We start from the raw sequence: 72089 nt of genomic DNA, 5'->3' as shown, positions 1-72089 counted from the left end.
ACCGCCCTGGTGCTCTCGGCGCGGCGTGGTTAACGTGGTCAAGGAACGGCTTCCATCGGACGTGGACTGTACGTGGAGAGGCTGACAACTGGGTCCACGGCCGCAGCAAGGAAGTGCCTCCTTATTACGTGCAAAATAATTATTTCTCCACCTGACAGCGGGGACCCACCGGACGGGCCACCGTATTTCGCGAAAAAAACGTTTTCCCCTGACTGCTGGGACCCACCAGCTACATCTTCGCACGCAAGGAAGTGCGTCCGTGCAAAAAAAATGATTCACCCCCCTAAGTGCTGGGACCCACCAGCTACATCTTCGCAGGCAAGGAAGTGCCTGACAGTCGGGACCCACCTGGTCGAAGCATACGTAGCGTTGTCATTCTGGTCACGAACGTGTACGTACATATATACTGGTGGATGTAGAGGCGCGTATGTGTCGTAGTAGAGGCGCGCACGTAGCATGTACACGTACGTACAGCGGCCAGGGTGCAAGAAAGAAAATACGGCCACGTATGTGTACATACGGGCTGGGTCTCGAACGCCTACTCGCGCATACGTACGGCCAGGGCTCGTGTACATGGCTGGGTCGGAACGAAGAAACAGCGTCGTCGTCGTGTTCATGGGGAGGCAACGGAATGCGTCGTGTTCATGGGGAGGCAACGGAATGCGTCGTGTTCATGGGGAGGGGTGTGGCTTACCGCAAAACGGAGGAAACGGACCTCCTACGGTCGAAACGGGGGTCCTGTTGATCGGGAGGAGTGTGGCGTACTGCAAAACGGAGGAAACGGACCTCCTACGGTCGAAACGGGGGTCCTGTTGATCGGGAGGGGTGTGGCGTACCGCAAAACGAACGAAACGGACCTCCTACGGTCGAAATGGGGGTCCTGTTGATCGGGAGGGGTGTGGCGTACCGCAAAACGGACGAAACGGACCTCCTACGGTCGAAACGGGGGTCCTGTTGATCGGGAGGGGTGTGGCGTACCACAAAACGGACGAAACGGACCTCCTACGGTCGAAACGGGGGTCCTGTTCATCGGGAGGGGTGTGGCGTACCGCAAAACGGGACTCCACGGGATACTGTTCATCTCCACCGTCGACCTCCTCCAGCCTCCACGGGCTACCGTCGACCTCCTCCAGCCTTCACGGGCTCCTGTTCATCCAGCCTCCACCGCGCGCTACTCCACCGGCTACTGTTCAACCACCCCTCCACGGGCACCCCTCCACTGTCTACTGTTCATCCAGCCCTCCACACCACGGGGTCCTGTTCAACCACCCCTCCACGGGCACCCCTCCACCGTCTACTGTTCATCCAGCCCTCCACACCATGGGGTCCTGTTCAACCACCCCTCCACGGGCACCCCTCCACCGTCTACTATTCATCCAGCCCTCCACCACACCACGGGGTCCTGTTCATCCAGAGGCAACGCCACCGCACACTGTTCATCCAACCCCCCCCCCCCCGGCAACGCTCACTATTCATCCCAGAGGCAGCATTGATCGGCTTCAGTTAGCAGCAGTAGCAAAGGAATCGCTCGATCGGGTTCAGTTAACAGCCATCGATCGATCGCTCGGGTTCAGTAACGCGTAGCCTGCAGTTCAATCGCTCGGGTTCAGTTAGAGCCCAATGCCTCGCTCGGGTTCAGTTAGAGCCAACGCCTCGCACACGCGCGCGTACGTGTACGAGAGAAACGCGCATCGCTCGGCCCCCGACCTCCCACCGTAACCAGGAACTCCCCGAAATGTTCCTCGCCCTCGCTTCTACCACGGTTTTTTTCGTCATGGACGGCCCAAAGAATGTCATGTAGCTGCGTCTCCGGCCCGCCCAGGATGAAAAGCCCATTTTCTGTCATGATTTTTTGTCATAGAAGTAGGAGCCCACCACATCTATGATGATACTGGGTTTTGTCACAATTATCGTCATAAAAGTGTCATATGTATGACAGAAAAAAATTCGTTCGGCCCAAAATGTCACGGATGTGTCTTTTTTTGTAGTGTTGGCATACTTTATAGAACCTATGGCTGAGGCATAGGGAATGACTTTCATTCTCTCTCTATCTTCTGCCGTGGTCGGGTTTTGAGTCTTACTCAACTTCACACCTTACAATACGGGCTAGAACTCCTTCTTTGACTGATCCAGTTTGAACTCCTTCAAAATCTTGTCAAGGTATGTATTCATTGAAAATCTTATCTAGTGTCTTGATCTATCTCTATAGATCTTGATGCCCGATATGTAAGCAGCTTCTCCGAGGTCTTTCATTGAAAAATTCTTATTCAAGTATCCTTTTATGCTATCCAGAAATTCTACATCATTTCCAATCAGCAATATGTCATCCACATATAATATTAGAAATGCTACAGAGCTCCCACACACTTTCTTGTAAATACAGGCTTCACCGCAAGTCTGTATAAAACCATATGCTTTGATCACCTCATCAAAGCATATATTCCAACTCCGAGATGCTTGCACCAATCCATAGATGGATCGCTGGAGCTTGCACACTTTGTTAGCACCTTTAGGATCGACAAAACCTTCTGGTTGCATCATATACAACTCTTCTTTAAGAAATCCATTAAAGAATGCAGTTTTGACGTCCATTTGCCAGATTTCATAATCATAAAATGCGGCAATTGCTAACCTGATTCAGACAGACTTAAGCATCGTTACGGGTGAGAAAGTCTCATTGTAGTCAACTCCTTGAACTTGTCAAAAACCTTTTGCGACAAGTCGAGCTTTGTAGACAGTAACATTACCATCAGTGTCAGTCTCCTTCCACTGGTGCACGTCGGTCCTAAGCAAACGGTTTAAAACCCCTTTCCGTGACGGCATTTGGAACCGTCGCAAAGTGAGTGTGGGCGATAGGGGAGTCCTTCCCACACGACCCAGAAACCATCGGGGATAGGGCCCCTACAGTACTCCTACTTGTTTCTGCTCGCATTGCCATCGCAGTCGGTATTCTGTGGTGCTACGTTTACGATGTGTGGCCCATCACAAACAGTTCCCTATTATAGAACGTGTATGATGCGCGGTCCATCACAAACGGTTCACCGTTAAGAAGATTAGCTAATTGTCGTACGAGTGTCAGACAGGATTACGAAACATCGGACCGTCGTAACATCGTCGTACACGACAACTATCGCACACGCTATTCTGTGGTGCAACATTTATGATGCATACTTCATCGGATACTGTTCATGGTTGCGAATCGTGTACGATAAGGCAACTAACACAAACGTTTAGTTTGCCCGCACCGTTGTGATATTGTCTGACATCGCACACGCTTTGCAAACGGCAACTGTGTGCATGCTTGCACACGTTTCCTCTCTGTGAACCGTCTCGGATTATGGTGCATATCGCAAACGTTTGTGTTTTACCAACCGTGTGTGCTGTAACAACCTGGAGAGCGTAATTTCACCGTAATTTAATTGCTGCTTTTCCAAATTGTACCGGATTTGGATTTCAATTTGAATGTATGCTACAGCTTTATTCATATCCATCAGGTTCAAACAACCAATGCATTATTTGATTCATAGGTACATATGTTCAAGAATTACATAAGAACCAAATAAAGAATGATGAACCACAGTTGTATACTTGTACTATTAAAGACGGTAAAGAAAGAGGCGAAATATATTCTGGTTGCTGAACAAGGTGAAGCGGAATGCCCATATTGTGCCCTCCTCCATGCAGAAGGCATGCACGACTCTAGTCCAACCCCTTGTGATGGCCGACCGCCCATCCTTCACAGTCTTCATGAAAACATCTAGATCATCATCGTGTTCTGGTAGAAATACTTTAACCTTTGCATGCCCACCAATCATGTAGTTTGAGAGGTAATCTTGAGTAAACTGCTTTGGCAACCACTGCAAAGAAATAAGATTTCAGACATTATCATCTAACACAACTCATTATGGGCAGTAAAAAGAAGGCTGCAGAGTTCTTACTTACCATCCTGTAGTTCGCTGTTGTCTTGGATAAAGTGTAAACAAATAGTTTAATTGCCATCTTTGGACCCATTTTACTAACAATCTTTATCAGCTTCCTCACTTGATGCTGGTTCATCGATATCTCATTGCCCCATATGCAGAAAGGGTCAAAACGCGGATCTTTACCAATGACATATGTACCTAAAAGCACCAAGTCAATATTAGAAGATAAACAGCAATGGCACAATGATGTAGTACAACACTCTTTTATAATATGTCTATATACATCCGTATGTGGTATTCCATTTGAAATCTCTAAAAAGACAAATATTTAGGAACGGAGGGAGTATCTTATAACATCCAATATACTCACATATTAGATGAATTAACATATTATATTATGGGCCGGAAGGAGTTTAGTTCGTTCTTAAAATTTATCTGCTACTGTATCCACGGGTTACAGTTAGTTTGAGCTAGTTCCGGCTCAAATAGCCCTAAAGTATATCTAAACATGAGGGCTAGTTTGAGCTAGTTGCATCTATAACCCACCCAAAAAAACTAGTATCCAACCCAAGAGGTGCTAATTGGAGCTAGTTCTCCTAGTGCATTTATTGTCAATCTAACCCTGCCATCCAAACAACTCTTTGGATGGAGTTAGTTCAGGGTTAGTAATGAGCTATAAACTAACTCTAACCTCTAGCTAAGTTGAGTATCCAAACAGGGTTGTGTTGTTGTTGTTGTTGCTGCTGCTACTCTTCTACGTATATCTAGACATCATTAGAACATTAATGTAACACTCTTCCTTGTTGCTATGTAGCCTAGGATTGCATATTTAGACATTAAGTACAGTGCATGTTGCTATGTAGCCTCAGATATATTACATATTGCCCTAGTTAACCTAAGGAAAAATGGGTTGCAGATATATTCAGTTAAAAGTCCGATTCACCGATTAGTCCCTTATCAGCCACTGGCCTATATGGTACCAGCTACGGATATCCTGAACAGTGAGCAGATATAAGCCATGGGATGAAACTAACCTCGATGGAAACCAGCAGTTGTTCCCAAAATTGTCCTGTGTAGGTACATCAGGAAGCATGTTAAGCACAACAGGCTAAACATCAACCAAAATTACACATGGCAATCAAAATAATCTCCAAAAGATAGCTTCAGTGTGCAGGTTTAAGCACGCTAGTAAAGCAAAACAAGTGGAAAGGTGTGCTAACTGCAATAGGCCTAACATTTAACAACAAGCAAACATGGTGATTCAAACTGGTATTGTGCCGGTCTAAGTACACTGGTTATGGTTAAATAAAAATGGAAAGGCGTGTTAACTACAAGATGCAGCAACCAAATGTAGTCATTCATAGTGGTATTGTTGAAACTGGTACTGATGAAATTGAACTGCACAGTTCATACTTGCACATATAGAACATCACGTTGTGAATAACTGGAATAAACAAGGCATACTACGAACTACCAAAGATAGCATTTGAAACTGAACATATGCTAACTACAAACAACCGAACAATCAAAAAACTTTAAAAGAGGCATATGCTAGCTATAACAGGCTTAACAGAAAGCATATATATGCATTCCTATCGATATGTTTAAAACTGGATTGATGAAATGTACTGCACAGTAAATAATTGCACATATAGAGCATCACATTGTGAACAACTGAAATAAACAAATCATGGGTTTCCTCACTTGTCACAGATGGGCTCGTTCTCGTGGGAAGAGCACGGACCCTGGATGCGCTCCATGTTGTCGCAGATGGGCTCCTTCCCCTTGGAAGAGCACGGCTGTAGGGTGCCCTCCCTGATGTCGCAGACGGGCGCTTTCCCCTTGGAAGAGCAGATGGGTTGTTTCCCCTTGGAAGAGCCGGAGAGGGTGCCCTCCTCGTGGTCGCCGTCGATGAGGTCTGACTTGGAAGCTGTGGATCCCAAGCCAGCGTCGCAGAACGTGTCCTTCCGAAATGACAAAAGGGGCTCGATAGCTATGTAGAATGGCAAATTGTTGACAGTGAGCCAGAGGAGATCAGCGGCGGGGCCATGGATGAGATCGACGGCGGTTGTACCCGAGGGGTTGGGGGTGGGCCACTTAACCTGTGACACAGCCCGCCTCAGGGCGTCGCTGTCGATGACCTCGATGTCGTAGCCGGCGGACGAGACATGCCCGCATACTCTAGCCCGCTACTTGAGTGCCTGCCACCAGTAATGGTCGTCAGCTTCCTCGACGACGTCGGGCGAAGAGACCGCTATTGTAGCGACCCGACCCGAATGGATCAAGTCTCTGTGCTTAAGTGTCATCCCTGGATCGGTATGCTGACACACACAGTACTCGAGGATTTATAACAGAGGTAAATCACATGTATAAAGTAACGTAAATACTATTACCTCAATCCAAATAGCGGAAGTAACAAGGTTGTGGATTCCCATCAACACCAACGGCAAAGTTGAGTGTAGAAATTGTAACCCTAACGTATCACTTACTCGTCGTAAGATATCCTGCAACATGACACGTTGCAGCCCGAAAACGGGTCAGCACATGGAATATGCTGGCAAATTCACACCATAGAGAAATGATGAACAAAGGCTATCACTACATGCATATATGGCTGGTGGAAAAGGTCTATGGTTATAATGTTTTTGCGAAAAGCCAATTTTTCCCTACTACAAAGGAATAAATTTTATTTAACTATCATGGTGGTTGTGAAACATTGAGATGGTTGACAGCATCTCAATCCCAATTAAGTATCATCATTAACCCAACAAGATTAATTAAAGTAACATGATGAGATCAATATGAATATCCAAAGACCAGAGACTCAAAATTGTCCATAACCGGGGACACGGCTAACCATGATTAGTTTGTACACTCTGCAGAGGTTTGCGCACTTTTCCCCACAAGACTCGATCTCCTCCGTTGGGATTCTCGCACTTCATGGTGTTTGAGAAACGGATGACCGAGACACAGTCTTTCAGAAGTGTTTGCACCTTACGATGTGATAGACCGTACCAACCTACATCCCCTACATCTGCTAGTCTACCACGTAAGAGTTCACACAACTTAGTCAACTATGCTAGAGCCCATAATAGCTTGCGGCTGCACACGGAAGTTTCTAGCATGAATAATCTCATGATCCCTTTGAACCTGGGTGGCGGTCCAAAAGAAAACAGGCAATCCTGGAATACCCAGGTACCTCAATCCACCCAGATGTGAGTTTTAGTTGCCACCTTAAGGTTAACCATTAATTAACAATCTCACATCTGTCATGGTAACACTCAAACCCAATCCACGTCTACTAGCATAGCATAGCAATATGAGCAAACGTAGAAGTATCTCCCAAAGGTTTGATAATAAACAGGGCAATAGGTACTACCTCAACTACTTCCCAATTCCCACAGCTTAATTAGATCCTAACCATGCAATGTTTGAGGGTTGATCTAATGCAATAAAACTGGGTAGTAAAAGAAGTATGATCAAAGTGTTACTTGCCTGCAATGTTGATGAAGATGATTCGCACTCATAACTCTTGATAGTTCTACTCGTCACACTCCGTTTCAATCTATCGTAAGCAAGCAATAGTAACCACACATAAGCAATCACTCAAAAGATCAGAAAGAACGAAGAAGACGATTTGGAAAACATCAACACCAAGCAAATAAATCTTGCAACATAAAACAATTTCTTACAGTACCAAAATTATGTGAATTTGGCCTTATCAGAAAGTTTAGGTCACGAGCTTTGATTTGCAAAAAGAAGCAACTAAAACGGAGTTAAAAAACTCAAGTTACGATCAAACGAAGTTTGAATTCAAATCTGATCTAATTCAAATTTTAAAATTTCAAAAACATGTTTGAGTTGGATTAGTGGATAGAGGGGATCATAACGAAGAAGTGGGCGTTGGTTTCGTTGGATTTGGACAAACGAGCGAAAAGTTGTGAAGGTTTAAAGATTAGGGACTAATTTGTGAAGAAACTAATTACATACGGGTCCCTGGCCGAATTAAACAGAAAAAAATATCTAACGAACGTTCGCTGCCGAACGCTAACTAATGAAAACTGTTCGGTAAAGAACCCTAACTAACGAACGTTCACAGAATAACTAGACTAAAAGAAAAACCGGGTTTCACCGATCGGTCTTTGCGGTTTTACCGGTCGGGGCGGTTTTCCGACGAAAACCGATGGCGGGCGGTTTGCGACGGGCAGCGGAGCGGATCCGGCCGGCGACGAACTTCGGCGCGGGCGTTGGGACGACGGCGGCGTCCGGCGAGTGCGGGCGACGGCCGGGTGGCGCGGTGGCGAGGCGCGACGACGGCGGCGTCCGGCGAGTGCGGGCGACGGCGGCGGATCTCGCAGGCGGCTGCGTGAGGCGAAAAGTGGCGGCACGGCGAGATGCGGGAGAGGGGGCGGCGGGAGCAGAGGGAGAGGCAGGGCCCGGGGCCGCTTTTTAAGGAGGGAGAGGAGGCGATGGCATGGGCGAGGGGCAAAGGGAGGCGTGCCCGACGCGGTCACGACGGCGGTGGCGTCATGCGGGAGGCGGACAGCGGCGGGAGCTCGGGGACGAGCGGTGCTGGGCTGGGTCGCGGCCTGGCAGGAGCTGGGCCGGCCCAGTCGGCGGGAGAAAAGATTTTTTTAAACAATTTCCAGAAAACAAACAAAAAATAACCACCAAAATAGAAATATACTATAGGCATATAATATATCAAATTTTTCAGAAAATTATTTCCTATAGCATGGGCATTTTTCTAGCATTAAATAAAATCCACACAAATTCAAATAAATCCAAGAGTGTTACTGCTCTACTAAAATCCAATAAAAATCATTTTTAAAATACCAAAATTAATTCAAATTTGTTTCTCTCCAATTTTCTATTGTAGGGAATCATGTGACCCTATTTTCCATGTATTTTATTTTTGGAGAAAAATAATTTGAATAAAACCCAAATAACTCCAAATTAAAAATAATTCCCAAAAGGACTTTGAATTTGATCCTTTGAAACTCCCAACTCATATTTCATATATTATGAAGAAGTCATTTTATCTTCTCTCGTGAAAATCATTGAGTTGCATAAAGTTTCAGAATTGGAAATATTTTCAAATGAAATTCAAATATTTTCAACACCCCTTGTCATTTAAATAAATGGAAGAAGTCATGTCATCTTCTCCCTAGGGTTTTGTGGCGAAAGGAATTTGAATTCATGGAGATCATAAAAGCAAAAATGAAAGTTTGGGAAAGTCCTTTTATTCCCTCTCATTTAACTTTCAAAAGTTTCGAATTTCACTCAACTACACACAATCAATCAAATCTGTCTATTTATTATAACATTCCAAAATTTAGAATTTTGGGATGTTACAGCTATACACCTCTTTTACGCCAGTCGCTCCTCGAGCTCCACGGGAAGCGTAGCCGGGCTTAGGCTGCGACGCTCTGGAGTGGGGGATGGGGATGGGGTGGGGATCTGTTGGAAAGGCGGCGTTTGGCAGGCGTCATCTAAGAAACTCAGGGCAGCCTGGGTCTGGAGATCGGTGGGTAAGCTGCACGGGCAAACCGGCAGATGTTGACAATGGAGGCCTTGCGGTGGCGGCGGCGGCAGGGACTTTGCTAGGGTTTCGAGCGAGGGAGGGGGTGTGTGTGTGTGTGCGTGCGCGCGCACGCCCGAGGAGGTTTTGGTGTGTGTGTGTGTGTGTGTGGAGGGGGCGCAGGATGTTTGAAGAAATGACGCGGTACTGAAAATTTTACTATGCGGGAGTCAAATGCGGGAGTGAAATGCCGGGCTATTGAAAATTTTGATGATAGTGCATCGCACACGGTCCGGAGATAACAACCGTGTGTTATGAAAAAGAAAAACCCTCGAGGCGTGCAGATATTTTCGATGCAGGTGGGATTGGGAACAAGAAACATCGCACACGGTCCAGAGATAACAACTGTGTGTTATGAAACAGAAAAACCCTCGAAGCGGGTAGACATTTTTGAGAGGGGGAGCCTCGTGGAGCCCAATGTACTGTGTGGATGTGAGCGCGACAGGTGCACCTGCGCGGCACATGGTTAGTTTGAGTGAACCGTGTCTGTTGCGTCATCGAACTTTTCTAATGTTCATAAATTTGGCAAAAAATGACGTGGGAGAGGGTCAGAACACGAACATACTTGCATGTGGACCAAATTTATGTATCAAAAGGGTAGTTTGATTTTCAAATACCAAATGGAACTTCGATGTGGCACCTCTCTCGCAAAGCGCATGGTATTGCTTGCTCCCACCCTCTCGTGTCGGCACGAAGGGAATCCTAAGCTATGAATGCATGCCCCCTCCCCCTCAACCGAGGTTGACCTAGCAAAGTGCGAAGTAGCTAGCAGCCCCCTCCTCCCTCGTGTCGGCACGAAGGGAATCCTAAGCTATATATGAATGCATGCCCCCTCCCCCTCAACCGAGGTTCACCTAGCAAAGTGAGAAGTAGCTAGCAGCCCCCCTCCTCTCTCGTGTCGTCACAAAGGGAAAACTAAGCTATATATGAATGCATGCCCCCCAACCGAGGTTCACCGTAGCAAAGTGCGAAGTAGCTAGCAGCCCCCCTCCCTCGTGTCAGCACGAAGGGAATCGTAAGCTATGAATGCATGCCTTCCAACCGAGGTTCACCTAGCAAAGTGTGAACTAGAGCTAGCAGCCCCCCTCCTCCCTCGTGTCGGCACAAAGGGATTCCTAAGCTATGAATGCATGCCCCCCCAACCGAGGTTCACCTAGCAAAGTGCGAAGTAGCTAGCAGCCCCCTCCCTCGTGTCGGCACGAAGGGAATCCTAGCTAAGCTATCAATGCATGCCCTCCCCCCCCAACCGAGGTTCACCCTAGCAAAGTGTGAAGTAGCTAGCAGCCACCCCTCCCTCATGTCGGCACGAAGGGAATCCTAAGCTATGAATGCACATGCCCCCCCCAACCGAGGTTCACCTAGCAAAGTGCGAAGTAGCTAGCAGCCCCCCCCCCCCCCCCGTGTCGGCACGAAGGGAATCCTAAGCTATGAGCATGCCCCCCTCCCCCCAACCGAGGTTCGCCTAGCAAAGTGCAAAGTAGCTAGCAGCCCCCCACCCCCTCGTCTCGCCACGAAGGGAATCCTAATTAAGCTATGAATGCATGCCCCCCCAACCGAGGTTCACCTAGCAAAATGTGATGTAACAACCCCCCCCCCACACACACACACACTTTCAGTCGGCGGGCCAGAGAGGCATATATCTCACCAAGATGGATCGTAAAACGGACCAAGAATAATCCACCTTGGTCGTACAACCTCTCTCTTGTTGTTGGTCAAAGTGATGTCCATCCATGAGACCCCAGAGATGGGCTAGCTCGCCAATAATCACGCAAGTAGCTAGTCCCCGAAGACAACCACTGCATGCGTGTGGCCCAAACATATGTATGGAGAGGTGTGTTTTTGAGTAACAATGAACAACTTTGATGTGGCACCGTGATTTCGAACTAGAAATCCCCACACCGAGTGAGGGTTAGGTTGACGATGCATATGTATGTTACACCACACTTCAAGCCAACGACGGGGATTCATATATGCATGCATGTGTGCATAGTATATGCGCTCAAACTTAATTAGCTCTGAATCTCACCATGACCTATACTACGATAACACTAACCAAATGAAGAATCCGCCATGGTAACCTATCTTGTTGTTGGTCAAGGTGATCATGGATGTCCACGTGGGCCCACGAATATATAGGCTTGTCGCCGATAACCACGCGAGGGAGTGTATCGTTCGAAGACAACCACTACATGCATATGTATGGAGGTGATGCGTGCATGCATGTTTGAATACACAACATTAATCTGGCGCGTGTGTCAAAAATCGTACACTAGCTCCCCACACAGAGCGAGATCGGTTCATGATGGTGTCGTTGTACTAGCCACTTCGACTCGATGGGAGGGATTCATGCGTACACATGCATATGTGTGTGCTCAAAGTGTATCATGCATGTCAGCCCAGAGCAAAAATAATAATCCCCTCCTAAGTCAAATTAACCTCTCTTGTTGTCAGGCAAAAAGAAGTGATGGACCAAGCGGGCCCATAGATGGAAAGCATCGATATCGCTGATAACCGCTTAAGTGGGTGCGAGAGGACAACCACCACCACTTTGCATGTGGGGCATATATATGTTGAATACCCAAAATGCACAACTTTGATGTGCCACATGCCTCAAAAACCGTAAACCATGCACCCACAGAGAGCGAGGTTCATATCAAGCGTACTACATATGATGGTCCCCTTCCCCCCTCTTCACCGCATACTATATGCTCCTGCCGTAATATATGTACAACCCAAAAGAATCCTCATCAATGGTGAAATTAATTAACCTCTCCCGAGGTAGGTCAAAGTGATGCATGCATGCATGCATCGACGATGGCCTCGTGGGCCCACAGATGGAAGCGTCACAAGTGAGTGTCCTAGCTAGGATATATATGCATGTGGCCCAAAAAGGTGTTGTGTGATGTTTGAATAACCAATTTCACAATTTTGATGTGGCACGTGCCTCGGTAACCAAAAAGTCCCGACATTGAGTGAGGTGTACTTGTTCACGGACGCATACGTATAGTATATATGCTAGTCCCCTCCCACCTCTTCGACGCGTACTATATACCACCATAACACAAACAAAAAAGATTATACCTTGCTGGTCAAATTAACCTCACTGCCGGCTGTTCGTCAAAGTGATGGACGACGACCTCGCGGGCCCACAGAAAGCATCACACGCGAGTATCGAGTGTTGTGTAGGACAACCATCGACTGCATGTGGCCAAAACATTTATGTATGAAAGGGTTGTGTAATGTTTTAAATAACGATTTCACGACTCTGATGTGGCACCAGCCTGCCTAACAAAACGGCCAACCCACACGGTGGCTCACAACTCGTAGTGTACTGCGAGCCACCCGCCACCCTCAGACGCACACACCCACACACACACCGCGAATCCACCGCAACTACGATGCATGTTAAATTAATTATCCCGCGGTGAACATACATGTTACCAAAGGAGGGACGTTTTAATCAAAAAATTCACAGAGATCATTAAGACGTTTTAGTACATTGATTGACTTTCTATGGGTATAATGTGCAAAATCAAATTTGAGCTACATGCACACGTGACAGTGCACCTAAATGGATTGCAAAAACACATGTGTCTCACTGGGTGCATGTTTACTCCCCGTGCAACAAATTTCAAACATTGAGAATCTTGATTTTTAAATTCTAGTATATCCAAAACTTATTTGAAGTTCATGAAACTTATCGTGTTGTCATATGGACACCAATACAAAGTGGCATTGTACTTTTTTTGTCAAATTTGAGACCAGTTTTGATGTAATCTTTATCTAATTACAGACAGGAGATTATTCATAATTAGGAACCAATATCCCAAACGGATTATTTATTCGAACCGTGAGCGTTAGACCAACAATGGATATGTGCCATGCTTCGGTTAAGCAATAAAGCGGCAGCATTAATCATCCAAATAGAAAAACAATATACGTGCCGCCGCGCGACCCGTGTGGCATGCGAGCAGGCGTGAGTTGACGGGACGCATGCGAGCAGTTCGCCCCGCAGGCAGACGGGGAGGCGTGCGTGCAGGTGTGTGAATTGACGGAGGCGTGCTCGCTGCGCAGTGTCATCGGGAGGCGTGCGAGTAGCTGTGTGAAACTGGTAGGCATGCCAGTAGTCCGGTGCGCAGGCTCACCGGGAGGCGAGCCATCGGTTTGACTGCCGCCCGCCTCTCTCCCACAACTCCCACTACTCCATATTAATGGTGCGCCCGAGCGGCCGCACCCCCATCCTTGCTACGCACATACAATCCTCTCTCTCCGCTTGCAACCTCGACGCTGCTCTCAGTACTCAAAGCCGTCAGTGTATGAGGATGCCGCCGAAGCGCCCCATCAGAGGGAGTGGCGACGCCTGGGCTGCTAAAGCACCGGAGCACGGCGTGGAGGTGGAGACAGAGGTTGCCGTCACTGCCGGCAAGTTATTGCTGCACCCTGATGTCGTCGACGGCGTCGAGCTTCCACAGCCGAAGGCGGAGTTCCACACCGACTCCGACGACCACTCCGGCGACGACTCCGACGACCACTCCGGCGACGACTCCGACGATGACGGACAGCTGGTTAGTTATCTATACCCATTTATGTGTCAAATAGATCATAGGGTTTCTCTGGTTACTCCTGCCTCCCCCTTTCTGGAATAGAAATCATGTGGTTATGTTCTCCCAATCCATGAAATCTGAGTAAGTTTCGTTAGATTCGTGTAGTGTATTGATTGTTTGAATGGTACAGGTGATAAGTGATTAGTTGTTTCATCTATGCGAATGATTTCTTCTAGTAATCCAACTAGGGTTAGTGTTCGTACTAATAATTCCTAGCCAGGACTTGACAATTGATTTTGAATGACCTTCATATGTTTGTGCCATTATTTTCTTCAAGATTGGTTTGTACATAGACGATTGTGCTTAAAAATTGAACCATAATCTCTGAATATGTATAAATAAATAGCCATAAATTCCTAATCCTACTTCACGGCATGTAATCAGTGATTTGATGCCAAATTTGTTTTACTATATGTATAGGTGTTGTCTGACGATGTGGACGGCGAGGATGAAGATGCCCAGAGGAGGTACAAGAGGCGAATCTTGAGGGAGCTTTATGCGGGAATGCATAACATGCGTATTAGGACCTGGAACGACGGCTATGGATGCCCATTTTGCAACCACAAGATTCATGACGCGTATCTAAGTGTTCTTGCGCATGCAAGAGGACAGGCCGTTGGCTCCTTCAAGCAGAAGTATTCTCGCAGGGTGGCGCAGGGCGCGTACGCCGAGTACCTGGAGAAGCTTCAGGATCGTGCCGGCCGCATGTGAGATGAGATGTGGGATGGATCGAACTACGTACGCTTGAGTATGCTTAATGACGGTTGAACTATGCTTATGTATGTGTACGCTTATTATCTATGTCTGAGTATGTTAAATATTTTGCCAAATTTTGGTAAAAATTACAACGGGGGACCAATAAACCAGGACGGAGGTAGTACGTCAATCACACACGGTTCCCAAAATTGGAACCATGTCCAATGACTACCATTTTGCCAGCTGCATCAATCACACACGGTTCGCTCTAGCAAAATGTCGCCCCCAAAATTCTTTGTGGGACAGAAAACCCTCACCACCCAATTCAAAAAAGAAAAAAGAAAACCCTCACCATCCCCACGTCACAAAAACCCTTACCCCGCCCGCCACCCACCTCGGCCCCTCCGGTACGTTCCCCATTCACACCTGCACAAGCTCCTCCGCGTCTATGCCATGGCACCGCCTATCGCGGTGGTAAACACTTAGCTCGACGCATGTCGCCGCCACCAGGCTGCCGGCAAAGCCCACCGCTTTTCGCCACTTCCGCCTGCTGTCGCCTATTGCATCGACTTTCTCGGCGCTGCTCGAGGTTGACCCAGCTCTGCTCGGTTGGGGAATCTGCCATACTGAGGGTTCTTTCTCATGGACGACAAGGTAACTAATTTAACGAGATATTATATCATCTCTTATCCCAGTTTATCTACCTCCTTTAATCACCCGGCGGAAATCGCCGTGAATTCATTTTTATTCGAGCTGATTTGAGGGTTTTCTTTCATTCATAGAATGTACAGTGCGTCGACACTTCAGGACTTGGCGACCGCCGCTAGAGATTCCATCTCATCGTACCAGATAACTTGAGGACGCGCGTGGTATGTTCAATCTCACCCTAAATCGGTTGGCATGGCCTACTTTCCTGAACATATTCTAAATATCGCTACATTTGGATAAAAGGTGCCACATGCACCATATACGTCAAAGGGGATTTTTTCCCTCTTCTTTCTATATTAGGCAAATTAATGATGTATTGTTCTTTCGATTACTCTCATATTTCCATGACATCATGTTTACCCTACCTGTTTAATTATAGACTTTTGTCCTTCGATTTCAACTATTGTACAGTTCTTTCAATTTGGGCCCATATTTGCATGTTACCATATTTTCTTTAACAACCCTACCATTTTCTGCAGGACATCCCTCGCTATGCAACAGATTATGTAGTGCACAATTTTTCCCTTTACATACATCCAGGCTCCACGAATGTCATACTGCGCACAAACCATGGATTTACAATCGTTGCTACTGTAAGACTTGATGAACGTGGTGACTCCTATTTTGGCACTGGCTTTTGGAATGAAATTGCAAATTTTTATGTACTGAAAGCTGGCACTAAAATTGCACTGCACATAGAAGGGCCTGGTCATGAGATATATGCTAACTTCCCCGAAAAAATCATCCATCCAGACTTTGTTCGAAGTAAGTTTTCTTTTCAACTATCTGTATATGTTGACTTACCCAGCAATGTCAAATGAATTGTTGTGTATTATTTAAGCAACCAATTGTTATTCCCTTATCTTACTATATTCCTACCTAATAACTTCTAGTTACTAATACACTTTTCTATTGCCCTATTTTAACTAAATATTCCCTGCACTCCCATTTCTATCAGAAAGCGCCGCTGACAAGGAGACTCCGGAGGTGGAGAATGGGGCTGCCAACAAGCGGAGGCGGGGCGAGCTAGAACCGCAAGCGACTCCAACAGGCCTAGATTTAATCAGCAGCCTCCCCGATGATATGTTGAGAGTCATCATCTCCCTCCTCCCAATCAAATATGGGCCGCGGACAACCCTCCTTTCCCGGCGGTGGCGCCCCCTATGGAACTCCAGCCCTCTCAACCTCATCGACACCCACGAGCTCTGCTATGGCTATCGCAAAAGCTTGGATGTGTTCTCCAAGATCCTCGGCAGTCACCTTGGCCCAACCAAAGGCCTTAGAATGGGCAAGTTCCGTTCCAACGGCAAGGACCGAGCCAAGCTTGACGACTGGTTCCGATCCCCCGCCCTAGATCAGCTCGAGGAGCTCACTTTTGACGATGGGCATATGCGGTCGCTGCCAATGTCCGCACTCCGCCTCGCGCCCACGCTGCGCATCGCCAAGTTCAGGAACTGCCATTTCCCGCCCCTTAATGACGCGCCCGCTCTTATTCTACCACGACTGAAGCACCTTGAGCTCGTCGCCGTCTGCCTCTCAAAGGGTGACATGGAGCGCCTGCTCCGTGGCTGTACTGCACTCGAGTACCTTCGTCTTCAGGCGATCAATGGGTTGAGTACCTTCTAAATCACCTCCATGACTCTCCGGACTATTTATGTGTGTTGCTAGTGCGGCAGGAAGACATCACAAAAGGTGGACCACGGTATGGTCATCAAGGACACACCTGCACTTGAGAGATTACTTGTAGTTGATCAAGAAGGTCCAACAAGAATCAATGTCATTTCTGCGCCGAATTGACAGTGGTGGGCTACTCGTCTGACAAATACTCCGAACTTGTTATTGGATCCACACCCGTTCAGGTACAACAGCCGCCTTCTACCTCTCCTTATACAAATTAAAATTATTTCTAATTTTGAAGATGTTTGTTCGTCTGTCATTCAAAAAATGATTCCGACAAGCTTGACCCCGAAACTGCGCACAGTAAAGGTCTTGATACTAGAATCTATCGGGCCCGACCTAGAGCAAGTTGTCAGTTTCCTGAGATGCTTTCCGTGCCTGGAGAAGCTATATATCGAGGTGATGTTTCTTTCCTATTAAATGTTAACCATAAGGGAGTTCAATTTGTGACACCTTTTTCCAAGTTTACAATGACAATGTACTATGATTTATGAAGGTTCTTTTGGAGTATTTCAGTACATACGTGCCCCCCCCCCATATTGGTTGCTTGATCCATATGGTTACATTCAATAAGCATTTCTCCTTTGGATTCATCTGTACTAGTTTTCTTAGGGAACTTTTCATCCACTCCAACCTCTTGTGAAGAAGGTTAGAATGTAATCAAATGCCCATGTTAATCATGTCAGATCGAAGATGGCATGTCAGTCCATTTTACAAATCCTGCAAACCAAATAGCTAGGCCTGTAGTAATGTCCAAAACTGCATGTAGGCACTAACACGTTTTCTTCTTTTGGAGATAAGATTAGGCCCAGTGGTGGATAATGTGATACAATATAACAATCACGTCGAATGCCTAGATCTGCATCTCTCAGAAATTACTTTGAACTCCTACCGAGGGACCTTACTGGAGATTATATTCGCCAGGTTCTTTGTCCTCAGATCAAGGGTGCTGAAGGAAATGAGGTTTGCCCTACATTTATTTCGCAAAAATGAATGGTCTGTTGATCAGCGGCGCCTGCGGCAGAATGGAGTAGGCTCCAAAAATGCTGAATTTCATTTTGGAACTTCAGATGACAGAGTAATCGGAAGTCATCGGGTCAACCCCATACATGACTTCTTAGTGGCTGACCCCTTTGCAAAAATTGTGAGGTTTCGAAGCCAGACTTAGAAGGGGTGATATTAGTTTGAACCTCTCTGATATCCATGTTCAGCACATCAGCGCGAGCGTTTGCAGCTGATGAGCTGAATTTCATTTCTAATATCAGTTTGAACCTTGTAATCTTCGAATTTGAGCCATATAACTCTGGAATTTGAACCTTGTAACATTTCGAGCTTTTGTGGTACAATCGTTGAAATGGCATCGTATGAGACTCGTATATTTCTAGCACTATTTTGACCTTAATATGCAATGGTCTTAGATTTTATTAACCATTCTCGAATCAGTTTACCTTGTCGATCTCACAGCACATGATCTATATAACTAACTCGACTGCGATCTTCGACAATATTGCACACAGTTGGTTTCTTCCACCGTGTGCACTATAGAGCACAGAATTAATTATCGCACTCGAGTGTCCATCATCACCCTTCTGTGTAACTTTGACCTCATCACCCAAGGGTAAACTTATGACCGAAGTCATTCCACACACTTTGTTACAAAGCTTTTTGCCAATAAACGCCCACGATTTGTCCCTCTTCTAGCCGACGCGTGGCCAAACTAGCCGGGCGGGAAGCTTGCGCGGTAAACAGCGCGGTAGCGCAGGAACAGGCTCTTCGGGCCCACGCCTGGGGTGCGGTGTTGTCAAGCGTGCATTGGATTCTGGAATCCTCCGCTATGAACGCCGTGACAAGACGTGACGATTACAGGCCGGCCGGCCCCCATTTATTACAGCGGCCATTTAACCTACCCTTGTGTCTCTTCAACCTTTCGATCACGCCCCACCATTGCAAGAAGCACACCCACCATAAGAAATTCTTAGAGGGTATCCTGCGCGGCTCCAACGGCGCTCCGAGCGGCTGCCGACGACGAGCAGCAGTTCACCATGCGTGCCGTGGTGGACACCCACAGAAGGTTCATGGACCTCTCGGTGGTGTACACCAACGACCCGGTCTGGGCAAAGCACTCCATCCACATCATGGAGCTGTTGCATGTCGAGGAGAAGTACAAGGTGGTCGGGTTCGACCTCGAGTACACCCACGCTCGTGTCGGGTCTCGTCCCAAGGTCGCGGTCGCCCATATGTGCATGCGCCACCACATCCTCGTCTACCACTACTGCCTGGCCACAAGGCCTTGAGAGCGTTTCGCCAGGTTTGTCAACAACCCCCACTACATGTTTGCTACGGTGGACATCACCAACGAGGTAAAGGCGCTCGAGAATTTGGGCATCGCCTGCCAGAATCTTGTCGACATCCAGGGCCAATACAAGATCAGGGGTAGCAAGAGCATGAGAAGGACTCACTCATTCACCTCGCCGAGGCCATCATCGACCCCTACTACAGAGACATGAAGGATTCGTGCAACAAGGACAAGCGTGCCTGGCACTCGGCCTGGATGGAGAAACTCAACAAAGCTCACGTCGTGTACGCGGCCAAGGAGGCGTACACGAGCTACGACATGTACATGCGGATCATTAACATGAGGAAGTCCCTCCTTCCCCAAAACGGCCAGGGATCCAGCCGGAAGCAGAGCAATGGCAAGCGTCGTCGCAACAATAAGTAGATGATTAAATCCTCGTTTCTCCTACTTTAGTATGCATGTAATTGCTTTCTTTGGTGTGTGGAAATGTTATGTGTGTAGTCACTTGTGTAATTGTATGCTTAATTTGGTTATGCAATGCTGTCTTTTTAAGTATATATGTTGATGCTGTAGACAGAGCGTAGATGTTGTGCGGACAAAGAAAATCACATCGCACACGCACTAAACAATGGAACACATCGGTGATGTTTTCATCAATCACTCACAATTGTATACCAGCAATCGTTTGCTCACAACACACACGGCTTGTTAGCAGTAATCGTCTGTGTTGTTATCGGTCTTCGCACACGTCTCCGATTACAGACCTGTTTGCCTCGTTTCACACACATCTTGTTCATTTGAACCATTTCTGTTCTCATGTCTCAACGCAAACAGTTCATCCGAGTGAACCGCATGCCGTATATCGCACACACCTTTGATATGGCTGACCGTTTCTTTTGTGTTGCCTAATCACAAACAGTCCATACGAGTGAACCGTATGCTGTGTATCGCACACGCCTCCATCTGGCTGTCCGTTTCTTTTGTTCCTCCTCATCGCAAACAGATGATTGAACTGGACCGTATGCCCTTCATCGCACATGCAACTAAAACCTGAACCGTGTTTGATGCATCCTTCATCGCAAATGTTTTACACATTTCCGACGGTTTTCATACAGCACCGTTTGCGCTTATGGCATCGCACACAGTTTCTCGAAGGGTCTCTGATCGTAGTGTCGCATTAGCAGCATCCTGCAGTAGTGTTCTTGAAGAATCATTTATTCTCTATGGCTCGCCGATCATCGGGCAAGTCCAGCAAAGTCCAGACTTTGTTCTCATACATAGATCCTATCTCAAATTTCATGGCCTCAAGCCATTTATCGGAATCTGGGCTCATCATAGCTTCTTCATAGTTCGTAGGTTCGTCATGGTCTAGTAACATGAGTTCCAGAACAGGATTACCGTACCACTCTGGTGCGGAACGTGCTCTGTTCGACCGACGAGGTCCAGTAGTAACTTCATCTAAACTTTCATGATCATCATCATTAGCTTCCTCTCTAGTTGGTGTAGGTATCACGGGAACGGATTTCTCTGATGAGCTACTTTCCAATTCGAGAGAAGGTACAATTACTTCATCAAGGTCTACTTTCCTCCCACTCACTTCTTTCGAGAGAAACTCCTTCTCTAGAAAGGACCCATTTATAGCAACAAAGGTCTTGCCTTCGGATCTGTGGTAGAAGGTGTACTAAAAGGATCGAGAAAAGGTGTCTAGAGGGGGGTGAATAGACTCTTACCAAGAAAATTTACAGTTTCTAATTACTTTAAGTTGAGGTGGAGTTTTAGCACAAGTTTAAACATTCACAATACATATCAAGCAAGCATGACAAGAGTATATGAGCAGCGAAAAGTAAAGCATGCAATTTTCAAGAATGTAAAGGGATGGGATTGGAATGTGCAAACGCAATTGGAGACACGGAGATTTTTGGCGTGGTTCCGATAGGTGGTGCTATCGTACATCCACGTTGATGGAGACTTCAACCCACGAAGGGTAACGGTTGCGCGAGTCCACGGAGGGCTCCACCCACGAAGGGTCCACGAAGAAGCAACCTTGTCTATCCCACCATGGCCATCGCCCATGAAGGACTTGCCTCACTAGGGTAGATCTTCACGAAGTAGGCGATCTCCTTGCCCGTACAAACTCCTTGGTTCAACTCCACAATCTTGACAGAGGCTCCCAAGTGACACCTAACCAATCTAGGAGACACCACTCTCCAAAAGGTATGGTGTGTTGATGATGAACTCCTTGCTCTTGTGCTTCAAAGGATAGTCTCCCCAACACTCAACTCTCTCTCACAGATTTGGATTTGGTGGAAAGATGATTTGAGTGGAAAGCAACTTGGAGAAGGCTAGAGACCAAGATTCATATGGTTGGAATGGAATATCTTGACCTCAACACATGAGTAGGTGGTTCTCTCTCAGAAAATGTATGTTGGAAGTGTACGCATGTTCTGATGGCTCTCTCCACGAATGAAGAGTGGGTGGAGGGGTATAAATAGCCTCCACACAAAATCTAACCGTTACACACAAATCACCAAACTCGGTGGGACCGAATCACAAAACTCGGTCGGACCGATTTAGTTCATAATGTGACCTTTAGGCATTTCGGTGGGACCGATATGATCAACTCGGTGGGACCGATGTGCTAGGGTTAGGGTAAAACCTCATCTCGGTTTGACCGATTACACAAAATCGGTGGGACCGATTTTGGTAATAAGCTAACCAGAGAGTTGGTCAGGCAAACTCCGTGGGACCGATTACAAAACTCGGTAGGACCAAATTTATTGCAACAGGAACCAAAGAGTTTGCAAGCCCATCTCGGTGAGAACGCGATCCCATCAGTGAGACCGAATTGATTAGGGTTTCTGGCAGTGGCTATGTCAAGTGAACTCGGTGGCGCCGGATAGAAAGTTTCGGTAGGGCCGAGTTTGACTTTTGGTTTGGGACATATATGGATATGAGAAAGTGGTTGAGGGTTTTGGAGCATCTCACTAAGCACTTTGAGCAAGTAAGCCATTAAGCAACACCTCATCCCCTTTTAATAGTATTGGCTTTCCTATGGACTCAATGAGATCTTGGATCACTAAAAATAAATGTAGAGTCTAGAGCCTTTGAGCTTGAGCCAATCCTTTATCCTTAGCATCTTGAAGGGGTTCCATATCCTCTTGTCCACGCCACTCCATCTATTGAACTTGTCTGAAATGTACTAGATAAAAACATTATTCCAACAAGAGATATGTTGACATTAATTACCAAAACCACCCAGGGAGCACTTGTGCTTTCAATCTCCCCCTTTTCGGTAATTCATGACAACATACAACAAAGCTTTAGATAAAGATAAAGAGCATAACAAATAAAGCTTTGGAGGGACATGTAACATGCATAGGCTCCCCCTACATGTATGCAGTCATGTAAATATGGAATGTAAGAGCATGTGAATGCATAGACATGACAGAGCAAGCCATGTGTTACATGTATCTTGGCTATATGCATCAGAGCAAATGATATGAAAATATGAAGTGTAACTTCATGTTCATGATTCCTTCTTGCAAACAATGTGTACATTAGCAAGAAATCTTCATGCACATGAGTGTGATGCATATACTTACCTTGTGGTCTTGAGCTGGCTTAGGAAGAGATGAACCTGAGTAAACAAGGTTAGATAACACAGATACATCTACTAGACAGAGCAAACAAAAGAAGCCACGAGAGTACCAAGATTGGGATAACATGTAGAGAGTGAGTACTGGGTACTCTATTGGATACATACATGTCCCCAAAGGTAAAAGATGTGCAATGAATTCAAATACTTCCTTCCATGACAGTCTTTCTCCCCCTGAATCTTATATTGGATAATGGGAGAAAGTAGGTAAACAAAATCAGAGCAAAAATAGATCAGATCACAAAAACATAACATAGACATGTCTTTCCCCTCTTAAAGACATGTGACTTCTCTCCTCTTGAACACCAAGCATCTGGGGCATGTGATTCCTCTCTCCCCCTGTTTGAAGTATTCTCTCCCCCTTTTGAAGGAGTAAGCTTTGATGTGATCTCTCTCCCCCTTTGACATCAATTTTTGAGAAGGGGTCTTCTGGAGTGTGAGTCAAATAGGTTTGGTCCTTGAGTCACAGAGCAAAGCAGCATATAAGATGTGATGCTGGTAGAGGACAAGAATCATTGAGTGGAGCTGGAACAAAAGTGCAGAAACAAGTGGCAAATTGTCTTCTCTGCAGTGAAATCGGTGACACCGAGTTGTGTTGTTCGGTTGCACCGAAAGGGTTCAGTTGGACCGACAGTGACAAACCGATGAGACCGAGTTCAACAAAGAGAAAGAGCAATAGTCACCTCAGCTCACTAGGCAAATAAGATCTCACAAAGATTTGCAAGGAATTAATTGAAGGATTTGCAATGAATTGGATGCAGGGAACGCAGAACAAAAACAGAGAAAATAGAATCTAGATGAAGTTTTTTTTGATAAAGGGAAGGGGAACAAAAATGCAAGGAACAAATGCAAGAATTCAGAGAAACACTAGAGAACTTCATCTAGAGTTGGGCGGTGACAAAGTCACCTATGTTAGAGTATATTGACTAAGGAGTCAAGTGAGAAGACTTGATCATAAGTCATACTCATCGTTTAAGCTCAAAATGGGGTTACCATTTTTCGTTTAAGCATTTGATGTATTCCCATCTTGTTGAGCTGCTTTGACCCATGACTTGGAGTAAAGCTTCTCTAAGATGGAATAACATACCTTGGGTGGTGGTGTTGAACTTGATCATGTGGTTGAACTTGTGTGGAGTGCTCAAGGTTGATGTAGCGCATCATGGTTGGGAGCACCACTCGTAGTCTGAGTTCATCTACCTACATGGGTTAGTCTTGCAAGGAAGAGCACTTGTGTATCCAAAATGACAATCATGAAGCTTGATACCAAATGAAATTTGATATATAGAATTTGTCAAAGGATATGTTGAAGGGTTTCATGCTTCCTTGTCTTCAACCACCATGTTGTAGAGACTTGGTGATGTAGAGATTGCTCAAGATGTGAGTGAGTTGCAATCCCATGGATTTAGATCCAACCAAGTACCTACAAGGGTTAGATAGCATGCAAGGGTACAAATGTATCAAGACATATGATCATAAGAGAAAAGTCAAGGATTAATCATAGGCTCATGCCTTGCATGTATCCACATGGAGTTCCTACTCCAAGTTTGAAGCATCAATGATGTTCAATTCACCTCTCAAATGGCAAAATACTTTCTCATCAAGCAGTTTGGTGAATATATCCGCCAATTGCTTATCGGTACGAACATGCTTAAGATCAATGTCCCCTTTAGCAACATGATCTCGAATGAAATGATGGCGAACTTCAATATGCTTAGTTCGAGAATGTTGCACGGGATTGTGAGCAATCTTAATAGCACTCTCATTGTCACAAAGCAATGGAACATGTTTCACATTGATCCCATAATCTTTAAGAGTTTGGGTCATCCAAAGTAATTGAGCACAACATGAATCGGCGGCAATGTATTCCGCTTCGGCGGTGGATAAGGATACTGAGTTTTGTTTCTTGGAGGACCAAGACACAAGAGATCTACCAAGAAATTGACAAGTACCCGAAGTGGACTTTCTATCAACCTTGTCTCCGGCATAGTCCGAATCGGAGTAGCCAACAAGATCAAAAGAGGACCTCTTGGGATACCAAATGCCAAAATTTGGTGTATGTATTAGGTATCTCACTATCCTTTTCACAGCCTTAGGATGACATTCTTTGGGGGCTGCTTGATATCGTGCACACATGCACACGCTTAGCATAATATCAGGACGGGAGGCACATAGATATAACAATGAACCAATCATAGAGCGGTAAACCTTTTGGTCAACCGATTTGCCATCCTTGATCAAGTCAAGATGTCCACTAGTAGGCATGGGTGTTTTCATACCTTTGCTTCTGCATGTTGAACTTCTTGAGTAAGTCCTTGGTGTACTTTGTTTGAGAAACAAAGGTGCCTTCCTTAGTTTGCTTGATTTGCAGACCAAGAAAGAACTTGAGTTCACTCATCATAGACATCTCAAACTTCTTCGACATTAGCTTTCCAAACTTTTCACTAAAATGAGGGTTAGTTGAACCAAATATGATATCATCAACATAAATTTGGCACACAAATAATTCACCATTAACCCTTTTAGTAAAAAGAGTAGAATCTATTTTTCCAATCTCAAAGCCTTTTTCAATAAGGAACTTGGTCAAGCATTTATACCACGCTCTAGGAGCTTGTTTAAGACCATAAAGAGCTTTGTGAAGTTTGTAAACATGGTCGGGTTTCTTAGGATTGACAAAGCTGGGAGGTTTTTTAACATAAACTTCCTCCTCAATTTCACCATTTAGAAAGGCACTTTTAATGTCCATTTGGTACAAGGTAATATCATGGTGATTAGCATAGGCAAGTAAGATGCGGATGGACTCAACTCTAGCAAGGGGGGCATATGTCTCACCGTAGTCCATACCTTCGACTTGAGTGTAGCCTTGGGCGACGAGACGTGCTTTGTTGCGGACGACTTGACCATCTTCGTCTTGCTTGTTGCAAAACACTCATTTGGTACCAATGATGTTGTGGTTGTTGTCGGGCTTCTCGACCAATGTCCAAACTTGATTTCTCTCAAAGTTGTGTAGCTCTTCATGCATGGCGTTTATCCAATCTGGATCTTCCAATGCTTCTTCAACCTTCATAGGTTCAATGCTAGAGATGAGTGAATAATGTTCACAAAAGTTAGCCAAACGAGTTTTAGAGCGAGTGATTCTCCCGGTTTGAATATCATTGAAGATTTGTTCGACTGGATGGTCTCTTGAGACTCTTGCTCGAACTCGTGAGAGCTTTTGCTTGGGTCGGGATGGAACATCTTCTTCATCATCTTGTCCTTCTTCTTGGCCTTCTTCATTGTTGACGTTGTCGTTCTCTTGTCGTGGTGGAGAAGGAGGTTGATGAGGTTCATCTTGGTGTGCTTCCTCGTTTTCTTCATCTTGATGTGTCCCACTTGTGGATGCTTCCATGTCAACTCTTGGTTCACCTTGTCGTGAGGTAGAAGCTTCCACTTGGATGGATGAGGTACTCTCCTTCACCTCCGTTGGACGAATCTTGCCAATAGACAAGTCTTGGATAGCTTCCGAAGGGTCTTTGTCTCCTACATCAATTGGCAATTGCTCTACTTGCGAGCCGTTAGATTCATCAAACTTCACATCTACTGTCTCTTCAACCTTTCGGGTGAAATTGTTGTAGACACGGTAAGTGTGAGAGTTTGAGCCATAACCAAGTAGGAAACCCTCATGAGATTTAAGAGCAAATTTAGAACGATGATGGTTATCAAGAATGTAACACTTTGAGCCAAATACTCGAAAGTATCCAACTTGGGGTTTGTTCCGGTGAGTAGCTCATATGCCGTCTTGCCGAGTAGCTTGTGATGATACAAGCGATTTGTTGCATGACAAGCCATCTCAACCGCTTCCGCCCAAAAGTGCTTTGGAGTCTTGTACTCATCAAGCATCGTTCTCGCCATCTCAATAAGATTTCGGTTCTTCCTCTCAACAACTCCATTTTGTTGAGGCGTGTACGTAGCCGAGAACTCGTGTGAAATCCCTTCTTTGTCAAGAAAGGTATCCACATTTGCGTTCTTGAACTCCGTTCCGTTGTCGCTGCGAATCTTCTTGATCTTCACTTCAAATTGGTTTTGGGCCTTTCTAGCGAAGTTCTTGAAGATCTTTTGGACCTGCGATTTATCACCAAGAAAGAACACCCACGTAAATCTTGAAAAATCATCGACTATCTAGACCAAATGAGTTTCCACCGGGACTCTTGTAGGCATTGGGACCAAAAAGATCCATATGAAGTAGCTCGAGAGGTCTTCTCATGGTCATGATGTTCTTCACGGGGTGACTTCCTCCAACCTGTTTTCCTGCTTGACAAGCACTACACTATCTATCCTTGTCAAATATAACATCTTTCATTCACTTCAAGGATATGATTACCTTTAATAAGCTTATCAAGATTTCGCATGCCCACATGGCCTAACCTTCTAAGCCACAACCAACCTTTCAAAGATTTAGCAATAAAGCAAGTTCTAAGTTGAGACTTTTTAGTGAAGTCAACAATGTAAAGATCACCTCTACGTATACCGATAAAGACCATTTTATGATTATCTCTACGAAACACTTGGCAATCTACTTTAGTAAATAGGACATTGAAACCAAAGTCAGCAAGTCTAGATACGGAAAGTAAATTGTAGCCAAGAGATTAAACGAGCATAACATTTTGTATGGAGCTATCATGTGAGATGGCCACCTTACCAAGGTCAACCACCTTACCCTTTGAGTTATCACCAAAGGTGACGTACTTCCGAGGGCCGTCGTTTTCAGCAAGCTCACGAAACATATCCTTGTCTCCGGTCATATGATCAGTAAATCCACTATCAAGGACCCATTCCTTTCCTCCAGCCATGTAGCCATGAAGATTTGCCATAAGACCAAAGTGTCTCATAGACTCATCGAGATCAAACTCGCTATCATCATCCTCATCATAGTATCCATGTTCAACTTCATCTTGTAATTGATCATTCCCTAGAGAAGGTGATCCATTAGAAGTATGACCGTAACAATGTTCATCTCTATGGATTCTAATGACTTCGGAAATGATATTGCTAATAATTCCAACATCTCCTTTGGCACGCATGAGATCACGAAGCTCAAACAGGCAATCATCAAACTTAGGATCACTAGTACTCATCCTATTCAAGGCAATAGACTTATGGAGAATCTCATCTAGATTTTTTAAGGAATAATTTGGGAATCGTTCCTCTAGAAATCTCCATATGGTGTAAGCACAATCAAGAGCAGGTAAGCTAGCAATCAAATTTTTGGGCAATCCTCTAACAATAAGATTGATAGTTCTAAGATTGTGAATCATGTCAAGATCCTCATCGGGAGAAGGATGCAAAGGATCACTAGGGGGAATGCAAGGACTAGTAATGTACTTGTTCAAGTGATATTCATTGAAAATCTCAAGCATCTCATTTTTCCACTCATGAAAGTACTCTCCATCAAGTATAGGCACTCTATGTCTAAGACTCCCCAACGTAGACTCATCCATCTTCCTCCAAAGGTGTTTAAACCAAAGCAATGGAGACCAACACTCTGATACCAATTGAAAGGATCAAGAAGAGGTGTCTAGAGGGGGGTGAATACACTCTTAGCAAGAAAAGTTGCAGTTTTTAATTACTTCAAGTTGAGGTGGATTTTTAGCACAAGTTTAAACATTCATAATACATATCAAGCAAGCATGACAAGAGTATATGAGCAGCGGAAAGTAAAGCATGCAATTTGCAAGAATGTAAAGGGATGGGATTGGAATGTGCAAACGCAACTGGAGACACGGAGATTTTTGGCGTGATTCCGATAGGTGGTGCTATCGTACATCCACGTTGATGGAGACTTCAACCCACGAAGGGTAACGGTTGCGCGAGTCCACGGAGGGCTCCACCCACGAAGGGTCCACGAAGAAGCAACCTTGTCTATCCCACCATGGCCACCGCCCATGAAGGACTTGCCTCACTAGGGTAGATCTTCACGAAGTAGGCGATCTCCTTGCCCGTACAAACTCCTTGGTTCAACTCCACAATCTTGACGGAGGCTCCCAAGTGACACCTAACCAATCTAGGAGACACCACTCTCCAAAAGGTAATAGATGGTGTGTTGATGATGAACTCCTTGCTCTTGTGCTTCAAATGATAGTCTCCCCAACACTCAACTCTCTCTCACAGATTTGGATTTGGTGGAAAGATGATTTGAGTGGAAAGCAACTTGGAGAAGGCTAGAGATCAAGATTCATATGGTTGGGATGGAATTTCTTGACCTCAACACATGAGTAGGTGGTTCTCTCTCAGAAAATGTATGCTGGAAGTGTAGGCATGTTCTGATGGCTCTCTCCATGAATGAAGAGTGGATGGAGGGGTATAAATTGCCTCCACACAAAATCTAACCGTTACACACAAATCACCAAACTCGGTGGGACCGAATCACAAAACTCGATCGGACCGATTTAGTTCATAATGTGACCATCAGGCATTTCGGTGGGACCAATCTGATCAACTCGGTGGGACCGATGTGCTAGGGTTAGGGTAAAACCTCATCCCGGTTTGACGGATTACACAAACTCGGTGGGGCTGATTTTGGTAATAAGCTAACCAGAGAGTTGGTCAGGCAAACTCGGTGGGACCGATTACAAAACTCGGTAGGACCGAATTTATTGCAACAAGAACCAGAGAGTTTGCAAGCCCGTCTCGGTGAGACCGGGATCCCATCAGTGAGACCAAATTGATTAGGGTTTCTGGCAGTGGCTATGTCAAGTGAACTCGGTGGCGCCGGATAGAAAGTTTTGGTAGGGCCGAGTTTGACTTTTGGTTTGGGACATATGTGGATATGAGAAAGTGGTTGAGGGTTTTGGAGCATCTCACTAAGCACTTTGAGCAAGTAAGCCATTAAGCAACACCTCATCCCCTTTTAATAGTATTGGCTTTCCTATGGACTCAATGTGATCTTGGATCACTAAAAGTAAAATGTAGAGTCTAGAGCCTTTGAGCTTGAGCCAATCCTTTATCCTTAGCATCTTGAAGGGGTTCCATATCCTCTTGTCCACGCCACTCCATCTGTTGAACTTGTCTGAAATATACTAGATAAAAACATTATTCCAACAAGAGATATGTTGACATTAATTACCAAAACCACCCAGGGAGCACTTGTGCTTTTATGTACCCAATAGTTTCTTTCGGGTATCCTATGAAGACGCACTTCTTCGACTTAGGTTTTAGCTTATCTGGATGAAGCCTTTTGACATAAGCATCGCATCCCCAAACTTTAAGAAAAAGGCAGCTTAGGTTTCTTGCCAAACCACAGTTCATACGGTGTCTTCTCAACGGATTTAGACGATGCCCTATTTAATGTGAATGCAACTGTCTCTAATGCATAACCCCAAAACAATAGTGGTAAGTCGGTAAGAGACATCATAGAACACACCATATCCAATAAAGTACGGTTACGACATTCAGACACACCATTACGCTGTGGTGTTCCAGGTGGCGTGAGTTGCGAAACTATTCCACATTGTTTTAAATGAAGGCCAAACTCGTAACTCAAATATTCGCCTCCGCGATCATATCGTAGAAACTTTATTTTCTTGTTACGATGATTCTCCACTTCACTCTGAAATTCTTTGAACTTTTCAAATGTTTCAGACTTGTGTTTCATTAAGTAGATGTACCCATATCTGCTCAAATCATCTGTGAAGGTCAGAAAATAACGATACTCGCCGCGTGCCTCAACACTCATCGGACCGCATACATCGATATGTATTAAGTCATCAGCTCGCTCCATTGTTCCGGAGAACGGAGTTTTAGTCATCTTGCCCATGAGGCATGGTTCACAAGTATCAAATGATTCATAATCAAGTGATTCCAAAAGTCCATCTGCATGGAGTTTCTTCATGCGTTTTACACCAATAAGACCAAAACGGCAGTGCCACAAGTATGTTGCACTATCATTATCAACTTTGCATCTTTTGGCATCAATATTATGAATATGTGTATTACTGCGATCGAGATTAAATAAACCATTACATTGGGTGTATGACCATAGAAGGTTTTATTCATGTAAATAGAACAACAATTATTCTCTTATTTAAATGAATAACCGTATTGCAATAAACATGATCCAATCATATTCATGCTCAATGCAAACACCAAATAACATTTATTTAGGTTCAACACTAATCCCGAAGGTAGAGGGAGTATGCGATGGTGACCTTATCAACCTTGGAATCACTTAAAACACACATCGTCACCTTGCCCTTAACTAGTCTCTGTTCATTTTGCAACTCCTGTTTCGAGTTACTAATCTTAGCAACTGAACCGGTGTCAAATACCCATGGGCTACTATGAACACTAGTAAAGTACACATCAATAACATGTATATCAAATATACCTTTGTTCACTTTGCCATCCTTCTTATCCACCAAGTATTTGGGGCAGTTCCGCTTCGAGTGACAATTCCCTTTACAGTAGAAGCACTCAGTTTCAGGCTTAGGTCCAGCTTTGGGCTTCTTCACGGGAGTGGCAACTTGCTTGCCATTGTTCTTGAAGTTCCCTTTCTTTCCCTTGCCCTTTTTCTTGAAACTAGTGGTTTTGTTAGCCATCAACACTTAATGCTCTTTCTTGATTTCTACCTTCGCTGATTTCGTCATTGCGAAGAGCTCGGGAATCATTTTCGTCATCCCTTCTATATTATAGTTCATCATGAAGTTCTAGTAGCTTGGTGATAGTGACTAGACAATTCTGTCAATCACTATCTTATCTGGAAGATTAACTCCCACTTGATTCAGGCGATTGTAGTACCCAGACATTCTGAGCACATGCTCACTGGCTGAGCTATTCTCCTCCATCTCTGTAGGCAAAGTACTTGTCAAAGGTCTCATACCTCTCGACTCGGGCATGAGTCTGAAATACCAACTTCAACTCTTGGAACGCCTCATATGCTCTGTGGCGTTCAAAACGTTTTTGAAGTCTCGATTCTAAGACGTAAAGCATGGCGCACTAAACTATCAAGTATTCATCATACCGAGCTTGCCAAACGTTCATAACGTCTGCATCTGCTCCTGCAATAGGTTTGTCACCTATCGGTGCATCAAGGAAATAATTTTTCTGTGCAGCAATGAGGATAATCCTCAAATCACGGACCCAGTCCGCTTCATTGCTACTATCATCTTTCAACTTATTTTTCTCTAGGAACATATCAAAAATAAACGGGGAGCTACATCGCGAGCTATTGATCTACAACATAGATATGCAAATACTATCAGGACTAAGTTCATGATAAATTAAGTTTAATTAATCAAATTACTTAAGAACTCCCACTTAGATAGACATCCCTCAAGTCATCTAAATGATACGTGATCCAAATCAACTAAACCATGTCCGATCACCATGTGAGATGGAGTAGTCATCAATGGTGAACATCTCTATGTTGATCATATCTACTATATGATTCACGTTCGACCTTACGGTCTCCGTGTTCCGAGGCAATGTCTGTACATGCCAGGCTCGTCAAGTTTAACACGAGTATTCCGCATGTGAAAAATTGTCTTGCACCCGTTGTATGTGAACGCAGAGTCTATCAAGCCCGATCATCATGTGGTGTCTCAACACGACGAACTGTCGCAACGGTGCATACTCAGGGAGAACACTTATACCTTGAAATTTTAGTTAAGGGATCATCTTATAATGCTACCGCCGTACTAAGCAAAATAAGATGCATAAAAGATAAACATCACATGCAATCAAAAATATGTGACATGATATGGCCATCATCATCTTGTGCTTTTGATCTCCATCTTCAAAGCATCGTCATGATCTCCATCGTCACCGGCTCGATACCTTGATCTCCATCATAGCGTCGTGGTCGTCTCACCAACTATTGCTTCTACAACTATAGCTAACGCATAGTGATAAAGTAAAGCAATTACATGGCGTTTGCATTTCATACAATAAAGAGACAACCAGAAGGCTCCTGCCGGTTGCCGATAACTTTTACAAAACATGATCATCTCATACAAAAACGTATATCATCATGTCTTGACCATATCACATCACAACATGCCCTGCAAAAACAAGTTATACGTCCTCTACTTTGTTGTTGCAAGTTTTACGTGGCTGCTACGGGCTTCTAGCAAGAACCGTTCTTACCTACGCATCGAACCACAACGGTGTTTCGTCAAGTTTGCTATTTTAACCTTCTTCAAGGACCAACTGTAGTCAAATTTGATTCAACTAAAGTTGGAGAAACACACACCCGCCAGCCACCTTTATGCAAAACTAGCTGCATGTCTGTCGGTGGAAGCGGTCTCATGTGCGTGGACATGTAAGGTTGGTCCGGGCCGCTTCATCCCACAATACCGCCAAATCAAAATAAGATGTTGGCGGTAAGCAGTATGACTATCACCGCCCACAACTCTTTGTGTTCCACTCGTGCATATCATCTACGCATAGACCTGGCTCGGATGCCACTATTGGGAAACGTTGCATGGAAAACAAAAAAAAATCTACGCACACACAATGATCTATCCATGGAGATGCATAGCAACGAGGGGGGGAGTGTGTCTATGTACCCTCATAGACCGTAAGCGAAGCGTTTAACAACGCGGTTGATGAAGTCGAACTTCTTCGCGCTCCAACCGATCAAGTACCGAACGTACGGCACCTCCGCGTTCTGCACACGTTTAGCTCGGTGATGTCCTCTGCCTTCTTGATCCAGCAAGATGGCGAGGTAGTAGATGAGTTCCGGCAGCACGATGGCATGGTGACGGTGATGGTGAAGTGATCTCCGTAGGGCTTCGCCTAAGCACTACGAAAATATGACCAGGGTGTAAACGATGGAGGGGGACGCCGCACACGGCTAGGCAATTGTCTGTTGTGTGCTAGGTGCCCCCTCCCACATATATATAGGTGGGAGGGAGAGGGAGCAGCAAAGGTGGGCGCCCCAAGTAGGCCGAATCCTACTTGGTGTTCTCCCCAATTCGGCCCCCCTTTCCTTTTTCACCGGAGGGGGAAGGAAAGAGGATGGAGGAGGGAAGGAAGGGGGAGGCCGAATCCCTCCCCTTCCTTCTCTCTTCCCCTCTTTCCTTTCTCCTCTGGTGCAGACCATATGGGGGCGCAGCAGCCCTTGCTGGCTGCTACGTTTTCCCTCTTGTCCTATTAGGCCCATATCTTTGCCGGGGGGTGCCCGGAACCCCTTCTAGTGATCCGATATGTACCCAGTACCCTCCGGAACACTTCCGGTGTCCGAATACTATTGTCCTATATATCAATATTTACCTCTCGACCATTTCGAGACTCCTCGTCAAGTCCGTGATCTCATCCGGGACTCCGATCAACATTCGGTCACCAAATCACATAACTCATATAATACAAAATTGTCATCAAATGTTAAGCGTGCGGACCCTACGGGTTCGAGAGATGTAGACATGACCGAGACACTTCTCCGGTCAATAACCAATAGCGGAACCTGGATGCTCATATTGGTTCCTACATATTCTACGAAGATCTTCCCTCTCGCACCGGTATGTTACTTGTCCGAGATTCGATCGTCGGTATCTTCATACCTAGTTCAATCTCGTTACCGGCAAGTCTCTTTACTCATTCCGTAATACATCACCTCGTGACTAACTCCTTAGTCGGTTGCTTGCAAGCTTATGATGTGCATTACCGAGAGGGCCCAGAGATACCTCTCCGATACTCGGAGTGACAAATCTTAATCTTGATCTATGCCAACTCAACAAACACCTTCGGAGATACCTGTAGAGCATCTTTATGATCACCCAGTTATGTTGTGACGTTTAACAGTACACAAGGTATTCCTCCGGTATCCGGGAGTTGCATAATCTCATAGTCGAAGGAATATGTATTTGACATGAAGAAAGCGATAGCAATAAACTGAACGATCATTATGCTAAGCTAACGGATGTGTCTTGTCCATCACAATATTCTCCTAATGATGTGATCCCGTTATCAAATGACAACTCATGTCCATGGTTAGGAAACCTTAACCATCTTTGATCAACGAGCTAGTCTAGTAGAGGCTTACTAGGGACACGGTATTTGTTTATGTATTCACACATGTATTGAAGTTTCCGATCAATACAATTATAGCATGAATAATAAACCTTTATCATGAATAAGGAAATATAAAATAACAACTTTATTATTGCCTCTAGGGCATATTTCCTTCACCAGCAACTACCCCTCAGGATTTACCAAGTATGAACTGATCAGTTCAATCTTACCAATACCAGTTGCAATGGCTATATTTTATACGGTTGATGCATTAAGCATTAAACACGCCTAACTTGTCTTAGCTATTTTTCCTACTTTTTTTATAGACAACTGGGTCATTCTCTGCTCTAGCAGCACTTGCCTTGCGATGTTTAACTCTGTCAATTTCAATTTACCAGTACCAGTTTCAATAGCTATAGTAGGTTGTCTATAGTTAAACATGCCTTGTTTATTTCAGTACTACACACTGTGTGATGTTCAAGTATGAGTTGTCCAGCTCATTTTCACCAATACCAGCTACAAACTTACAATACATGACTTAGGTTGCTGTTAAGCCTATTGTAATTAATAGTTCTATCCATTTTTTAATCTTTCCCTTTGCTACCGTGCTACTCTTCGCAATGAAGATATCATTAGAGATGTTGTCATTTCATTTCCATTTGCTATTTGTGGTGGTTGTTAACCCTGTAGTAGTTAACGTGTCTTTCCATGTACTTACGCAAGTCCGCAATGGGCAATGTTTTTGTTTGTCGTCGAGGTTAGCTGCATCCCATGTCTTATAGTATTTTACATCATTTGTGCAATTTCGGTTTAGCTTGTAACATTTACTTGCTTCTTGGGGCGGGCTCTGGCCGAGATCCATGCTTCGAACCGGAGGAACACCTCGCCTCCGCCGCCGTCAACTTGGGGCGGGATCTGGCCGAGATGAAATGCCCCAGCAACTACCCCTTAGGATTTACCAGGTATGAACTGGCCAGTTCAATCTTACCAATACCAATTGCAATGGCTATGTTTTGTACGGTTGATGTATTAAGCATGTTGTAGTAAAAATGCGTAACCCATCTTAGCTATTTTCTCTACCTTTTTATAGGCAACTGGGTCATTCTCTGCTCTAGCAGCACTTGCCTTGCGATGTTTAACTCTATCAATTTCAATTTTATCAGTACCAGTTTTAATGTCCATACTAGGTTGTATGTAGTTAAACGTGTCTTGTTTATTTCAATATTGCATACTGTGTGATGTTCAAGTATGAATTGTCCAGCTCAATTTCACCAATACCAACTACAAACTTACGATACTTGACTTAGCTTGCTATTAAGCCTGTTATAGTAAACAGTCCTATTCATTTTTTAATCCGTTTCTTTGCTACCGTGCTACTCTTCACAACGAAGATATCACTAAAGATGTTGTCGTTTTATTCCATTTCTTATTTTTGGTGGATGTTAATCCTGTTGTGGTTAACATGCTTTTCATGTACTTACGCAGGGCCACAATGGGCAATGTTGTTGTTTGCTGTCAAGGTTAGCTGCATCTCATGTCTTATAGTATTTTACATCATTTGTGCAATTGCAGTTTGTCTTGTAACATTTACTTGCTTTTTGTAGTTACACATGTTAGCAGCATTGATCCACGCTTCGACCCGGAGGAACACCTCGCCTCCGCCGCCGCCGACTTGGGCGGGTTCTGGCCTAGCTGAAGTGCCCCAGCAACTACCCCTCAAGATTTACCAAGTATGAACTTACCAGTTCCATCTTACCAATAACAGTTGCAATGGCTATGTTTTGTATGGTTGATGTATTATGCATGTTGTAGTTAACACGCCTAACCCGTCTTAGCTATTTTCCCTAGCTTTTTATAGACAACTGGGCCATTCTCTACTCTAGCAGCACTTGCCTTGCGATATTTAACTCTGTCAATTTCAATTTTATCAGTACCAGTTTCAATGCCTATACTAGGCTGTCTGTAGTTAAAGGTGCATTGTTTATTTCAGTACTACATACTATATGATGTTCAAGTACAAACTTACAATACTTGACTTAGGTTGTTGTTGTAGTAAACAGTTCTATCCCTTTTTAATTCGTCCTTGTGCTACCGTGCTACTCTTCGCAATAAAGATATCACTACTAATGTTTTCGTTTTATTCCCATTTGCTATTTTTGGTGGATGTTAACCTTGTTGTAATTACCACTGCCTTTCCATGTACTTACGCAGGGCCACAATGGGCGATGTTGTTGTTTTCCGTCGAGGTTAGCCGCATCACATGTCTTATACTCCCTCCGTTCCTAAATATAAGTCTTCTTAGATATTCCAATATAGACCATATACAGAGCAAAATGAGTTAATCTACATTCTAAACTATGTCTATATACATCCATTTGTACTTCATATTGAAATCTAAAAAAAAGACTTGTATTTAGGAACAGATGGAGTAGTATTTTACATCACTTGTGCAATTGCAGTTTAGCTTCTATTGCAATTGCAGTTTAGCTTCTATCATTTACTTGTTGCCTATAAATGATGTAAAATAATAGAAACTAAACTGCAATTGCACAAAAAAAATTGGTGCATATATGGAGCGCGTGTGTGATAGGAATACCTATCGCACACGGTTATGAAATGGACACGTTGGCGAAAATAGAGGCAACATAGACATTTTAGTTTTTAACTGTGCGATAACATACCTATTGCAAACACATCGGTAGATTAAAAGTTTGTGATATTCACCTTTTCCACACGAGTATAGCCACGTAATTGTTTCAGATATCTCTCGGATCAGAAACGTAACGTCGAGGCTTAACGTTTCGGATAGGCCGCAACTTCTCATACGTTTATTGTATGGAAATCGTCAGTAGTCGCTCGTCTATCGCCGACGGTTTCTGAGTCGTGTGAGAAGAACCCCCTATCGCACACATAGGCAAGGCGACGGTTTAAAACTTCGTCACGGAAAGGGGGTAAAACCGTTTGTATAGCATGTAACAGTAACATTGGTGGACGCGCGACCCCTCCGTTGGCGCGTCGAGGCCATGGGCGCACCATGGTCATCGTCCGACGCAAACATGGCTCAGCGTGCCCACCGTGTGAGGCAGCGGGTGCGGGAGGCGACGACAACCCTCGTGGCGGTGGACGTCGGCAAGGCGGAGTCGCATTGTTCGGCACCCCGTATGGTGCACCAGTCTAGGCACCGCAACCCCGTCGTGGTGGATGTCGTCGACTCATCCCAAGACGGATCCATCGTCGATCTGACGTCCACCGGCACCGTTTGGGTTACGGGCACCGACGAGGAAGAGTAGGGCATGGGAGACGGCGTCACCTTGAGTCCCGTGAGCCGGCTCGTGTCCCATGCCCTACTCTACCTTGCGGGTGACTGGACTAGCCGGCCGCGGACATGGGCACGGCGGAACCGAGCGAGCTCCGCATAGATTAGGTTTCATGTTGCATGTAATAATATGGATTCGAGGTTTCTAATGTGAGATATCCAGTTGTAGAATCAAATATCTAAGGCGTGACCGGTCGCTATCCACGGACGCGCCCGGTCACGTACACGGGCGTTTAAGGGGTCTGATTTACCAAGTTCGACTATAGATGCTCTTATATTTTAAAACGGCGCAGCAAAGCGCGCCTAATCCTCTATTTCTTTATGGCAATTTGATTACTTACTTCTACTACCCTTACGCGACCGGCGGACGTGTGCGCGCGCTGCGACTGCGATAGGCGATAGGCATGGCCGTGCAGTGTGGAGAAGCCGGCGGCCGGTTGCCACCCAGCGATATCAACCGTCCACGTACCCCCACAACCCCAACAAAACCAAACCAATTGCCCTTCCCTTATCCTCCCAGGGAAGCGAAGGGAAGGGAAGGAGCCGCAACCGCCCTTATCTCACCGCAGATAATTTAGATTAGATCATTCTTATTATTGCATATAATATAATCACCCTCGTCCAGAGGAGAGTCCCCAGCCTAATAAAATCATCTCTTTCTTCTTCCCCAAAAGGCGAAGCACGAGATTCTGCCCAGAATACCCTCGCCGTTGCCGCGCTCGCGGGTATAAATACCGCGCCCGCCACCTCCAACCCGCCACACACACCCCCATACATACACACCGGCCAACGGTAGCCCCCCGCCGCCCCCGCACCACAGATCCTCCCCGCCGGCCGGGAAGTATGGTAGGCCTTCTCCCCCAGACCAATGCGGCGGCGCAGGCCGAGGTCCTCGGCGACGCGTGGGACTACCGCGGCCGCCCCGCCGCCCGGTCCACCACCGGCCGCTGGGGCGCCGCCGCCATGATCCTGGTGGCAGAGCTCAACGAGAGGCTCACCACGCTGGGGATCGCGGTCAACCTGGTCACGTACCTCACGGCCACGATGCACGTCGGCAACGCCGAGGCGGCCAACGTCGTCACAAACTTCATGGGCACCTCCTTCATGCTCTGCCTCCTCGGCGGCTTCGTCGCGGACTCCTTCCTCGGCCGCTACCTCACCATCGCCATCTTCACCGCCATCCAGGCATCCGTGAGTACCCCCCTCCTTTTGACTTTGCTGCTTGCCTGCTTTGCCGTCCCTCGCCGTGCAAGTTTTAACTGCTTGACCCCTTTTTTTTTTCCTAAATAAAAGATCCCGTTCTTTTGGTGGTAGGTTGTTAGTTACTCTTCAAAACCAAAAGAAGAGAAATATCAATCTGTAATTAGTTCTTTTAAATCTGTTTTTTTAACAAGTGGAGCACACGTATTAACTCGATACTGCTGTGAAAAGAACGGCCACCAAACCAACACTGTTTAATCATCATTCATGGGTCTAACATATGCTTCCAAGGTCGCGTATGGGACTATGGTCCTCCGTATGCCACGGTGGATGATTAGGACTACTACTTAAAATCTCCTTCATCCTCTTAATTCGGAGATCAGTAATTCGCATGAGATTAAATCTGAATTTTTCCCATACTATCTTTTTTTTGCAAGGAAGAATTTTATCTCTCTCTTAAGTAGAGTAATAATGTTTTACAAGTTGCGATAGATAGTAATCAAGAAGCATCTATACGTGCAGGGCGTGACGATACTGACGATCTCAACGGCGGCGCCGGGGCTGCGGCCGCCGGCGTGCACGGCGGAGGGCGGCGGGATAGGGACTTGCTCCCGCGCGTCGGGCGCCCAGCTGGGCGTGCTGTACCTTGCGCTGTACCTGACGGCTCTGGGCACCGGCGGGCTCAAGTCGAGCGTCTCCGGCTTCGGGTCGGACCAGTTCGATGAGTCGGACCGCACCGAGAAGTCGCAGATGATGCGCTTCTTCAACTGGTTCTTCTTCTTCATCAGCCTCGGCTCCCTCCTCGCCGTCACCGTGCTCGTCTACGTCCAGGACAACCTGGGCCGGCCCTGGGGCTACGGCGCCTGCGCCGCCTCCATCGCCGTCGGGCTCGTGGTGTTCCTGGCCGGCACCCGCAGGTACCGGTTCAAGAAGCTGGCCGGGAGCCCGCTGACCCAGATCGCGGCCGTGGTCGTGGCCGCGTGGCGCAAGCGCGGCGTCCAGCTGCCCACCGACACCTCCATGCTCTACGACATCGACGTGGGCAAGGTGGCAGCCATCGAGGGGGCCTCGACCAAGAAGAGCAAGCTCAAGGAGCGCATCCCGCACACCAAGCAGTTCCGGTAAGCTAACGAATTAAGCCACGCTCTCTTGCTTGCTTGACTCATTTGCTACTTCAGTACTAGCATAGTACTTGAGTAGATTATTATGATAATCATGGATGAGATGGGTCAAAGTTGCATGCGTGGCGCCTTAGAAGTCGTGAGAAATACTAGTCCAGTATAGAGACCACATATGGTACTGTTGACTGGCCCGCAGCATGCTACTAGTGGACAAGAAGCTGGTAGTGTAGTGTACTCCCTCCGTTCCATAATGTAAGACTTTTTTTGAAGTAGAAAGAGCAGAGGAATAAGGCTGGCCAATTTAGTGTCTCTTAATCATTAAGTTGATAATTCTAAGCTCTACTCACTTGGAATGGAAGGAATGCGAGTTGGTGTTAGATTCAGCTTTTGCACCGCAAGTCTGTCCCCTCCAAATCCGTTCGTCATTTTCTCGCAACTAGGCCTTGCGTACCACGCGCCAACGGTGAATCTAGGACGAAAACGACCCATCCAGGCCCAGGCCCAGGCTAGGGTAGCCAGCCGAATGCTAGTAGGAGTACTACATTTTCTCACCCCTAAGAGACCCACTGACACGCCGGCCCGATCCACTTGCATACTGGTGTGTTTAGGGCGAGTGAGGAGAGGATAACCATGGTTGGCAGGCGACAAATGGCGAGTTTGGCACGCAGCGTACCAATACCAATAATTGCCACTATTCTAGCTATAGCGATGGTACACCGTGCCCCTGTCCCCTCCCTCTTTCCTCTCCTCTCCATCGGTCCACGTCCTGTCCTGTCCTGTGGAACCACCTGCACGCACCCAAGCCTCCTCCCTGCAAGAATACAAGAGGTGTTGCAAGTGCGGTGTGTCATGTCATGTGCTACGTTACGGATTCAGAGACGCCGGATGGGACGCAGTACATGCACTGGACTCATACTGGATACTCCTAGATAGGGATAGGCAGGCTCCTGGAGATATGGTCATATACGGTGGGGAAGGAGGATCGTATCGGGGGCTCTGCTCTGGAGCTTGGTCGGTAGGCAACGCCAAAAACTCTCTGATTTGCCCTGATTTGACGAGACTAGTAGTTATAGGGTTTTGTGTAGGAAACCTAGTCAGCATTTAGCAGACGGCCAAGAAACCGAGGACGGCTATTCCAAATGGGCCTTGTGTTTCGAGTCTACTCCGTTCTTTGCAACCGACGGTTTCTGCAACACCAACAGTGGAGAATTATTAATCCAACTGTTAAGCTAGTCTCAGTTGCCACGGACTTATCAGCAAAAGCAGCTCTGCATTGTCATCCCATAATCTGGCACTTCTCCTATATAGGACTACTGTACAGAAATCATAGGTCGCTGACAAGCGGAAATCAAGTCTTTTGTGCCTGACAAAACAAGCTAGGAGAACGCCAGGGTACACCTCTTTTTCACTTGGAAACGAAATGGAGTTAGCTTCCTTCAGACCTATCATCGTCTTTAAATCTTTTTTGAAACAAGTATCATCATCTTTTACACACACATATACATGACCTGCACAAGTCTTGAAATATTCTATGGTGTTGTTATCAAATCAAACACACACGTTTTGACCGAAACTCCTTTTGCTAATGCTCCACGCCCACGGTAGGCCAGTAGAGAGAGCTAGACGGAAATCACCTCAATTATTAGGTCGGGTGGGTGTTTGTGCAGAGGAGAGGACCGAGACGTGTGCGTACCGAAAGCTTTGCGTGAATGGGGCAGTGGAAAAACGAAAAGGCCCATCAACAGGAGAAGAAACCCCTAGACACAACACAAGAAGAAGAATAGTAGTGGTACGTCGTGTCTCGTGTGTGTACTACTCTACTAGCAGCGAAAGGAAAGTAAAATTGCCCGTTGCTTAGCCATCCCAGTGGTGCTAGCTGATGGGGACAAGAAGATCTAGGCAAACCTTTCTCGCTCACATGCGTCTGCCCTTCCTTTTTGCCATGGCTCGCTTGGAAGCTGGGATCCACGCCACATCTCTCCGGTTCACGCTCGGAAAAGCACTGGAGATCATCCCAATCCCATGGACCATACTTCATCATAGCCAGCCCTCTAAAAGCACTCAAGCCATGTGTTGATTGTGGTTGCCCTCTCTTGGCAAATGGTTGTCTAGGTTGGTGAGGATGATGGGGAAATTAACCCGATCCACCACCTAGTTAATCATTAATCACACCGTTAATTAACCCTTGCTATTCGAGCACTGTTTTTTTAGAAAAAGAGGAATACCCCGGCCTCTGTATCTGGACGATGCATACGGCCAATTTATTAATTATTAACACAAGACCTTACAAAGTCGTACAACAGTAAGACCAAAGCCACCATCTTCGCAACCTCTGTCGCTACTCCTATCTAACTGATGAAGGGGCGCTGATGGTCTGGGCTTAATACCAAACAGACCTCGCAGCCAAACCTAACATCTAAGACCTGAGGTCCCAACCAGGACGCCTGCCGGGTATGGGCACCCACCAGTCTGGCGTGCTCCTCAACCAGGACGCCTGCCGGGTATGAGGCCGCCACAGCCACCTGCCACATATCCATCTTCAGAGCTGTACTGTTGCATCGGCCTTGCCCGGTCTCGCTGCCGCCGACGCCACCACGACGCCAGACAGCGTCGACCTCTTGCGCGTGTCCGTCACCACACATCTGACGCCAAGCCTCCGCTGCTCCATGCCGCCAAGAGCCGCCGCCAAGAATATATAGAAAGAAACACCGCTCCACCGAAAGGGAGGCAGCACATCCCCACCCCTCACCTGCAGACCCTTCCATCCGATCCCAATGTCCTTGGCATCGCCTCCAGGAAGGTTGCGGTGCACGGGGCACCGCCGACGCCCGATCCGCATCGGATCTTGGGCTTTCACCCGGACATGGGTCGGAGTGGAGAGATGGTGCCCTCAGCAGCACCCCCAAGGAGGAAAGCGGCGCCAAAAGCGGCGTCGCCGCTGCCGGCCAGCCAAGGCGGCCAAGGTTTCCCCCGGACACTGATCTGCTCCACCAGAACACACCGGAGGTGGATCCGGCAAGATCCAAACCAAACCGGGGACTAGGAAGGGATGCATGGAAGGGAAGGGGGCAATACCTCCAGATCTGGCACGCCTGCGGCTCGCCGTCCTCACGGCCGAACCCTCATGCACGCTGCACGCCACGCCAGCAGGGGCCGCCGCCCTGGATCCGATGGCCTCCGTGAAGAAGAAGCGCCGAAGACCCCGTCGCCACCTTCCCCGGCGGCCGCGCGGGCTTTCCCGGCGGTCGTCTCCGGTGGCGGCGAGGGGGGTGGGGGAGGTGGCGGGAGGTGGCGGGGGAAAACCCTAGACTCCCCTGAGTCGCCCTAGGGGCGACGCGAGGGACGGGAGGGACGTCATTCGAGCACTGTTAATTGACATATTTGATTATAAACAAACAAACGGTCCATCGCTGTTCGCTTCCTTTGCAAAAAGCCGCGTGTTGTGTCTCACGTGTGGAGGTGGACGCTTATAACTTTTTCCGGTGGACGCTTATAATTTTTTCCGTGCCGATCGACCTTGACACGGACAGGGTTATTTGGAGGGTTTTTCAGGGAAAATGGTTTCTTGACAAGTTCCCGCCCATGATTTCAGCTCCATATATGGTGCTGACATGATTCTTTTGTTTAAAATAATCATCATCATCATCACATGATTAGGCTGGCCCAGGTTCTACCTGGGGTAGCATAAACCTGGGCCAGCATAATCATCACCTGCATCACATGAACACAACAGGTTTCCTTCCCTAAATAACTGGACACAACATGTCTTGTGCCTGGTGATGCTAATTGGCTGTCGGTCACCTAAACGTACTTGTTTAATCCCTGTGTGTTCCATACAGATACATACATTCATGAAAGCAAGTTAGCGTCAGGAAGATAAAACTCTGAATACTCCTACTTAGCTGTCGACGATTCCCTTCCAAAGAACTTGGTTGTTCTTGGCTTTGGACCCGTAGGTAGATGCTCGGCCTAGGATGATTTGTTGCTTTTGATTTGTGTGTGTCTCCATCCGACTGCAGAATCTTGTACCTGTGACCACTGCTTTTAGCTTGCACTTGTTGCATCACAGGCTGTAGTGGCCAAAAGTGAAAGGAACGTCGCATGGTCTCTGTGTCAAAAAATATACTCCAGTAACAGCAACTCAACCGTATTTTTTCCGAAATACTTTATTTTTTTGATACGAAACAGCACTTGTTGCTGAAGCTCCTCTAGAACAAAGAAACTAATAGTAGCAATATTTCTTTTATGTGGTTTATTACCATGTCTCATGTCTCATGTCTCATGTCCCATGTGTAACTCTGAAGATACTAGCTTCTGAAACTTGTCACTAGACAACTGCTCGAGTTAGCTTCTCAAATTGCTGAATTTAAACAAAGACGGTTCAATCGATTCAAGTTGATTTCATTTGCACTGTGATCTTTGTCCGTTTCTTTCTTTGTACTATAAAATTAGAGAAAAACGTAGTATAACAGTAGTACTGGTTCTTGTTCTGATAGACCTCAACTTATTTTTGCAGTTTCTTGGACCATGCGGCGATCAACTCGGACCCCGCCGGCGAGCCGACCAAGTGGCAGCTCGCGACGCTGACGGACGTGGAGGAGGTCAAGACGGTGGCGCGGATGCTTCCGATATGGGCGACGACCATCATGTTCTGGACGGTGTACGCGCAGATGACCACCTTCTCGGTGTCGCAGGCCACCACCATGGACCGCCACATTGGCCCCTCCTTTCAGATCCCGGCGGGCTCCCTCACCGTCTTCTTCGTCGGCTCCATCCTCCTCACCGTACCCATCTACGACCGCATCGTCGTGCCCGTATCCCGCCGCCTCAACGGCAACCCGCACGGGCTCACCCCGCTGCAGCGGATCGGCATCGGCCTCGTGCTCTCCATCCTCGCCATGACCTCCGCCGCTCTCGTCGAGGTCAAGCGCCTCCGCGTGGCGCGGGACTCCGCCGTCCCAGCGGGCGCCCCCGTGCCCATGACGGTCTTCTGGCTCATCCCGCAGTTCTTTTTTGTCGGCGCCGGCGAGGCCTTCACCTACATCGGCCAGCTCGACTTCTTCCTGCGCGAGTGCCCCAAGGGGATGAAGACCATGAGCACGGGGCTCTTCCTCAGCACGCTCTCGCTCGGATTCTTCGTCAGCTCGGCGCTCGTCACCGTCGTGCACAAGATCACGGGTGACCGCCGGCCGTGGATCGCCGACGACCTCAACAAGGGCGAGCTCTACAAGTTCTACTGGCTCCTCGCGGGGGTCTGCCTCGCCAACCTCGTCGTCTACCTCTTCGCCGCCAGGTGGTACAAGTACAAGGCCGGACGGCCAGGCGCCGACGGCAGCGTCAACGGCGTCGAGATGGCCGACGCCGAGCCGTGCCTCCACTGACTGACCTCGCGACGCGCCTGTTCGTCCGTTCGTGTTTCTCAATCGGACGGCCTTGATTTCTTCGCATGTTGTATCATACATATAGTATTGGATGCATCGTCGCGCGGTCGTCCACGTGTGCCTACGTGTAGTATAATGGGATTAATAATTTCTTAGAGGTGGGAAATGGGAAAGCTGGCGAAAGGGTTAGCGAGGAGGGAAGGGCGTCGGTGACTGAATGTCGCTGCATTTTGTGAAAATTCCCGCCCAGATGTAAAATCACGCAAATGAATGAAAAGAAAAGAAACTTGTGCTCTTTTGGTTGACCTGGGATTTAGTATGGCAATTTATTTTCTCATGTTAAGTTGGACGGATTATTTAAATAAATCTTAGGCACATTTTTAGAATTTTTATTTACAGAAAACACACTCAACTTTATAGAGTTCAGATTGATTTTTAAACTGATGATTTGGATGACTAACTAAACAAATAATCAACAGCGGGCTCGAAACACCTATATTGATTCTCACATACGCACGGACATATTTCCCAAGCGAACCTTATATTTGTGTACACAATTCCTTTTGCTTAGCAATACTTAACAAAATCAAAGGCGAGACTTTTATCGTTATCCTTGTAAAAGAACTATATTTTTTTGAAAGGCTTATAAAAGAACTATTTGATCACAACACCAAGTTATCCTTGTTACCACCTTTGTTCTCTTCTCTCGTTTCAGTATTTCGGTATCCCGTGACCATATCATCTCTTGTTTAGCCAGACGATGATTATTACTGTAATACCAAGTGGGCCTAGAAAGTATCTCTCCATGCCGGAAGCAAAGTCCCTTGACATATTTTTTTTATGTACCTAAAAGTTACCATTATGATCACTCACTTACGATTATCGTTTGGCAACCCCAAAGTAACCATCAGGTATGAAGGTACACGATATTCTCATGGTCTAAGAATGTGAGTATACGTTAACACATGACATGATAATACTCATAACAAAGTTGCGATGGGATCTTGTAGTATATCATTAGTTGGGTTCATCCAACACTATTGTACAACCAACAATGTGCTCTCGTTGTTGACAATATTCTTGTTACTTTAACAATGCAACACATGAGCTAGTCTTAGAGGGGAAACTAGGAAACTGCTTGGGATTTATATTTCCACACATGCAACTGAGATTTCTCAATTATAGCATAAAAATAAACGTTAATCATGAACATAGAAAATAAAGCAATACTTTATTATTGCCTCTAGGGCATATTTCCAACATCTTCTCTCTCTCTCTCCCTCTCTCTCTCTCTCTCTCGTTGTGTGTGTGTGTGTGTCTCCCTAACCCCCTCTCTTGATCTCAAGTGCGTTATATTCACAAGAAGGACATAACACTCCAGTAGATTCCTCATGAACTGGTCGTCATTGTTGTTGTTGGTAGTGGCAACGAGGAGGAGGAACCTTGAAAGAGGTTGTCGATGCTCTTGATCTCCTCCCTGTGGTCACCATCACCGTTGCTTGGCGTGGCGTTCACCAACGCCACCACTGTGCCAACTCCTTCGTGTATAGCAAAGATAAAATTAGAAATATCTATCTCCGGATGTATTGTTTTTTATTTCATGTATTTCACAAACGTCATCAAGTAAAGGTAGAGAAGTCATGTTGGCAACAAAGAGAAGATCTAATTCTAGAAACGAAACAAACACCCCTTTTTAGCAAACACACTGGGGGAAACCCCCACTGTTACTCCATTTTCATTAATATTGGTGGAACAGTTACATATTGTTGTACACGGTGAATATCGAAATATAAAGATCTACAAGTAATCTAGCCATGATTGCATTCCCTCTTTCAAGCTAGGTTTGGCTTTCTTCATGAAGGTATCAAAGTGCACCTTGAAGCAGGCAATGCAGTACTCCATGTTCTTGGTCTTGTTATCAAAAACTATTATGTTCCTGTGTTTACTTAGACTCCAATACTGTTGCGCGTCGGTCCTAAACAAACGGTTTTTAACCCCTTTCCGAGACGGTATTTGAAACCGTCGCCAAGTGAGTGTGGGCGATAGGGGGTCCTTCCCACACGACCCAGAAACCGTCGGGGATATGCCCTCATGGCACACACGCTCGGCAAAATGAGGTCCTGTGCGACCGGCGAGCGCTCAAATACGGAAATACGTACAGTAGAGCTAAAAAATACAATTATACGACGAAATTGTTTCCGGTCGCAAGTACATCCCACACAGTCAGTCCTTACTAAACGTTTCCGTTCGTATGTACATCCCACACAGTCGCTCCAAGGAAAACGTTTCCGTTCATAGGTACATCACACACAATTTTTCCCGTTAAATCGTTTGCGTTATTGAATGTATCACACACGGTCCGTAGAAGAAACTGTGTGGCAAAGGCTGTCCATCACACACAGTTTTACGTGGTAAACGTTTGCGCAAGGTGGCCTAACGCAAACAGTTTTCAAGAGAAAGTCGTGTGTGATTGTTCATTGATCCAACACGGTTTATTCCTAAAAACTATGTGCGTTGCATGTGGCCATCACCCACAGTATTTTTTCAACAACCGTTTGCAATAGCAAAACCGAATTAGCAGGCTAATTCGCCATTAGCAGCCTAATTATCTGATTATTCATAATCCATTTATTAATCTAATTAACATTTCATATTAAGCACACAATATATTTCATTTCCATATTAAGGAAGCAGAATTTCATAATTGAAATACATCAGAGTACAACATGATATAGCTTTAGCACTCAGCTACCCCATTACACAACTGCACCAGCAGCAAGTTCCACATGCAACATGTAGAACCTTTCGAAATTAGCATCATAGACGGTATATAGACAGATACATCTCATCTGGAAAACTGCTGAAGCGGAAGGCGAATATTGAGCCTTCATTCATGTTTAAGGTCTTTGCAACTTTAGGCCAGTGCCTGTGGATGATTGACCGTCCGTCCTTCGTCCTTTTCAGGAACACTTCAATATTGAACCGTGGGTGTTGTATGAAAACCTCCCTCGCCTCCTGACCATAGAGGTGGTTTGAGAGGTAATCATCAGTGAACTCCTTTGGAAATGCCTGAAAACAAGGATGTGCATAAATATCTTCTCTATATTGAAAATGGGGCAAGGAATAAAAAAAGGCAAGGTATAATAGTTAGTACCATCTTGTAGTGAATTGATGTCTTCTTCATTGTGCAGACAAAGATCTTGTTATTTATTGTCGCTAATTTCTTTATCCTAACAATCTTTCTGAGTTTCTTGATTTGATTGTTATTCATGGACAACTCATTTCCTCATATGCAAAAAGGGTCGAACAGTGGGTCAAAACCTCTAACAGCAGGACCTACATGTGCAAGACCAAATTGTTAAAAACCAAAATATTAGAATGGTTCCTGCAATTGCACAATAATGTGCTATTAGAGAACGGAGCATGCACGTGCTAACCTCGATTGTAAACCTCAGTGCTTCCCATTGTTTTCCTGCAACACATATAAGGTAGTTAGTCATCAGGTTAAGTAAGGGTTCGCATGCTATCAGTAAAATATGTTGATGAAAAATAAGCACATTGCAGATTCATCAGATTAATTCAAGCCACACGGAAAACCCATTTACTCAAACCAAGCATGATTAAGAACTAGGAAATATAGCACTTGTATATGTTTCTCATGTATTAAGTGCAGCGAAATTCGATTTATTCCTCACATGCACAACAATACAAAATTCTACCCACGGCAATTGGACATCGCATTGCAGAATTGAACCAAGCAATTAACTAAACACCACAACAAATGAACCAAACATTAACTGAGCACCACATTGCATAATATAACATAGTCCTAATAGAAGATCAGACAGTTAACCAAATAGTTAACTACATCCAATTGTAGCAATTGTATTTGTTTCTCATGTATTTACTACAGCCAAATTCAATTTATTACTCACATGGTATACAATAACAGAATGCACCCACAACTATTGAACATCGCATTGCAGAATTGAACCAAACAGTTAACTAAACACCACAACACAAATGAAGCAAACGTTAACTGAGCACCACATTGCACAATGTATAACCAAACCAAGCATGCTTGACAACTTGGAAATATAGCAATTGTATTCGTTTCTCATGTATTTTGTAAAGATAAATTCGATTTATTTCTCACATGGAAGACAATACAAAATTGCAGCCTGAAGAATTGAACATCACATTTGTAGAACTGAACCAAACAGTTAACTGAAGACGACAACTAATTAATAAAACAATTAATAAGTGAGCACCACACTGCACGACATATAGAACATATACACTAGAGCAACTGATTGCATGGTAAAATTAGATAGCACAATTCACTAGAATTTGTGAAGGAAAGGCAGGAGCAGCACACGCAACGGGTAAAACGAGCATGCTTAACCGGCGTAGCTAGCAAATGGCAAGGTGCTCCTCCAAGATCTAGGGGTCGGCACAAATGGCAGTCATCGTGACCTCATCCGCACATGCGGCCGCGATTTGCTTCTCCGCTGCCAAATGCTCCTTAAGATCCTGGCTATACTGCGTGCACCATGGCTTAGGGCGGCGCTTATTTGGTGGAGGGGTCGGTGATTTGGGTGGAAGGTGTCGCGCTTGCGCCGGCGATCGGAGCATGTGGGATGTGGAAGGAGGAGGAAGATGGGGATCGGGTGTGGATTACCTGCCTGGATAGACGAGGCCGATTAGCGTGAAGGAGGGTCACCGGCGAGGAGGCGGCGGCGCTGCAAGCAAGGAGTGAAGGTTTCAACTTGGAAAGGAAGGCGGAAAGGGGGGAAATGTGGCTTTTCGTAAGGGGGAGGGGCGAGGAGGTAGATATTTCCGCGGAAGCCAAAAATTTGGAATCGCTTCAGCCAAAAAACTGGCGCGCAAAGTGTCATCAGACACGGTCCCTTATTAAGAACTGTGTACGATATGTGAACATCACAAACGATTCAGATAGCTTAACCCGTGTGTGATGAGTTTGAACGTCAAAAATTTTGGTTCGAATTTCAATGGTTACAGTGGTCATCCACTTCATTGCATAATTTGGGTATACAAAGGAGACTACAGCACACCCACACTTCTTAATCGAGCAAGTTCAGCAATTAAACAGAGCTAGCTGACCTAAACATTACTCTAACAAATTAAAGACCGGCGCTCTTAATTAAACAAAACAAAGAGTACTACTACGGCTGGTGCTCATCGATCTCCGCCGCCGCCTCCATGTCCAGCTCGCACCCGGCGGTCTCCTGGGGAAGGGGTTCCTTGGCATCCATCGCACCATACTCAGCAAGCATCGCGCCGTCCGCGTCCGCCATCTCTTTGGAAAAGGCCGCCACAAGCTGGGCGTGGGCGGACGCGATCTGGGCTTGGACGGGCTCCGTCGTTGCAAGGTATGCGGTGGAGGAACGGACGGCTGCTCGAACGCTCTCGGTGATTGCCAGCTCTTCGGCCGTGGGTTGCCGACCGTTGTCGGAGAAGTTTCGTTCGATTTGTGCGGTGACCGCCAGGAGCTGGGCGTGGGCGGCCTCGACATGGTCGTGGGCGGCCTCCATCAGGGCTAAGGCCGCCGCTGCGGAACGGGCAGCTGTTGTGCCGCTCTCGCCAGTTCCTATCCCCGAGGCAGATGTTGCTGCCACCACCTGAGAAGCAACAGCGGCCGTTTGGGCTGCCTTTGCCGCCCGGTCGTAGATTGCGGCCGCGCTCATGCACCTTATTAGCACGCGCATGGCGGCTGCGGCCGCGATCTCGCCGGAGTGGGCCACTGAAGTTGCCCTCACGATGCTGGTCCACGTGTCCATCTTTCACCGGCAACGATTGAACAGTGAAATGATATTTGGGGAGCGAGCTAGTGTGCTTGAGACGCCGGCTGTGGACTGTAGCCGATGCACCTTCTCGCGTAAGCCATAGGCGTACTATACACCGATGGTGCTCCAGGATATTTTGTGCTGCATCTCACACGGTTGCTGATAATAAACTGTGTGCGATCTACTTGATTTTTCATCTTGATTTGAATTACATAATGGGGTCACAGTGGCAATGGACGGTGTTTGAATTGCTAGACCTTTTATCTTGAGTGAACATGCAACTATATGTGTGTCGTAAAAGAATTGGAATTATTCAAGGTTCGTTTGAACATTTTATACATTAAATTGGTTTTCTAGACATTTCAGGTGCACAATTCAAATTTGAACTACATGCACATGCTCCAGTGCATATAAATTGGTTGAAAAATCAAATATGTGTCCTTGGGTGCATGCTTAGGTCCCATGCAAGAAATGTGAATGAATTTCAAACACTAGGGCACCGTTGATTGCCGACAAAACATTGAGATGCCTGGTTTTTAAATTCTAGTAAATCCAAAACTCGTCTGAAATTCATGAAACTTGGCATGCTATCATGGAGCGGCATCAACATGCCGTGGTAAATCTTTTTGTCCCATTTGGGGTAGGTTTGGGTATATGCTTCTCACAAACCGGAGCTACTCACAACAAGCATGATGGTTTTCGGTAGGGAACGTCCCACCTTTGTGGACGAAACGATATCCATTGCCTCTTATTGCTTTCAATTTTTTTTCTTGTGTCAACATAGAACATAGAACAACAGGAGTGTTGTGTGAATTTTTGTGATTTTTCGGGGTTCGTTTGGACATTTTTATGCATTAACTGAGTTTTCAATGCATTTATGTGCATAATTCAAATTTGAACAACATGCACATGCTCCAGTGCATATAATTGGTTGAAAAATCAAATCTGTGTCCTTGGGTGCATGCTTAGGTCCCATGCAATAAATGGGAATGAATTTTAAACACCAGGGCACCGTTGATTGCCGGCAAAACATTGAGATGCCTGGTTTTTAAGTTCTAGTAAATCCGAAACTCGTCTGAAATTCATGAAACTTGGCATGCTATCATGGAGCGGCATCAACATGCCGTGGTAATATTTTGTCCCATTTGGGGCAGGTTTGGGTATATGCTTCTCACAAACCGGAGCTTCCCACAACAAGCATGATGGTTTTCGGTAGGGAACGTCCCACCTTTGGGGAGGAAACAATATCCATTGCCTCTTATTGCTTTCAAATTTTTTCTTGTGTCAACATAGAACAACAGGAGTGTTGTGTGAATTCTTGTGATTTTTCGGGGTTCGTTTGGACATTTTTATGCATTAACTGAGTTTTCAATGCATTTATGTGCATAATTCAAATTTGAACTACATGCACATGCTCCAGTGCATATAAATTGGTTAAAAAATCAAATATGTTTCCTTGGGTGCATGCTTAGGTCCCATGCAAGAAATGGGAATGAATTTCAAACACCAGGGCACCGTTGATTGCCGGCAAAACATTGAGATGCCTGGTTTTTAAATTCTAGTAAATTCAAAACTCGTCTAAAATTCATGAAACTTGGCATGCTATCATGGAGCGGCATCAACATGTCGTGGTAAAACTTTTGTCCCGTTTGGGGCAGGTTTGGGTATATGCTTCTCACAAACCGGAGCTTCTCACAACAAGCATGATGGTTTTCGGTAGGGAACGTCCCACCTTTGGGGACGAAACGATATCCATTGCCTCTTATTGCTTTCAAATTTTTTCTCGTGTCAACATAGAACAACAAGAGTGTTGTGTGATTTTTTGTGATTTTTCGGGGTTCGTTTGGACATTTTTATGCATTAACTGGGTTTTCAATGCATTTATGTGCACAATTCAAATTTGAACTACATGCACATGCTCCAGTGCATATAAATTGGTTGAACAATTAAACATGTGTCCTTGGGTGCATGCTTAGGTCCCATGCAAGAAATGGGAATGAATTTCAAACACCAGGGCACCGTTGATTGCCGGCAAAACATTGAGATGCCTGATTCTTAAATTCTAGTAAATCCAAAACTCGTCTGAGATCCATGAAACTTGGTGTGCTATCATGGAGCGGCATCAACATGTCATGGTAATTTTTTTTCTCCCATTTGGGGCAGGTTTGGGTATATGCTTCTCACAAACCAAAGCTTCTCACAACAAGCATGATGGTTTTCGGTAGGGAACGTCCCACCTTTGGGGAAGAAACGATATCCATTGCCTCTTATTGCTTTCAATTTTTTTCTCGTGTCAACATAGAACAACAGGAGTGTTGTGTGAATTTTTTTGATTTTTCGGGGTTCGTTTGGACATTTTTATGCATTAACTGAGTTTTCAATGCATTTATGTGCATAATTCAAATTTGAACTACATGCACATGCTCCAGTGCATATAAATTGGTTGAAAAATCAAATATGTTTCCTTGGGTGCATGCTTAGGTCCCATGCAAGAAATGGGAATGAATTTCAAACACCAGGGCATCGTTGATTGCCGGCAAAACATTGAGATGCCTGGTTTTTAAATTCTAGTAAATCCAAAACTCGTCTGAAATTCATGAAACTTGCATTGCTATCATGGAGCGGCATCAACATGCCGTGGTAAAAAATTTGTCCCGTTTGGGGCAGGTTTGGGTATATGCTTCTCACAACAAGCATGATGGTTTTCGGTAGGGAACGTCCCACCTTTGGGGACGAAACGATATCCATTGCCTCTTATTGCTTTCAATTTTTTTCTCGTGTCAACATAGAACAATAGGAGTGTTGTGTGAATTTTTTTTGATTTTTTGGGGTTCGTTTGGACATTTGTATGCATTAACTGAGTTTTCAATGCATTTATGTGCACAATTCAAATTTGAACTACATGCACATGCTCCAGTGCATATAAATTGGTTGAAAAATCAAATCTGTGTCTTTGCGTGCATGCTTAGGTCCCATGCAAGAAATGGGAATGAATTTTAAACACCAGGGCACCGTTGATTGCCGGCAAAACATTGAGATGCCTGGTTTTTAAATTCTAGTAAATCCAAAACTCATCTGAAATTCATGAAACTTGGCATGCTATCATGGAATGGCACCCGACATGCTGTGGTATTTTTTGTGTCCACTTTGAGAGAAGGCGCACTCGAATAATGACAGCCAACAAAGGCATTTTGAAAAAATAGCTGCCACTATAATATCTCAAACGTTTGTATAATTCAAACCGTGTGCGTTCTGTTAACCTTTCACGTGACGCCATGTGTCTTGGTTTTAATGGCTGTAGGAGGTGTCGTGCGGACAGCTGCTTGACATTGACTGAACGGGAGGCGTGCGAGCGCCATCCGGTGCGCAGGCTGACCGAGAGGCGTGCAAGCTGTCCTCAATGCGCAGGCTCACCGGGAAGCGTGCGAGCTGTACGCTGCGCAGGCTCACTGGGAAGCGAGCCCTTTGACTTCCATGGCCGCCCGCCTTGCTCGCATCCTCTCCATTAATGGCGCCCAAGCCGCAGTTTAATTCGCTTTTTAAATATAAAACACTCATAGCAAATGTTTTACTTAGAACACCCGTATGCAAACTGACAGCTTCCCCAGGAAGCAAAGAGAAAATGTGCCGAGTAGGATTTCTGCAGCTCTTGATCGCAAACGTTTTAGATAGAACACCAGTATGCAAAGTGAGAGCAATGCAGTATTTGTGCATCCCTTCAACGCAAACGGTTGTTTTGGATGACTCGTGTGCAAGCACATACAAACAATTTGGTAAGATTTGTCAATCCTTGTAACACTGCGATTTGTCAAAGTATGAAGCTAAAAATCACTAGCAGTATCTAATTTTTGCAACTAAAATTCAGTAATTAAGCTTAGATTTCATTCATAGATTAAGCAGTCGTTCTTAATTTATACAAACAGTTCAACTCGACAGCTGAATGATACGTCCATTTTGCATCATGCTTTTATATCGATATTTATTGCATTATTGGCTGTTATTACACATTATGTCACAATACTTATGCCTATTTTCTCTTATTTTACAAGGTTTACATAAGGAGGGAGAATGCCGGCAGCTGGAATTCTGGGCTGGAAAAGGAGCAAATATTAGAGACCTATTCTGCACAACTCCAAAAGTCCTGAAACTCCACGGAAGTTATTTTTGGAAATAATAAAATATATTGAGCGGAAGAAATACCAGAGGGGACCCACACCCTGGGCACGAGGGTGGGGGGCGCGCCCCCTGCCTCGTGGGCCCCCTGGTGGCCCTTCGGTGGCCATCTTCTACTATATGAAGTCTTTCGTCCGAGGAAAAATCATAAGCAAGCTTTCGGGACAAGACTCCGCCGCCACGAGGCGGAACCTTGGCGGAACCAATCTAGGGCTCCGGCGGAGCTGTTCTGCCGGGGAAACTTCCCTCCGGGAGGGGGAAATCATCGCCATCGTCATCACCAACGCTCCTCTCATCGGGAGAGGGCCAATCTCCATCAACATCTTCACCAGCACCATCTCATCTAAAACCCTACTTCATCTCTTGTATCCAATTCTTGTCTCCAAGTCTGAGGTTGGTACTTGTAGGTTGCTAGTAGTGTTGATTACTCCTTGTAGTTGATGCTAGTTGGTTTATTTGGTGGAAGATCATATGTTCAGATCCTATATGCATATTAATACTCCTCTGATTATGAACATGAATATGCTTTGTGAGTAGTTACGTTTGTTCCTGAGGACATGGGAGAAGTCTTGCTATTAGTAGTCATGTGAATTTGGTATTCGTTCGATATTTTGATGAGATGTATGTTGTCTCTCCTCTAGTGGTGTTATGTGAACGTCGACTACATGACACTTCACCATTATTTGGGCCTAGACGAAGGCATTGGGAAGTAATAAGTAGATGATGGGTTGCTAGAGTGACAGAAGCTTAAACCCTAGTTTATGCGTTGCTTCGTAAGGGGCTGATTTGGATCCATATGTTTCATGCTATGGTTAGGTTTACCTTAATACTTCTTTTGTAGTTGCGGATGCTTGCAATAGGGGTTAATCATAAGTGGGATGTTTGTCCAAGTAAGGGCATCACCCAAGCACCGGTCCACCCACATCAAAGTATCAAAGTACCGAACGCGAATCATATGAACGTGATGAAAACTAGCTTGACGATAATTCCCATATGTCCTCGGGAGCGCTTTTCTCTATATAAGAGTTTGTCGAGGCTTGTCCTTTGCTACAAAAAGGATTGGGCCACCTTGCTGAACTTTATTTACTTTCGTTACTTGTTGCTCGTTACAATTTATCTTATCACAAAACTATCTGTTACCTATAATTTCAGTGCTTGCAGAGAATACCTTGCTGAAAACCGCTTATCATTTCCTTCTGCTTCTCGTTAGGTTCGACACTCTTACTTATTGAAAGGACTACGATAGATCCCCTATACTTGTGGGTCATCACTAAACCGACCAAACTTTTCCCCAATTGTTGCCAACCACGTACTGAAATAGCTAGTTAAACTATATATACTAGCTAATTTTAAGTACGTTGTATAGTTCCACCACATCTATAGTCAGATGAACTGAACAAAATAGCCCCTAAATACTACTACTACTGCGGAGGGGCTTTGTACTACTTCCGGCTGCCTCCCCTCTGCCGAGCGCGCTTAGTAAGAGGCGGAGGAGCCTACCGACGAGCTGGACAACCGCAATACGGTGCCTGCTGCTGTTGCAGCTTCAGCGATGCTCACCTCGAACGCCCTCTGCCACTCCATACGACCCCTCTCGAAGCGGTGGTTCTCCTCGTAGATCTCCTGATTCCTCGCCTCTGAGGCGGCGTGTGTTGCGGCCACGACGGCGGTAAGGCTCTTTGCGTGCTCGACGAGGCGCTCCTCCTCCTCCCGCGGTAACTCGGTGTAGCGCGCAAGGTCGCTAACGCACATGCGGGCATCCACCTCCGCCTCCCGCCTTTGGGCGTCGGTGGCGGAGCGGGTGATGACCCCGGCGGTCAACGGTGGGCTGGCAGCCACGGCGGCCGACGACGGGGTGGTGGCCACGACCACCACCTCCCGCCTTCGAGCCGCGGTGGCAGAGCGGGTGATGGCCACAGTGGCCGGCAGTGGGGTCGCGGCCACGACGGCCACCTCCCGCCTTCGGGTGCGGCGGAGCGGGCGATGGCCCTGGCTTTCGACGGTGGTGTGGCGGCAACGGCGGCCGGCAACAGCTGCCGACGGGCACCGGCGGCGGAGCGTGTGGTGGGTGTTCTGCGCACACCCAATAGGGACGCCACGCACACTACACTACGCTGGGGACTGAGCCGCCGCGGTGTAGCCTCCCAGCTAGAGCTGTCCTCTGATGACGGCGGAGTGGCTGAGCGACGACGATGGACCGGTGCCATTGGCGATTGTGGGAGAAGCAGACGAGATAAGCTACAGGGAGGGAGGGGAAAATGCGATGCGGGACTCGCCGGCCGTGAGGGTTTTTATAGTAGGCCGGTAAGCATTGGGATTTTGGGGGATTTCACCGAGTTGGGCGGGAAGCTTGCGCGGGAACCCGCGAGGTTGCGCGGGAACAGGCTCACTGACGATTCATTGGCGCCACCGTTTGGCCAAAAGAATGCCCCTGCGCGCTGCGCAAGCTTGCGCTGTAAGCCGTCTGCGGCAGCGGGGTGACAAGACGTGTGAGAGGAGAACGAAAGGCCACGTACACATATGGTTAATAAAAAAACGTTTGCGATTTAATTACCTACTATACCACCGTCCTGGTTTATAAGTATGATTTAACTAATAAAATACGAATGCATGTCGCCAAAGATTATATAGTTGGATTTGTATTTGAACATAGTTTCCAATTATATAATTTTTAAAACATGCATTAACATTTTGTTGGTTAAATTTGAGGGCAAAGTATGGCACAGAATATAAACGAGACTATAGACTAGACGGAGGTGGTAGCACACGGCCGCTCTCTACGTAGCGACGCAACTGTCGGCCGGCTTGTAGGAGACCATTTCCTGCGTGTTCAACTGCTCTATGCGTGTGGTTGCTTGCGGTTCAGGCGGCCGCGGCGCGCTCTGCTCTCGCGTCCCTCCGGGTGCTCTGCCCTCGTCCCTCCACGCGCGCTGCCAGTGTTTGGGGCCGGCGCGCGATCATGCACGTTCGTGTGCAAGCGGTTGCGCCAGGCACGGCGCGACGATGCAGTTACCCGCTGCAAAAACTGCCATGCGGACGCGCCGAGAATCCACGCCGCCTGGCCCCCTTTTATTCCCGCGCCCATTTACCTTCATCTCTCGTCTCACATGACACAATAAGCACACCCACGAGGACACATACAAAGAGGACATCCAGCGGTTCCAATGGTGCTCCCCGTGGCTCCAATGGTGCTCCCAGCGGCCGACGACGACAGCGGCGGGCAGTTCACCACGCATCACGTAGTGGACACCCACGTGAGGGGGAAGGCCCTCTCGGTGGTGTACACGAACGATCCGGTCTCGGTGGAGAGCTCCATCCAAACTATGGAGCAGTTCCTTGCCGAGGACAAGTACCGAGTGGCCGGCTTCGACCTCGAGTACACCATCGGTCGTGCCGGGCACGATCAGAAGGTTGCCGTCGCCCAGTTGTGCGTGCGGCATGACGTCCTCGTCTACCACTACCACCTTGCCACAAGGCCTTAGGAGCGTTTCTCCAGGTTTATCAATAGCTCCGACTACAGTTTCGCTACGCTGGACACCACCAACGATCTAAAAGTGCTCAAGGTTTCGAACTTGAAATGCCCGAATCTTGTCAACATCCAGCACCACTACAAGGTCTGGGGCAGCGAGAAAAACAAACTAAACTCCCTGGTTGACCTCACCTCGGCCATCATCGACCCCTACTGCGCGAAGATGAAGGAAAAGAGCAATAAGGACAAGAACGCCTGGCACAATGTGTGGCATGAGAGACTGGATGAACAACATGTCAAGTACGCGGCCATGGACGCGTACACAAGCTACGAGATGTACAGGCAGATCGTTGACATGAGGAACTGTCTTCTTCCTGACCCAGATGAGGGATCGAGCCACATAGCAGTGGCAGGAGCGTTACAAGAAGTAGATGACTAGACGATCGTTTCTCCTACTTTAGAATGCATGCAATTGTTTATTGAGGTGTGTGCGAATGATCTGTATAGTGACTTATGTAATTGGATGTTTATTTCAGTTATATATATACATGTTATTCTACTGTAGACAGAGCAATTCACACGGCTTATTAGCAGCAATTGTCTGTGTTATTATTGGTCTTCGCACACATTTCTGATTACGGACCTGTTTGCCGCGTATCACACACATCTTGTTCAGTTGAACCGTTTCCATTGTGTTGCCTAATTACATATAGTTCATCCCAGTTAACCGTATGTTGTATATCGCACACACCTTCATCTGGTTGCCCGTTTGTTTTGTTCCTCCTCATCCCAAACAGTTAATCGAGCTGAACTGTATGCCTTGCATCGCACACGCAACTAAATTCTGAACCATGTTTGATGCATCTATCATCGCAAACGCTTTGCACCTTTTTTGACGGGTTTTTTACACCACCGTTTGCGATTATGGCTTCGCACATAGTTTCGTCGAAGGTCTCTGATCGTACTGTCACGTTTGGACCATCCTGCAGTAGTACAACACCATGCTATTAGCCATTCTTTGAAACATTGTTATTTCTTCTCTTCTCATCCATGAACACTTTTGTGAGATCATAATCAGTGTTCCATTGGAATCCAATAGCCAACCAGAAGTTCTAAATTAAATCACAACTAAAGAATAGGTGCATTAGATGCTCATTTGGTTCATCCTCACATAATACACATCTTCAAGTCTCAATGTGGAAGTTCTTCCTCAACAGAAGGTCTTGATAACCCACGAGTATAGGGGGTCGTGTTAGTCTTCGAGGGTAGTATTTCACCCAAATTTGTTGATTCGACACAAGGGGAGTTAAAGAATATTTATGAACCTTAGCAGTTGGGTTGTCAATTCAACCACAGGTGGGAAATAATATTTCTACAGCAACATGTTTAGTAGCACAGTAGTTTGGTAGTTCTGATAGTAGCAGTAACAGTAACAATAGTAACAAGAATCGTAACAGAAGCAGTTTGTGATGATTGTAACAACAACATCAGTAGTAACTTAGCAAAGATCAATATGAGAAAAAGTGTAGGCATTGGATCAGCGATGGATATTTGTGTTGGGTAAACCTATAGATGATGTTCTTGATAATTGACCGACACTTCTTCATGAAGTGTCCATTAAAACCATCAGGTCCAAGGGACTTATCTATAGGCATTTGCTTAATGACATCATCAATTTCATCAGGGAGAAAGGTCTTTCTAAGTCCTCAAGGTTGTTTTCCTTGGCAAAATGAGAGATGTCAAAATTTTGTTCAGTCTCTGCAATCATACCAGTTCTTTCTTTAGAAGAGGACCATAGGATGGCAGCCTTATGGTCATGTTCATGTGCAATATGATTGTTTGTAGCTTTTAGGAAAGAAATATAGTTATGCCTAAATATGTGAGTAGCAAGCATTGAAAGGATTTGGTGTTCTCATCCCCAAGCTTGGCCCATCTTATGTTAGCTCTAATTCTCCAGTACTTCCTTATAGATTCCAATAGTTTCTTTGTATAGATAATAAGTATTTTCCTGAACCTTCTTTCAATATCAGTAAGCAATCCGTGGTCCTCAATACCATTAATTAGTTTAACATAGTAGCAGCAATTTTCAATAGTCTTATTAAGTTGAGAGAATTGCTTGCTCCATCTCTTGAGTCCCCTCCTCACAGCTTTGAACTTAGCACTAATATTTTTAGCAGAATCAGCAAAGAAGATAGAATTGTTCCAATGGTTTTCCACAGTCTCAATGAATTTAGCAAATTTAGTCCAGAATTCTTCAAACCTAAAAATTTGACTTTTTGGGATATTACTATCAATTTGAATTTTAATTGGAACATGATCAGAAGAGATCTTAGCCAAAGGAGTAGCCACAGTGAATGGGTGCTCAGAAGTCCCTTGAGAGCTAGTGAAAACCCAATCAAATGTTTCCAATAGTGGTTGGTCCTGCATGTCACTCCATATGAATGATCTGCCCTTGAGTGGGATCTCAACAAGATCAAGATTAATAATGATGTCGAGCATCATGTTGTTGTGGTCACCACCAATTATGTTTCTATTTTCTGGCCCTCTAATGAATTTAAAGTCACCCAAGATCATCCATAATTTAACCTGATTGGTGTTCAGGTTCATAAGCTAGTTAGTGAATTCTTATTTACCTTCCACATAGTTTGGTCCATATACATCAGTCAAATACCATGTACTATTGTCAAGATTGTAAGTAAATTCAATTGTGATATGGTAGTAGCTCTGAGAAATAAGCTTTCCTTTCAGCAAATTACTATTCCAGATGGTGATAATACCCTGAGAGCTGCCATTGGATGGGGTAATTAAATCTTTTAGGCAAAAGTTTTTGATGTGTGACGGGTCAAAGTCTTCTCTCTTTGTTTCTTGGAAAGTCATAACACATCATGAACTTTCATCAATTTTTTGTCTGATATCATCCGATCTATCAGAGGAATTAATGCCCCTAACATTCCAATTTAGGATATTCCAACTCCTATTCATGTTTAATGGAATGTGTAATGCTATTGGTCATACTATGAATAGCATGGCGTGAAAACCAAGCATGTGATCTAATATGAATAGTATGGCATTTTTTAGAGACACATCTGACATAATAGGTTGGGGATATTAGCATATAATGGTAGTCTGTGAAACGCTCAGGGGGCTGACATAAATTGAGATAGCTGATAAATAGACTAGTAGTGCTACCAAATGAGTTCCACAACAATAGAGGTGCCAATTATAACAGACCAAAATAAGTACAGATGCACACATGCATCCAAATGACAAATCATAAGCATCAAACTGAAGACTAAGATAACTAGGAGGTAGGTTGGGAGCCACAAAGACCCCATAAATAGATGGAACACCTATTCATCTAAATTGTCATAGTTCAGAACACTTGATGACACTCCACGAGGTGCCATCTTGCAGGGGCCAGTGCCAATAGCTTGCAAGGTTTTCATGGGCAGATGGGGTGGTGGAGGAGCATCTTTGTTGATCACCATGGCATCGAACTGAGGACCTAAGTTGATAGCAACTTCAGACTTATTTTTGCTTGCTATGTTTAGATCTTGAGTACTGCAGACAGGTGGTTTACTTTGATTCAGCAGCAGCAGATGCTTTTGTTGGGGAACGTAGCATGCAATTTCAAAATTTTCCTACGATCATGCAAGATCTATCTAGGAGATGCATAGCAACGAGAGGGGAAGAGTGTGTCCATGATACGTCCATTTTGCATCATGCTTTTATATCAATATTTATTGCATTATGGGCTATTATTACACATTATGTCACAATACTTATGCCTATTCTCTCTTATTTTAGAAGGTTTACATAAAGAGGGAGAATGGCGATAGCTGGAATTCTGGGCTGGAAAAGGAGCAAATATTAGAAACCTATTCTGCACAACTCTAAAAGTCCTGAAACTCCACGGAAGTTATTTTTGGAAATAATTAAAAATACCGAGCGAAGAAAATACCAGAGGGAACCCACTCCCTGGGCACGAGGGTGGGGGCGCCCTACCCCCCTGGGCGCGCCCCCTGCCTCGTGGGCCCCCTGGTGGCCCTCCGGTTCCCATCTTCTGCTATATGAAGTCTTTCGTCCGAGAAAAAATGAGAAGCAAGCTTTCGGGACGAGACTCCGCCGCCACGAGGCGGAACCTTGGCGGAACCAATCTAGGGCTCTGGCGGAGCTGTTCTGCCGGGGACACTTCCCTCCGAGAGGGGGAAATCATCGTCATCACCAACGCTCCTCTCATCGGGAGGGGGCCAATCTCCATCAACATCTTCACCAGCACCATCTCCTCTCAAACCCTAGTTCATCCCTTGTATCCAATTCTTATCTCTAAGTCTGAGGTTGGTACTTGTAGGTTGCTAGTAGTGTTGATTACTCCTTGTAGTTGATGCTAGTTGGTTTATTTGGTGGAAGATCATATGTTTAGATCCTATATGCATATTAATACTCCTCTGATTATGAACATGAATATGCTTTGTGAGTAGTTACGTTTGTTCCTGAGGACATGGGAGAAGTCTTGCTATTAGTAGTCATGTGAATTTGGTATTCGTTCGATATTTTGATGAGATGTATGTTGTCTCTCCTCTAGTGGTGTTATGTGAACGTCGAGTACATGACACTTCACCATTATTTGGGACTAGAGGAAGGCATTGGGAAGTAATAAGTAGATGATGGGTTGCTAGAGCGATAGAAGCTTAAACCCTAGTTTATGCGTTGCTTCGTAAGGGGCTGATTGGATCCATATGTTTCATGCTATGGTTAGGTTTACCTTAATACTTCTTTTGTAGTTGCGGATGCTTGCAATAGGGGTTAATCATAAGTGGGATGCTTGTCCAAGTAAGGACAGCACCCAAGCACCGGTCCACCCACAATCAAATTATCAAAGTACTGAACGCGAATCATATGAACATGATGAAAACTAGCTTGACGATAATTCCCATGTGTCCTCGGGAGCGCTTTTCTCTATATAAGAGTTTGTCCAGGCTTGTCCTTTGCTACAAAAAGGATTGGGCCATCTTGCTGCACTTTATTTACTTTTGTTACTTGTTGCTCGTTACAAATTATCTTATCACAAAACTATCTGTTACCTACAATTTCAGTGCTTGCAGAGAATACCTTGCTGAAAACCGCTTATCATTTCCTTCTGCTCCTCGTTGGGTTCGACACTCTTACTTATCAAAAGGACTACGATAGATCCCCTATACTTGTGGGCCATCAGTCCACGTACCCTCGTAGACCGAAAGCAGAAGCGTTAGTTTAACGCGGTTGATGTAGTCGAACGTCTTCACGATCCAACCGATCTTAGTACCGAACATACGACACCTCCGTGTTCAGCACACGTTCAGCTCGATGATGTCACTCGAACTCTTGATCCAGTAGAGGGTCGAGGGAGAGTTCCGTCAGCATGACGACGTGGTGACCATGATGGTGATGTGATCCACGCAGGGCTCCGCCTAAGCAATACGACACTATGACCGGAGGAGTAAACTGTGGAGGGACGCACCGCACACGGCTAAGAGAACAATTGATGTGCCTTTTGGTGTGCGCCCCCCCCCCCGCCCCGGTATATAAAGGAGGGGAGGAGGAGGAGGCCAGCCAGGGGGCGCGCGCCATGGGGGGAGTCCTACTAGGAGTAGGATTCGCCCCCCTTTTCCTTTCTTCCACCGGAGGGAAAAAGGAAGGAGAGGGAGAAGCGTGCGGACCCTACGGGTTCGAGAACTATGTAGACATGACCGAGACACATCTCCAGTCAATAACCAATAGCGGAACCTGGATGCTCATATTGGTTCCTACATATTATACAAAGATATTTGTCGGTAAAACTGCACAACAACATACATTACTCCCTTTGTCATTGGTATGTTACTTGCCCGAAATTCGATCGTTGTTATCATCATACCTAGTTCAATCTCGTTACCGTCAAGTATCTTTACTCTTTCCGTAATGCATCATCCCGCAACTAACTCATTAGTCACATTGCTTGCAAGGCTTATAACGATGTGCTTTACCGAGAGGGCCCAGAGATACCTCTCCGATACACGGAGTGACAAATCCTAATCTTGATCTATGACAACCCAACAAACACCTTCGGAGACACCTGTAGAGCATCTTCATAATCACCCAGTTGACGTTTGATAGCACACAAGGTGTTCCTCCGATATTCGGGAGTTGCATAATCTCATAGTTAGAGAAATATGTATAAGTCATGAAGAAAGCAATAGCAATAAAACTAAATGATCATAATGCTAAGCTAACGGATGGGTCTTGTCCATCACATCATTCTCTAATGATGTGATCCCGTTCATCAAATGACAACACATGTCTATGGTCAGGAAACTTAACCATCTTTGATTAACGAGCTAGTCAAGTAGAGGCATACTAGGGACACTCTGTTTTGTCTATGTATTCACACATGTACTAAGTTTCCGGTTAATACAATTCTAGCATGAATAATAAACATTTATCATGATATAAGGAAAATTAAATAACAACTTTATTATTGCCTCTAGGGCATATTTCCTTCAGTCTCCCACTTGCACTAGAGTCAATAATCTAGATTACATAGTAATGATTCTAACACCCATGGAGTCTTGGTGATGTTCATGTTTTGCTCGTGGAAGAGGCTTAGTCAATGGGTATGCAACATTTAGATCCGCATGTATTTTTCAAATCTCTATGTCTCCCTCCTTGACTTGATCGCGGATGGAATTAAAGCGTCTCTTGATGTGTTTGGTTCTCTTGTGAAATCTGGATTCCTTCACCAAGGCAACTGCTCCAGTATTGTCACAAAAGATTTCCATTGGACTCGATGCACTAGGTATTACGCCTAGATCGGATATGAACTCCTTCATCCAGACTCCTTCATTTGCTGCTTCCGAAGCAGCTATGTACTCCGCTTCACACGTAGATCCCGCCATGACGCTCTGCTTGGAACTGCACCAACTAACAACTGCACCATTCAATATAAATATGTATCCGGTTTGCGACTTAGAGTCAGCTGAATCAGTGTCAAAACTTGCATCGACGTAACCATTTACGACAAGCTCTTTGTCACCTCCATAAACGAGAAACATATCATTAGTCCTTTTCAGGTATTTCAGGATGTTCTTGACCGCTGTCCAGTGATCCACTCCTGGATTACATTGGTACCTCCCTGCTAAACTTATAGCAAGGCACACATCAGGTCTGGTACACAGCATTCCATACAATATAGAACCTATGGCTGAGGCATAGGGAATGCCTTTCATTTTCTCTCTATCTTCTGCAGTGGTCGGGAATTGAGTCTGACTCAACTTCACACCTTGTAACACATGCAAGAACCCTTTCTTTGACTGATCCATTTTGAACTTCTTCAAAACTTTATCAATGTATGTGCTTTGTGAAAGTCCAATTAAGCGTCTTCATCTATCTCTATAGATCTTGATGCCCAATATATAAGCAGCTTCACCGAGCTCTTTCATTGAAAAATTCTTATTCAAGTATCCTTTTATGCTATCCAGAAATTCTGTATCATTTCCAATCAACAATATGTCATCTACATATAATATTAGAAATGCTACAGAGCTCCCACTCGCTTTCTTGTAAATACAGACTTCTCCCAAAGTGTGTATAAAACCATATGCTTCGATCACACTATCAAAGCGTATATTCCAACTCCGAGATACTTGCACCAGTCCATAAATGGATCGCTGCAGCTTGCACACTTTGTTAGCACCTTTAGGATCGACAAAACCTTCTGGTTGCATCATATACAACTCTTCTTTAAGAAATCCATTAAGGAATGCAGTTTTGACATCCATTTGCCAAATTTCATAATCATAAAATGCGGCAATTGCTAACTTGATTCGGATTGACTTCAGCATCGCTACGGGTGAGAAGGTCTCATCGTAGTCAACTCCTTGAACTTGTCGAAAACCTTTCTCAACAAGTCGAGCTTTGTAGACAGTAACCTTACCGTCAGCGTGAGTCTTCTTCTTGAAGATCCATTTATTCTCTATGGCTTGCTGATCATCGGGTAAGTCAACCAAAGTCCACACTTTGTTCTCATACATGGATCCCATCTCAGATTTCATGGCCTCAAGCCATTTCACGGAATCTGGGCTCATCATCGCTTCCTCATAGTTCATAGGTTCGTCATGGTATAGTAACATGACTTCTAGAACAGGATTACCGTACCACTCTGGTGCAGAACGTACTCTGGTTGACCGACGAGGTTTGGTAGTAACTTGACCTGAAGTTTCATGATCATCATCATTAACTTCATCACTAATTGATGTAGGCATCACTGGAACTGATTTTATTGATGAACTACTTTCCAATTCGGGAGAAGGTACAATTACCTCATCAAGTTCTACTTTCCTTCCACTCACTTCCTTCGAGAGAAACTCCTTCTCTAGAAAGGATCCATTCTTAGCAACGAATATCTTGCCTTCGGGTCTGTGATAGAAGGTGTACCCAACAGTCTCCTTTGGGTATCCTGTGAAGACGGATTTCTCTGATTTGGGTTCGAGCTTATCAGGTTGAAACTTTTTCACATAAGCATCGCAGCCCCAAACTTTAAGAAATGACAGCTTAGGTTTCTTGCTAAACCATAGTTCATATGGTGTCGTCTCAACGGATTTAGATGGTGCCCTATTTAACGTGAATGCAGCCGTCTCTAGAGCATAACCCCAAAATGATAGCGGTAAATCGGTAAGAGACATCATGGATCACAGCATATCTAATAAAGTACGGTTACGACGTTCGGACACACCATTATGTTGTGGTGTTCCAGGTGGCGTGAGTTGCGAAACTATCCCACATTGATTCAAATGAAGACCAAACTCATAACTCAAATATTCACCTCCACGATCAAATCGTAGAAACTTTATTGCTTGTTATGATGATTTTCCACTTCACTCTGAAATTCTTTGAACTTTTCAAAGGTTTCAGACTTATGTTTCATTAAGTAGATATACCCATATCTGCTCAAATCATCTGTGAAGGTCAGAAAATAACGATACCCGCCGCGGGCCTCAACACTCATCGGACCGCATACATCAGTATGTATTATTTCCAATAAGTCAGTTGCTCGCTCCATTGTTCTGGAGAACGGAGTCTTAGTCATCTTGCCCATGAGGCATGGTTCGCAAGCATCAAGTGATTCCAAAAGCCCATCTGCTTGGAGTTTCTTCATGCGCTTTACACCAATATGACCTAAATGGCAGTGCCACAAATAAGTTGCACTATCATTATTAACTTTGCATCTTTTGGCTTCAATATCATTAATATGTGTATCACTACAATCGAGATTCAACAAAAATAGACCACTCATCAAGGGCGCATGACCATAAAAGATATTACTCATATAAATAGAACAACCATTATTCTCTGATTTAAATGAATAACCATCTCGCATTAAACAAGAACCAAATATAATGTTCATGCTCAACGCTGGCACCAAATAACAATTATTTAGGTCCAAAACTAATCCCGAAGGTAGATGTAGAGGTAGCGTGCCGACGACGATCACATCGACTTTGGAACTATTTCCCATGCGCATCGTCACCTCGTCCTTAGCCAATCTTCGTTTAATCCGTAGCCCCTGTTTCGAGTTGCAAATATGAGCAACAGAACCAGTATCAAATACCCAGGCGCTACTACGAGCATTAGTAAGGTACACATCAATAACATGTATATCAAATATACCTTTCACTTTGCCATCCTTCTTATCCACCAAATACTTGGGGCAGTTCCGCTTCCAGTGACCAGTCCCTTTGCAGTAGAAGCACTCAGTTTCAGGCTTAGGTCCAGACTTGGGCTTCTTCCCGGGGAGTAGCAACTTGCTTGCTATTCTTCTTGAAGTTCCCCTTCTTCTCTTTGCCCTTTCTCTTGAAACTAGTGGTGTTGTTAACCATCAACACTTGATGCTCCTTCTTGATTTCTACCTCCGCAGCCTTTAGCATTGCGAAGAGCTCGGGAATTGTCTTTTCCATCCCTTACATATTATAGTTCATCCTGAAGCCTTTATAGCTTGGTGGCAGTGATTGAAGAACTCTGTCAATGACACTATCATCTGGAAGATTAACTCCCAGCTGAGTCAAGTGGTTATGGTACCCAGACATTTTGAGTATATGTTCACTGACAGAAGTATTCTCCTCCATCTTGCAGCTATAGAACTTGTTGGAGACTTCATATCTCTCAACTCGGGCATTTGCTTGAAATATTAACTTCAACTCCTGGAACATCTCATATGCTCCATGATGTTCAAAACATCTTTGAAGTCCCAATTCTAAGCCGTAAAGCATGGCACCCTGAACTATCGAGTAGTCATCAGCTTTAGCTTGCCAGACATTCATAACGTCCAGAGTTGCTCCTGCAGCGGGCCTTGCACCTAGCGGTGCTTCCAGGACGTAATTCTACTGTGCAGCAATGAGGATAATCCTCAAGTTACGGACCCAGTCCGTGTAGTTGCTGCCATCATCTTTCAACTTAGCTTTCTCTAGGAAAGCATTAAAATTCAAGGGAACGGTAGCACGGGCCATTGATCTACAACAACATAAATATGCAAAAACTATCAGGACTAAGTTCATGATAAATTAAAGTTCAATTAATCATATTACTTAAGAACTCCCACTTAGATAGACATCCTTCTAGTCATCTAAATGATCACGTGATCCATATCAACTAAACCATGTCCGATCATCACGTGAGATGGAGTAACTTTCAATGGTGAACATCTCTATGTTGATCATATCTACTATATGATTCACGTTCGACCTTTCAGTCTCCGTGTTCCGAGGCCATATCTGCATATGCTAGGCTCGTCAAGTTTAACCCGAGTATTCTACACGTGCAAAACTGACTTGTACCCGTTGTATGTGAACGTAGAGCTTATCACACCCGATCATCACGTGGTGTCTCGGCACAACGAACTGTAGCAACAGTGCATACTCAGGGAGAACACTTATACCTTGAAATTTAGTGAGGGATCATCTTATAATGCTACCGCCGTACTAAGCAAAATAAGATGCATAAAAGATAAACATCACATGCAATCAAAATATGTGACATGATATGGCCATCATCACCTTGTGCCTTTGATCTCCATCTCCAAAGCACCGTCATGATCTCCATCGTCACCGGCTTGACACCTTGATCTCCATCGTAGCATCGTTGTCGTCTCTCCAACTATTGCTTCCACGACTATTGCTACCGCTTAGTGATAACGTAAAGTAATTACATGGCGATTGCATTTCATACAATAAAGCGACAACCATAAGGCTCATGCCAGTTGCCGATAACTTTTACAAAACATGATCATCTCATACAACAATTTATATCTCATCACGTCTTGACCATATCACATCACAACATGCCGTACAAAAACAAGTTAGACGTCCTCTACTTTGTTGTTGCAAGTTTTACGTGGCTGCTACGGGCTTCTAGCAAGAACCGTTCTTACCTATCCATCAAAACCACAACGATTTTTCGTCAAGTGTGTTGTTTTAACCTTCAACAAGGACCGGCCGTAGTGAAATCCGATTCAACTAAAGTTGGAGAAACAGACACCCGCCAGCCACCTGTGTGCAAAGCACGTCGGTTGAACCGGTCTCATGAACGTGGTCTTGTAATGTTGGTCCGGGCCGCTTCATCCAACAATACCGCCGAATCAAAGTAAGACGTTGGTGGTAAGCAGTATGACTATTATTGCCCACAACTCTTTGTGTTCTACTCATTCATGTCATCTACGCATAGACCTGGCTCCGATACCACTGTTGGGGAACCTAGCATGCAATTTCAAAATTTTCATATGATCACGCAAGATCTATCTAGGAGATGCATAGCAACGAGAGGGGAAGAGAGTGTCCACGTACCCTCGTAGACCGAAAGCGGAAGCGTTAGTTTGATGTAGTCGAACGTCTTCATGATCCAACTGATCTTAGTACCGAACGTACGGCACCTCCGTGTTCAACACACATTCATCTCGATGACGTCCCTCGAACTCTTGATCCAGTAGAGGGTCGAGGGAGAGTTCCGTCGGCACGACGGCGTGGTGATGGTGATGTGATCCGCGCAGGGCTTCGCCTAAGCACTACGACGCTGTGACCGGAGGAGTAAACTATGGAGGGAGGCATCGCACATGGCTAAGAGAACAATTGATGTGCCTTTTGGGGTGCCCCCTGCCCCCATATATAAAGGAGGGGAGGAGGAGGAGGCCGACCAGGGGGCGCGCGCCATGGGGGGAGTCCTACAAGGATTAGGATTCAGCCCCTCCCCCCTTTTCCTTTCTTCCACCGGAGGGAAAAGGAAGGAGAGGGAGAGGGAAAGGGAAAGGGGGGCCGCGCCCCCTCCTCCTTGTCCTATTCGGACTCCCTAGGAGGGGGCCCGCGCCACCCCCCCCCCCCCCCCGCGGGCTTCCCTCTCTCTCCCTTAGGCCCATGTTGGCCCAACACTTCCCCGGGGGGTTCCGGTAACCCCTCGGTACTCCGGTAAAATACCCGAACCACTCGAAACCATTCCGA

The 72089-nt window shown here is 45.5% G+C and overlaps 1 protein-coding gene across 1 annotated transcript; it reads left to right on the top strand.

Annotated features, from left to right (window-relative positions):
• The first annotated feature begins 39116 nt into the window (after nt 1–39116).
• LOC109771741 (protein NRT1/ PTR FAMILY 6.3) lies at nt 39117–46436 on the top strand. The gene is made up of 3 exons (XM_020330440.4): nt 39117–39629; nt 40161–40759; nt 45276–46436. Exons 1-3 carry the CDS (start codon nt 39282–39284, stop codon nt 46138–46140), a joined length of 1812 nt encoding a protein of 603 aa, XP_020186029.1. The 5' UTR covers nt 39117–39281; the 3' UTR covers nt 46141–46436.
• Nucleotides 46437–72089: the final 25653 nt, after the last annotated feature.

This window comes from Aegilops tauschii, chromosome 7, assembly GCF_002575655.3.
Source record: "Aegilops tauschii subsp. strangulata cultivar AL8/78 chromosome 7, Aet v6.0, whole genome shotgun sequence".
NCBI classification, from domain to species: domain Eukaryota; kingdom Viridiplantae; phylum Streptophyta; class Magnoliopsida; order Poales; family Poaceae; genus Aegilops; species Aegilops tauschii.
The sequence above is the reverse complement of the archived record's forward strand: the minus strand, read 5'-3'. Positions and strand labels throughout refer to the sequence as shown.

Coding starts and splice junctions, on each gene's coding strand:
- LOC109771741 (XM_020330440.4), top strand. CDS start 39,282: ATGGTAGGCCTTCTCCCCCAGACCAATGCGGCGGCGCAGGCCGAGGTC. Junction 39,630..40,160: donor TCACCGCCATCCAGGCATCC/GTGAGTACCCCC, acceptor CTATACGTGCAG/GGCGTGACGATACTGACGAT. Junction 40,760..45,275: donor CCGCACACCAAGCAGTTCCG/GTAAGCTAACGA, acceptor TTATTTTTGCAG/TTTCTTGGACCATGCGGCGA.